Genomic DNA, 52,369 nt, shown 5'->3' with positions numbered 1-52,369 from the left:
AAGCCTGAACTATGTTGTACATTATCAATCATTTGTAAACATCTAAGTAAACCCCATTTAATGATTCATTTTAACTGCACTGTAAATAACTACGTAACCAGATTAGCTTGAGATAAAACTTGTAATTAAGTCTATTTTAACCGTACTGTAAATAACTACGTAACATGATTGGCTTAATCATATGATATGGATAGAAACGTAGAACTTGTAATTATGTCTATTAACTTTAACTTGTAACATATAAACCCCAAATACATTAGTTGAAAATACTCCGCTTTGATTACAGGGAGAGAGTGATTTGTTCCTCGTCTAAAGGAACAAGATACGAGATTGTATTTATTGGTTTGGTATTGCTAGTTTGTGTGCTAATGTCTGGTTGACATTGAATTAGCCTATGAGATCGTGCCCATTGGTTTGGTATTGATAGTTTGCGTGCTTGTGTCCATGTTGACATTGAAGCCTATGAGATCGTGCCCGTTGGTTTGGTATTGATAGTTTGCGTGCTTGTGTCCGTGTTGACATTGAAGCCTATGAGATCGTGCCCATTGGTTTGGCATTGATGGTTTGCATGCTTGTGTCCATGTTGACATTGAAGCCTATGAGATCCTGCCTATGTTTGGCATTGATAGTTTGAGAGTTGTACCTGGATTGATACGGATCTGAGAAACTTTTATGGAGTAGAGGATTTACCACAACCTTTGAATCAGTTTGAGAGTATGTAGTAGTATACACCCTATTGATAACCCATTGTAATATCTTCCTAATAAATCACCCCTGATTCAATCTATGTCACATTATTTGCTAAAATTGATGATTGTATTCAATATATTTAACATTTAATGAGAAAAATTTTGGGACTGTACAGTGTAGACGTAATTTCAAGTGATCCTCCATTTAAAGAGTGCCATGTCCGATTTGCAACAGTACCATATCAACCTTTGTCAGATCAAGAATGAATAATATAAAAGTGACTTGCGGATTTGTGCTGCAGAGACAATGAATGAAGTTGTGATTATTAAAGGGTATGTTGTAAATCGGGTTTGTCGCTATTTCAGTGGAGGGTCCCTTGAAATCCCGTCTATAGTCCATTTTACCAGGAAAAAGTTCAAGATCGAAATGTATTTTCAATGTTTTATTTATTTTATTTATGTAATTAATTTTTTGTTAAAGAGTTAATATATTTTCTTTAGAAAAGAAAATTAATTAAAACCGTTAATAACGTTGAAAACTTTAACCTTGAAGACTCGGCGGTTAAATAGCCTCCTTTCACAGAAAAGTAAAAAAAACATGATAATTAGAGTTTTAAAAATATTTGACTCACAAGTCATGTCAAGGATACTTAACTTAATTTGACCATTCTAGACGTAGCGTCTTACGTACGTTATTAAAAGGATTGTCAAATTTATAAAGGTTAACCCTAAGCAGGCTGGAGAGGGGGGGGGGGGTTTGACGCCCACCTCTAGTTTCTTTTGCCTTAGCACTCTCATTTTGACACTATCACTATTATTTTTTTACTTTAAATGAACAGAAATTTAAAGAATTTTTTGTAATTTATTTTTATTTTATTATTCCTAGGGTATAGTACAGGGTGGTGAATAGTACGGTCCGTGTAAAAAATCTAAAAAATCTTTTTTGTGATCGACTATTTCTACAGATCTAAAATCCATATTTTTGAAAAGCCCTTGAAAAATATATGTAGTAACATTTGTCACATCTTGATATTTGTTTAAAACAAAACAAAAACTATTTTTTACTTTTTTACCCGTGGGACGCCCCCTTAGGCTAAACATAGATTCAGACCCCCAGTCTTTATAGGGTTAAACCTTAATCTAATCAACAATTTCATAACGTTAAATTTAATCTTTGATAGGTAGAAAAAATCCGAAAATAACTTTATTGAGAAACGATTAGAAACTTTATATTTTCAGATAGAATAAAATGGATATCGCCATGTTTTTCTCAGATGAAGGTGTAATGGGTACCGCACTGTTAATCAGACATGTAAAATTAAAATTGAGGGTTGGTTTGAAATTACATTTTTTTAGGCCAGGTAAGATGTTAAAAATATGCAGTTCTGTTGTCACTAATGAGCGTGTAACACGTTAATCTCTCTATAGAAGAGGGTGAATATCTGGTGTACAGTACCGTTTTACCATCTATATATGTACGTAGGCTCTTTGTTTACTATACGCAATTTGCTCTAGTCGGGTCTGACTTCAAATGAGTTTTTAGTTGCAAGGTGAGTAGTGTATTCATTACCCGTCTTTTATACAAATTAAAGCACTGCAGGTGAGCAGTGTATTCATAACCCGTCTTTTATACAAATTAAAGCACTGTAGGTGAGCGTAAAGTTGATCCAATTTTCTGTCAATGTTGGAATACATCCAATGTTTTCGTACAAATACAATTATAATAAACCATTTTGCTTCAATTCTAAAACATGTGATCTTAGAATCTCTTTTATTGATGTGCACTTTTAATTTTTTAGTATTAAGGACATAATTTATAAAAAAAATCTTGTCTACACAAAAAACAAAAAAAAATAAAAACTTAATCTAAATAAACAAAGTAGTAATCTCTGTTTGTTTGTCTGTTTAGATGTACGATCATAACTCATGAACCTATTTGCCTCAACTTTTGATTGGGGAACTGTTCTTAGCTTGGGTTAAGTGAGTCTATAATGGGAAAACTCCAGGTAAAGCTGGGTTCCCAAGCTGGTATTAATATAAATAAAAAAAATTTAGTTTAAGAAAGAACCACAATTTTATTTTATCCTTACGTTGCAATCTTATTCTAATAATAAAACAAGACATTCGTATAATATACGCTCCCTATATCCGGCCAAACGGCTGGACCGAATGGACTGAACTTTTTTTGAGGAAACCCAGGGGTATCCCGGGGGTAATATAGGCTAAAAAAATCATTATTTCAATTTAAAACAATTTTTTTCTTTGGGCAACGCCGAGCATTTGAGCTAGTATCTGATAATGCAATAATGGAAGGGGTCCTACCCCCTCTCTCCTTCTATATCTCCTATCTCTAATCTATTTTAAAATGTTAAAATCCTCGATTAGAGTGAATATTTGAGTTTAAATATAATTGTTTGTTTGTTTATGATAATATCTTGTTTGCCCAATTAATTGTGCCCCCCTACACAAAAGCCCTCGTACGCCCCTGTTTGCATCTAGTTCACAACATTAAATTGATAGATAGATATTAGAAACAGTTTTCTCTCTTTTATTCAGAAACTAGCTGTGGAACCCAGCTCGGACGGAAAACTTAACTTAACCTAGTCAAGAGGAGTCCCCCATGGTTCAAACGAGTTCATCAATCAAAAATTGGAGGCATACAGAGCAAAGGGTTCCTGAGTTATGATTGGACATCCAAACAATCAAACAGAGATTACTACTTTATATATTATATAGCTATTTTCCCCTATAATAGTATTAGAGCTACCCAATCAAAATTTAAGTCAAATCAGTCAAGGGGTTCCTGAGTTATGATCGGACATCCAAACGACCAAACAAACAGAGATTCCAATTTTATTCTGCATGCACTTGAGAAGGTAAAGTGGGAATATCATAATGTTTAAAGGAACTATGAATAAGCGATTTTAGACAACATTTTTTATTATTCCGAATTTTATGAAAATATGATTATCGAAAATGTATTCTGTAAAAAAAATGAACTTAACAACTAGCTAAAGCAGCCAAATAAAAAATAGAACTGAAACATGAATCAAAAAAATGTTAAGTTTCAGAAAAACGAATCAGCTATTGCCAGGTGTACTGTACACTCATGTTAAAATAAATGAATTTATGCATTTTTCTAATTATTTAAATCCTTAAATCTCGTTTTATTCTCTCTGAGATTAAATTGAATTAAAATGATTATAAAGTTGAAAATAGTCTAACAGCTTTAGTGTTGTTTTGAAAGTTGATTAAATTCCTTTAAAATAAAACTTTGAGAATTTTTAACAATTTAATTATGAAATTGCAAAGAAAAAATAATTTTTTTTTTAAAAATAGAAAAAAAATCATTAGCAAAGAAACTGATTTCTCGCCTCATCACTCTAATATTTCAATCCCTATATCTTTGCAACCTGATGTCGTAGACCTTTGATTTTTCAATCTTTTACCACTGAACTTATAAAATTCGTCGTTTGAAATATCAAGGGTCTACGATATTACGATATCAGGTTACCAAGAAATAAGCAATAGAAAATTAGGGTTTGAGAGTATTGAAGGGGAAAATTGAAAGGGGCTATAGGCTAAAATCTAAGTGAATTCGATATCGATTGCTACTAATTTTACTTTTATCTGTTGCGTGCAGCGTAAACAAGGAGAAAAGATTGAAAAAAACATCTTATACCCAAGATCGAAGGACCCATATAATTCCACGAAGTTGCATTATTCCACTCAGATCGTATTTAATTTAATATCAGTCATACCCCAATTCAGTTTACGCGAAAGAAAGAAAGAAGCCGCCAATCATTCCGATTTCATACATTTTGCAGATTCCGCCAAATTATTATCGGCGAATATTTTTATTAATTCCTTATTGTATAGATTGATAAAACCGACCTATTTGATCACCTGGGGATATAAATGAAGAAAACTCAGTGTGCAAGTTCTTAAAATTTAAATTTATGATAAATTTTTTAAGGGTACACCAAAATTATGATATTTTGAATAAATTTTTGAGAGGATTAATAAATATAGTATAACAGAATTTGTTTTGAAATAATATTCAAAATACCCACCGAAAATTAAATATTTTTTTCTAACCCTGCAAGCATTAGATTATTTAATATATGTATATTGTATATTGTATATGTATGCGCATATGTATGTATAGCTCAGAAGACAATAGATATAATAATTTAACAGCATGATTTAAGCTATATAGATACAAATATATTATATATCTTAAACCTATCATCACCATAGTTTCAGAAGAAGTAAATATTTCCATTTACTGTTATAGCGCCGATATAAGAATCTATCTCTAATTGGATTATGAGCTAGATAGAAAAATAGACGTTACCGCCATGCAATTTCTATTGGTTCAGACTAGACACCAAACACATGACTAAACCCTGATTGGATCAGGCTTGGATTGTTTGTTGGTATCCTTAAACATCAAAACGGCTGAACCAAACTGAAAAAAAATAAAAATTTATTACTCTCATAACGGTATAAAAAAGAGTTCTTAATGGTCAGAATTATAGAAATCTGGCTGCAGTTTAAAAATGTTTAAAAAAGTTTAAAATTCAATGTATAAAATATTTGAAAATTCGGCGATAAAAACAAAAATTTCCGTCTATTATCAAACATACGAAAGGCTTGCCGAAAAATAAGCAATAAAAAGGTTGAATTAGTACAAGTAAACTGGGTGTGAAGCCCCCCTGTAAATGTAGTTTATATATGAAAGGTAATTAAAGTAAACTGGGTGTGAAGTCCCCCCTGTAAATGTAGTTTATATATAAATATTGAAAGGTAATTAAAGGCTCTCTTCATTTAAGCAGCAGTGTTGGTTTTACCAATAAACCTTTAAACCAATATTTTACTTTTTACGCTAAACATTATCAATTTTATACTTTAATCAGCTGCAGGGGGTAATATGGAAATATATTGAAATATTGGAATATATTGAGATATTGGAATATTTGGAGATTGGATATATTGAGATATTGGAAAATATTGAAAATATTGGAATATGTTGAAAATATTGGAATATAATGAAAATATTGGAATATATCGAAAATTTTGGAATATATTGAAAATACTTGAATATATTGAAAATACTTGAATATATTGAAAATATTTGAATATATTGAAAATATTGGAATAAATTGAGATATTGGAATATATTTAGATATTGGAATTGAATATAAATTGGAATATTGAAAATGTTAGAACAAGTTAAGATATTGGATTATATTGGGAAATATATAGAAATATAAATTTACCTAGAATTATTACATTGAACTAAAAACACATTTACTAAAAATGAATTGAACTTGAAAGGATTGATTGTTTCTGAACTGACTTATATATTTATTTACCTTTTTACTACAACTATAATATATCTTAATGATAAATATCTATATAGAGTAGCATTTATTCTTTCCAATATGGATTCTTTTTTTAAATAAAAATTGTTTTTTTTTGTTTAATTTCGTTAACATTCAAGTAAAGACAGACGATATACTTTTGTGTTTTTGTATTCATGTTTTCATAATTTAATTTCTATATAATGAAGCTCTTTGCTCATTTACATATATTTGATTTGTATATACAAACCGCTGGACCAAATTGAGTGACATTTATTGTGGGAAACCCATCACGTGGATTTAAAGGTTCTGCCAATACTCCCGATAACTGTGACTTTCGATCACAATTTGACCCATTAAACATAATTTTTTAGCCATTATTCTTAAATACTTTTTAGTCGGCATATACATTTTGAGTGAAAAGTATAGAACACCAAATCCGTAAATTAAAAGATTGGTGCCTCATAGACCAAAACACGTTTAATTTCAAATAGATGAAACCGAATGCTTCTCACTCTGGTTAATCCGGGGTGCCATGTGTACCCTGAAGTTAACATAGGCTAAAAAGTAGATTTGTATTTCATGTAATTTTTTTTTTCAAAATTAGATTTTTTTTCATGGGTTCATGAGCTAGTATCTAATAAATCTGGAAAATATAATGAACACTGTGAACTAAATACTGACAAGTCTGGTTTATTTTGATATGTACCATGTAACCGACTTATCGGCAGCTAGCTAGTAGAGAGCTAGTTGTACAGTATACGAACAGACTTATAGCCGGCAAATCGGGACAGTACACCAACTGAATCATCATCTCCTTCTAATGAGATTAATATTTAAATTATTGACTATCTCACGCAGAAATCGATAAAGATGTTGCCAATATCTTCTTTTAAAAACTAAAGCTAGAAACCAGCGATTTACAGTTTTCAAATGTATTGTATAAGTAGATTTTGGTGGGGAAAACCCAAAGGCAAAAGCGTAGCGACGCGCGCGACAAAGTTGACCGGGTCTTGATAGTTTTATAGTTATTAGGATCTCTGTATAAACGTCCTTTCTTGAATATAAATATTAAAAATCAGTTCTTCTTAGGATGAGCTTCTATACACCCAATGCAAGGAAAGGTAATTGCGGTCGTGTATACCCTGCGTACACATGAAACCAGTTCTCTTTGGGGGGAATTTGTAAACAAGATTAGATCCATCAGTGTTCGTTTAGTATCTATATGCATGAGGAGGTTAAAAGCATTAAATTTTGATAATTTTGATAATTCACATAATAGTTTCCCAAGACCAGAATATTTCATTGATTTTTTATGTGAAAGATGGATCCCATGTCAGGCTTTGACATCCGTCTTGTGTTTACATTACCGCCCAGAGACAGTACACTGCAGTACAAAAGATGTGTACACTTCTGAAATAACTTTCCTTGCATTACATCCTTGTATACACCTATGTATATAAAGTTGTACTCTCTGTTTGTCTGTAAGTCTGTTTGTTTGCTTGTACGATCATAACTCAGTAACCCCTGGACCAATTTGCCTCAATTTTTTATTGGGGAACTCGAGAGAGCCGGCCATAGAATGGTCTTGTTTGATTTTGATATTGTGAAGTGGGTCGACTATTATTTCGAAAATTTAGTTATCCGGTAAAATCGACCAAGTTGGGTAAACGGCGGGAGTAATTATGGGTAACCTTGGTTCCCAAGCTATTCCTTGTCAAGCTCCTGTACATTTATTTTGTGGGTAACCCTGTTCAGTGTTCACTCTCCGTACTGTGTAAAGATACGTCCGTCCTGTTCCCGCAGTATCCCGAAGAAATTACTTCTCTCAACCTCTCTCCGATCCTCTCAATCCGATCTCTCTCTCTGCTATCTCGCTCTCTCTCTGTATCGGTATGAGAATTCAGAAGAGAACTCTCCTCACTCCTCAGTAGTTTACCAGAGATCTCAAGGTTCGGTTAAACACACGCTCCGTGTATGTACTTTTCTCAAATCTATGATACTCACAATTTAAAAAAAAGTTGTTTTGTTAACCCCCTAACCATATTCAGTTAAAAAACTGTACAAATGACTTTTCTTTACTCAAAGTGTGAATTATAAGAATTGTACAGTTAGAACCGTAAATGTGAAATGGTAATGAAAAGATAAATTGTGAAAGTGTGAAAAATTTTTGAGTATTGAATTTAAGTGATGACGTAAACTCTAGTTTTTTGGCAAGAAAAGGTAAATAATTGAAATTTTATATTTTCTAACATTATCTTCCCCTTCTACCCCCCTCCCTCCCCTAATTCTCTATACCATCCCCCCCTTCTCCTGCCTTCCCATGCTCTAGACCATCTCCCCCCTTCTCATGCGTTCCCATTCTCAAGACCGTCTCCTCCCCGTTCTCATCTGCCCCATGCGTAGTTGACATAAATGGTTCAAAAAATTTTAACATTGTTAAGAATTTAATTTTCTATAATTATTCTCTCAAATTATTGTAAAGGTTAGTTTATTGAACACTTCGTTATAGTGTTTTCTAAAAAAAACAGCTAGTTGTTGATGCTATAGAGGCTAGAGCCTCAATTTTAAACCGATTAATGTGTTTATTACATAAAAATACATAATCAATATTTCCGATCCAATGGTTTAAGTAAAACCTTTCATCTTATCAAAAGCAAAATTTAATTTAAAATAATTTTGGAAAATCTACAAAAGTGTTTTAGTTTTTTACAGATTTTATGGCATAGCCTGAGCTTTAAAATGGTTTTCGTTGTTTAGACATTTTAAATATATATCTAAATCTATATATAAATTTGGCTTGTCTGTTTGTTTGTTTGTTTGTTTGTTTGTATCCAATAAACGTCAAAACGGCTAAACCGATCGGGCCCAAATTTTTTGTGGGACATCACGTGACCACAGGGAAGGTTTATGAATGATAAAAATTTAAAAAAATGTGTTTTAAAAATCCGCAAAATTTTTTCTTTTTCTTCTTTGTTTTTAAATGTAAACAAAAAGAACATGTTCACAATTTAAATAGAAGATGGGCGCGAAGCGCCCTAAAAGCCTAGAAAGAAGGGCGCGAAGCGCCTTGAATTTCTAGTATTTTCAAACTTCTCATGCAAACAAAGTAAATTTTTGATTTTTAAAACTTTAAAAGGACTGTTAACGTAATTTCAAGTGACCCTAAATGAACGCGAGAAATGTTTACTCTGCATGTGTTTATTTCTAAAAAAGTGTTTAAATTGCAAATAAATGAAATGTAAGCTAGCTTACAGGATAACTTTACATATTATCTTCTCAAAAATTATCAAATAGTCTATGGCCAATGCGGTTTTCAAACATTTAAATGAAAATATTCATTTGCTGTTACTTTAAATTCTGGAAACTAAATATTTGTTAAATATGAAACAGTTTGCAAACAAAGCTTTTAAAAATAAAAAATAAGGATAAGTCCGTCATCCTTGATCTGTTAATGGTTTAAGGGTTCTGTTGTAATTTGGAAACACCAGTCTACAGGTGGAGGGTCATTTGTAAATAAGCCTACAGTCCCATTAAACGTAATTACGTCTAAATAGTCCCTTTAAACTTAATAACGTCTATACAGTCCCTTTAAACGTAATTACGTCTATAAAGTCCCTTCAAACTTAACTATGTCTATAGTCCCTTTAAACGTAATTACGTCTATACAGTCCCTTCACATGTAACTATGTCTATAGTCCCTTTAAACGTAATAAAGTCTACAGTCCCTTTAAACGTAAATATGTCTATATAGTCCTTTTGAACGTAATTACGTCTATACAGTCCCTGTAAGCGTAATTACCTCTACAGTCCCTTTAAACGTAATTACGTCTATACAGTCCCTGTAAGCGTAATTATATAGACGTCTACAGTCCCTTTAAACATAATTTCGTCTACACAGTCCCTTTAAGCGTAATTGCGTCTAAACAGTCACTTTAAGCGTAATCACTTCTACAGTCCCTTTAAACGTAATTACGTCTTTACGGTCCCTTTAAACGTAATTACGTCTATGCAGTCCCTTTTAACGTAAATACGTATATGCAGTCTTTTAAGAGTAATTACGTCTACAATCCCTTTGATTGTTATTACGCATAAACAGTCCCTTTAAGCGTAATTATGTCTATATACAGTCCCTATAAGCGTAATTACGTCTAAAGTCCTTTTAAACGTAATTACGTCTATACAGTCGCTTTAAGCGTAATCATGTCTACAGCCCCTTTAAACGTAATTATGTCTATACGGTCCCTTTAAATGTAATTACGTCTATGCAGTCCCTTTAAACGTAATTACGTATATGAAGTTACTTTAAGAGTAATTAAGTCTACAGTCCCTTTAAACGTAATTACGTCTATACAGTCCCTTTAAACGTAATTATGTCTATACAGTCCCTTTAAACGTTATTACGTCTAAACAGCCCCTTTAAGCGTAATCATGTGAATTCAGCCCTTTTAAGCGTAATTACGTCTATACAGTCCCTGTAGACGTAATTACGTATATACAGTTCCTTTAAGAGTAATTATGTCTACAGTCCCTTTAAGCGTAATTACGTCTTTACAGTCCCTTTAAACGTAATTACGTATATACAGTCCCTTTAAACGTAATTACCTATATACAGTTCCTTTAAGCGAAATCACGTCTACAGTTCCTTTTAACGGAATTACGTCTATATACAGTCCCTTTAAGCCTAATTACGTCCACAGTCCCTTTAAGCGTAATTATGTCCTTACAGTCCCTTTAAACGTAATTACTTCTTTACAGTCCCTTTAAACGTAATTACGTCTATACGGCCCCTTTTAAACGTTATTAAGTCTATACACTCCCTTTAAGCGTAATTACGTCTACAGTCCCTTTAAACGTAATTACGTCCACATTCCCTTTAAGCGTAATTACGTCTTTACAGTCCCTTTACTTGTAATTGCATCTTTACAGTCCTTTTAAACGTAATTACGTCCATACAGTCCCTGCAAGCGTAATTACGTATACAGTCCCTTTGAACGTAATTACGTCTATACGGTCCCTGTAAATGTAATTACGTCTAAACGTCTTTTTTATCCAATGGGACATGTTAAGCTTGATTTCATTTTCAAAAATCACCGTAGGTTTATCAGATCTGAAAACTCGGTTAGAATTAAATAAATTAATTTTATTTTGAAAAAAGAAAATAATTCAACAGCCGCCGTCGTCAATATTTTATCAGTTATCTTACAGCTGGCGTTTCTTATATAAATCATTTTAAAATGGATGGTAATTAAGAATTAATTTATATAGCGCCTTTGTGCCTATTTGAAAATTTGTAATATTTAATGATTGAAACTAGTGTTCTTTGAAGCTTTAGATACAATTTCTTAATGAATTAAAATTGATTTGTTCCATCTGAGCCAAATGAGGAAAAGAAAAAAATACCCTAACCGCAGCTCTGATTTATACATAGAGAATAGAATATATAGAGAGGAATTTAATGTTACTAGAGTATATAGAGGATACAGATGGTTAGTACTAGAGTGTACAGAGGGTACAGAGGTTTAGTACTAGAGTATAAAGAGGATACAGAGGGTTAATACTAGAGTTTACAGAGGATACAGAGGTTTTGTACTAGAGTATACAGAGGGTACAGAGGGTTAATACTAGAGTATACAGAGGATACAGAGGTTTAGTACTATAGTATACAGAGGGATCAGAGGGTTAGTACTAGAGTACACAGAGGATACAGAGGGTTAGTACTGTACTGCATAAATTCTGTACAATCGTCTCTGAAGTCTCGTCCTTTTTTGGGTAACCCTGTAGCTAGTAATAGTTGATACATACATAAATAACGATATAATTATACATGTATACTCTATGTTTATCAAAACCTCTATTGTATATACCGGTTATATATGGAGGAGAGAGAAGAACCATTAAATCCTGTCTTAATTCATCATATTCTCATCAAACTGACAGATTCAGAGTAAACCTTTCTATTTACTCCAGGATGGGTAAACAACCAGGGTAAAAACTAAAGGTTTACATTGTATCTATTGTTTACATTGTATTTATTGTTTACATTTTATTTATTGTTTACATTGTATTTATTGTTTACATTGTATTTATTGTTTACATTGTATTTATTGTTTACATTGTATTTATTGTTTACATGTATTTATTGTTTACATTTTATTTATTGTTTACATTTTATTTATTGTTTAAATTATATTTATTGTTTACATTGTATTTATTGTTTACATTGTATTTATTGTTTACGTATTGTACAAGGCTGTACATACTTTGGATCTTAGGCTCTTAGCACTCTGTTTACTTCTATCTGCTAGCCGAGTTTCAAAACAAAATAATTGAATTAGTTTTTCTCTTTCGTCTTTCCCAAATCCACACACCTCCACGTCCCTAAACAAACCATCACTCTGATCCTCTTGAAGTTATTCTATTCCCCTCCCTACCCCCCTTTTACACCCCTTTCACCCCTCTCTACCTTCTCTCTACCTCTCTCTACCTTCTCTCTACCTCTCTCTACCTTCTCTCTACCTCTCTCTACCTCTCTCTACCTCTCTCTACCTTCTATCTACCTCACTCTACTTTCTCTCTACCTCTCTTTACCTTCTATCTACCTCACTCTACCTTCTCTCTACCTCTCTCTGCCTCTCTCTACCTCCTCTCTACCTATAGCTGTCCAAATTGTAACACCCAGAAAGATGTAACTTATGAAAAAAATTCCCTACCTTGGATACATAGGACAGGTGACATATCTCTCAGATAAACCATTCAAACAGAGAAAGTCGTCTTCCGCCAAAGGCAATAATCAGACTTATGGGCACAGAAGTCAGAATTTTGTGTTGTAAATCTTGGGATCAAACATTGATCTTCATCTTATTCAGATCTACAGATTAGTTCAATTCCCGCGGTAGTCATACCCTGCAGGACAACTTGAATTTAAAAGTGTCCATTTTGGATATCGAGATCAAGGGTTTAAGATGTAAGTTCACACAACCGCACAATCTGATTGGTAAAAGCAACACCGGATACTTCTCCTACTTTTGAATATTCATCAAAATATGTAAAACTTGAAAAATGATATTTTTTGTAAAAGGATCTAGGATCTACAGGAATTATCCAGGATCCAGGAATTATTTTTTTATTATTGTTGACATTATATAGACCTCCTTTGTTGTCTAGGGATAATATACTGCACAACGATTGTTTAGAGAAAGGACAACAAACATATTTAAACTTAAATCATGGATAACAAAGTTTTTACGACCTCGTAAAGAGACCTTTAACTTGATTTAAAGGAAACACACGTTTGAAGATATTCTTATTTTTCTAGCTGAAAATCTAGTGTCGGAAATTTGAGTGTATAATGTGTACACCAACTCGAATTTTCTGTTAGAAATAGAAGGATATCTCATTCATTCTTTGTGAGACCAATGTTTAGATTGAAAGGGTACTGTTGTGAATCTAACATGCTACTATACTATATCTACTGAATTTTAAACAAATGTTTTCTTTAATTCTAATGGTTCATATATGTACATAGAACCCAGTTGCAGCACTGTATACAGTTTCATAATAAATTGAATAAAATATATTTTCATGTTTTGGAAAAGCTCTGCTCAACCCCTTCCTTTGAAGTCCAGATTTTGTTCTTTATTATATTTTGTTTACAAGTTTAAAAATAATTTATTAGAAACGTGTAATTTGTGTAATATGTAATACTAGCTCAAGTGCCAACGTTGCCCGTGTGTTGTCAAAATCGTCCAATATTTGACCACCTTGTTTGTCTTAAGGGCACATATGTAACATGTTCTATTTACGTTACATGTTTAGGCTGATGGTAACAAACACACATATATATCTAGCTAATTACATACATAATTCGCCGATTTCGGAAGTTGAGACAAAAATATAAATAATCTTTTTACAAATTCAAAAATAAATTCATTATTTGAAAAATTCTTTCTAATTTTATGCAGCACGAAATAAAAAAAAAATAAAAAAACTTTTTTACTTTGATCAAATATTATTTTATGACTTCCTTTTATGTGCTGAATCACGAAAACCGTCTATCTCAAATAAAGATATTGATTTTTATCAATTATTTAAACAAAAATGTCTAATAATTTTAAACCATATATTTTCACAATACGTCATATTTTTTATACATCATAAGATAACATTTGATGAAAAGATGTATACGTATATTTAATGTTTAACATTAAATTCAAAATCTAGAAATACTCTGGCATATGATGAATTATTTTATATATTTTGATAAGAGAAAAACAGAACAGTGATAGATTTCTCATGTTTTGATAGCTGGGCTTTATTAATAACAAAATATTTTACAAAACTCAAAATTTAATCCTTCGATTGACAACAATATGTAAAATTTATTTTCTCAGCTTTTCTGCTCTTGCTTCAAAAAGTCATTTTTATTCATTATTTGCTCTGTTTTTATCATTAAATGTAGACATATTGCAAGGTAAAATTGCGGGTTTTTTTCTTCTAAATCTATGTTTTTTTCAAATATAAATTATTATTTTTTCTCTTTTCTTTAGATTCAAGGGTTGTGTATTGACATAAAACAGAATAAAATGTTTTCAACAATTTATAAAAAAACACATAAATGTCAACATTTTCTCCGTCAAACAGAAGAAAAATTTTGATGCATCTATTTATCATTTTAACATTTTTATATTGATATCGCACTTGATGCTTTGGGAGACGGTTTAAAAAGGTTTCTAGTTTTAACTTTATCAACTTAAAAATACTATACTATATCTACAGAAAAAACACATTCGAATTACAATTACTTTACAGTGTAAAGCAGTTTAATAGATTTAAAGAATTTAAACCGCGTCACTGAACCGCCAAAAACTGGTTTCAATTGAGCGCCGGCTCAAATCTTGAAACATTGAATACAATTTTAAGTGGAACCAACCATGTTAAAGGGAGTGTTCGCGAAAAATAAAAGGGGGTATAGGCTTAATGCGATAAAAAAGCGCTTTTGATCGCTACTAATCTTACTTCTGTCTGTTGCGTCTATAAGGAGAAAATTGTTAAAGACGTCTCATACAAAATAACACGGCGTCCATACAAATTGAGAAAATTTCAACATATGACTTAGACCGTAAAAAATCAATTTAATATCAAACAAATCATTCAGATATTACAACTTATAGTCATCGATTATCTTTCGCCACATTTGTATATATTTGATATTTCATAATATGTTTTAATTGTTATGATCTGAGAGTTACTTATGAAAACATTTATTCCTGTTTCGAGGATTTTTGGTAATGAAGACGACATTTTCATATTGTCCAGGAATGTTCGAAAACAAGTTGTAAGCTAAATATTATTTTAAAAAACAAAATCAAAACTTTAAATTTAAAGATAAGAGGAAGCTATCGTTGTAATTTTAAATACCATTTAATTACTATTTAAATAGTGGTATTCTCGATTCACAATGCTACCATCTAAATACTGGCATTCTTGATGAACAATGGTACCATTTACACCTTTATCTGATCAATAATATGATACATTTTTTAGTTTAGCTAGAAACAGAAATTTAAGAATGTATATATATATATATCAGTGTAATTTTGTTTGGTATAAATATTATTCATATGTTTTCTTTTTTTCAGATGCTGAATTGGATTCATATCTTTATCTGTCTCTCAATGGGAACATTCGCGGAGCAAGGTAATAATTATCAATTTCAATTTTTTTTTCAAATCCTTTTCACTCTGTAAATTATTACTAATCCGGTTTTATCTATGGAACTGAGGTCTTGCCACAAACAACAATTTATTATCCTTATATCTGTGCAACCTAATAATGTTAATGTTAACTATTTGATAGTTTAAAATATCTAAGGTCTACACAACAACGAGTTAAAGATATAGAAGACAATCAGAGGTTGTGGCAAGAACCAGATCCTTAGTTTTGTTTCTTTATTTATCAACCATTTTTTAATTTATTAATTATGTAGTTCTTCAATCATTTATTAATTCATTCTTTTTCTTAAAACCATAGCATATATAATACAGTGAATCCCATAAAACTGTGGAATAGGAAAATAAAATAATTATGTTTATTTGATGTTGTTGTGAAGCAAATAGCTTTTCCGCTTGTTTTGAATAAAATTGTACGCTACATACTATTGCTGGGTTTCACTATTTCTTAAAATCATAGCATATATATATACAGTGAATCCCATAAAACTGTGGAAAAGGAAGATAAAATTATGTTTATTTGATGTTGTTGTGAAGCAAATAGCTTTTCCGCTTGCTTTGAATAAAATTGTACGCTACATACTATTGCTGGGTTTCATGATCATTGGACCCATCATTTGTGCCATCTTCCTATTCCCCATTTTTATGGGTCCTCCTGCTTATTATGGATATTGTTTGACTTACTTCTATTCAATATATGCATGTTGTATATATATAAATATATATATATATATATATATATATTTATAACTTTTTAGTTTCATGATTAATTTAATCATATATGCATATTATGCATGTTGTATATATATACATTTATAACTTTTTAGTTTCATGATTAATTTAATCATTGCATATTATGCATGTTGTATATATATACATTTATAACTTTTTAGTTTCATGATTAATTTAATCCTAAATACTATACTTTCAATCATTTAAATGAAAAAATGTCGTGCTAAATTTTTCTTCAATAATGAAATATTCTAATTAAAGGTCAAATTATTAAAAAGAGGAATATTTTCATATCTTAGGTTTTAATCAGAATTTCTTAACTTAAACAGGCAAAATTGTAAATTTTTGCGCAAACTTTGCGTCACTTTTAGCTTAGATAAAACAGTCTGAAATTTGCGAACAATTCCTTTAATCTATTCAATCTAGTGTGGCCCCTGCATGATCCTGGTGGGTCTATTCGTCAAGTCATTGCGTGTGCTCCGCACCCCTTAAACATGAGTTGCCCTGGGGATTCTACAATACAAATCCACAATGGAAACTACGGTAGATTTACCATCACCCTCTGTAACGACCAGGTAACAAAATTATAAAGGAATTGAGTCTTCGCCACAAATTCTGATTTTCCAACCTTTATATCTTTGCAACCCAATCTCGTAGACCTTAGATATTTCAAACTATGAATTCTGATAGATCAAATAATCTAAGTTTGAAATATCAAAGATTTACACCATCAGATCGCGAAGGTATAGGGATAAGAAAATTTGAGTTTGTGGCAAAGACTCAGTTCCTTTATGAATGTGCCATTCTAAAGAGATTGAGTCTTTTCCATGAATACTGTAAGATTAGATAATCTAAGTTTGAAGTATCAAAGGTTGCAATGATATAGGGATTAGCAAATTTGTGTTTGTAGTATAGACTCAGTTCCATTCTTCAAGTTATTAAAGGGACTGTACCATAATTTCAAGTGTTGTGTGGAGTAGTTAGTCCAATCACAACCATACCCTTTACGCACCTCTGCCCCTTTAGTCAAAGTAAATTCAACCTATATGAAGCATAACGTCTGACCGCGTCAACCTTGTTGCACCGGCTAGTCCTGTCCATAGAGCTAGGTACAGTACAAACTGGGACGGGAAAAGTTGACCCGGCTCGCAAATTCAAATGTACTACGGCTGCCCGTGCATTTGACTTACTAAGGATGCCGGACTAATTCTTAGTTCTCTACAGAAACGTTTGTAATTATTGAACACTTTGTTTGCAAGCTGTTTTATTCTTCAAGAAATATTAAAATTAGCTTTCTAAAAGTTGCAGAAAATAAAAATGTCCATTTAAATATTTAAAACCACGTTGGACATAGCGGAATATTCTGAATTTTTGAGAAATATGTGTAATGTCAAAAAATATATAAAATATACTGTAAACTAACGTACACAGTATATTTTATATCATTTATGAAGTAAAAAATCTAGTGCAGTTCACATACGGGGGGAGGGGGGAGGGCCGAGGGGGGTGTAGGAGGGGAGAAAGAATAGGGTTTTCTGAAAAAGGGATGCAGTGATTTGAGAAAGGGTACATGGTGGGGGGGGGGGTGGTTTGTTTAATGGTTAGATTTCCTCGAGTTTAAACCCCCTGGATCCTATGTATAGAAATGTATTCTGGAAATCCATTAAACCCTCAGCGTTCACAAAATATCAAATAAACTTGTTAAAAGTTTCCTTTCAATCATAATTTCAATATAAAATTACGATTCATCAAAATTTACTAATTATCTTATATTGTACCATGCTTTAATGGGAAAAGTGTTCCATTATACTCTTTCGTTAATTTTGATTGATGCATTTAGTTCGAATCAAAACTTTGCGAGAAATAAGAGATTGCTTTCTTTAATAATAATAATCTTTAATTTCTAAAGAGTTAGTTTAAACAGAATTCAATCTAAAATCAATAATATTTATTAAGGTGAAATTTTATTTTTTCATTTTTTAAGAAATAAATATGTAAAAAACATTGATTTATATTGGATAAATAAGATTGTTTATTTTTGTTGTTAAGGTCGTCTTTGATTTCCGATAACTATAAATGACATAAAGTGATTGAAAATAAAACTGAACGTCTATTGAGCTTTCCAAAATGTGGTCTACCGTCTTTGTATCTTTAACTGCTGTATTGGAGACTCAAATTCCCAATCGCTTGATCTTTATATCCACTGTGGGCCTTTTTTAATTTTAGGACCAAACCTTAGTCTCTTGATTTTAATTATTCCTCCTCAGGTCAAAGCTTCCTTAAACCTCTGATCAAAGCTCCCTTAAACCTTGATCAAAGCTCCCATCGAAACATGGCTGGGTACTTTTGGCATGCTGCAGGGATACCGAACAAAGATTAAATTAATCTGTAGATGAAAATCCCCCAAAAATATCGAGATCAGAGTTTTCCATTTTTAATCTTTTTACATTAGACGGATATCCCACCGTGTCAATACATTATTTTCTCCGCAAAATCTTGAGGTTTAGATCCCGAGAATTGAAAACAAAGTTGTCAGAACCAGAAACATGTCTTTTCTTCTCATCTCCTGCAGTATTATAGAGAAACCAATGGTCAAACCTTACTCCGGGTTCATCCTTGGAGTGCGTAGAGAACTCATGAGATATATTTTTTGTTTAAATCTTACTCCGGGTCCATCCTTGGAGTCTATAGAGAACTCATGAGATATATTGTTTGTTCAAACCTTACTCCGGGTTCATCCTTGGAGTCTGTAGAGAACTCATGAGATATTTTGTTTGTTCAAACCTTACTCTGGGTTCAACCTTGGAGTCTGCAGAGAACTCATGAGATATTTTGTTTGTTCAAACCTTACTCTGGGTTCAACCTTGAAGTCTGCAGAGAACTCATGAGATATTTTGTTTGTTCAAATCTTACTCCGGGTTCATCCTTGGAGTCTGTAGAGAACTCATGAGATATTTTGTTTGTTCAAACCTTACTCTGGGTTCAACCTTGGAGTCTGTAGAGAACTCATGAGATATTTTGTTTGTTCAAACCTTACTCTGGGTTCAACCTTGAAGTCTGTAGAGAACTCATGAGATATTTTGTTTGTTCAAAACTTACTCTGGGTTCAACCTTGGAGTCTGTAGAGAACTCATGTTTGTTTAAATTTTACTCTGGGTCTATCCTTGGAGTCTGTAAGGACTCTTGTTTGTTTAAACCTTACTCTGGGTCTATCCTTGGGGTCTGTAGAGAACTCATGAGATATATGGTTTTTTTAAACCGGTCTTTAGGGAACTCATAAGTTATATGATTTGTTTAAACCTTACTCTAGGTTCAACCTTGGACCCTATAGAGAAATCATGAGACGTTTGTTTGTTCAAACCTTACTCTGGGTTCAACCTTGAAGTCTGTAGAGAACTAATGAGTTATATGGTTTGCTTAAACCTTACTCTGGGTTCAACCTTGGGGTCTATAGAGAACTCATGAGTTATATGGTTTGTATAAACCTTACTCTGGGTTCAACCTTGGAGTCTGTAGAGAACTCGTGAGATATTTTGTTTGTTGTAACCTTACTCTGGGTTCAACCTTGGAGTAGCGGTAGAGAACTCATGAGATATATGGTTTGTTTAAACCTTACTCCGGGTCCATCCTTTGAGTCTATTGAGACCTCATGAGTTATATTGTTTGTTTAAACCTTACACCGGGTCCATCCTTGGAGTGTGTAGAGAACTCATGAGATACATTGTTTGTTTAAACCTTACTCCGGGTTCTTCCTTGGAGTCTGCAGAGAACTCATGAGATATATGGTTTGTTTGAACCTTACTCCGAGTCCAACCTTGGAGTCTGTATGAGATATATTTGCATATATGTTTAAAGGGGGCCTGTTCCCGTAATGGAGTTTGATCGATTTACAACGATGTTATTTAAATTTTAAAATGATTAAGGTTAAAATATCCTTTTTTGATCACTCTTGTTTTCTATACATACTCCTAGATTCTATCCCATCCTTTAGTTGAAAATACACAAAAACATTCTGCAGAACTGACCAAGAGTAAGATGTCAATTTTACAAAACTTTGATGCGACACAGTTCAAAATGTATACTAAAATATTTATTTTAGAACAGGTCACACACAAAAAGGATGAACTATATAAAAGTTAAAGTCTTAACAAAAATATCATCCACTATTGATTTTGTTTCTTAAATAATTATTTTTAGTGCAAAACTAAAGAGGTAGGATTTGATAAACAGTGAAAAGTAGTTTAAAGAGTTATAGATAGTAAATTTACCTTTCCAGTTCATCTCCCTCTACTTAGCTCAAATATTTATAAGTATCGACCTCTGGTTGGCAAAAAAAAAACTAAAAACAATTATGTCACTGTCAAGATCAATTTAGCTTAGTGTTAGTGGAAGAAATAAGAAGATAAATTCTAAATGTTCAACAAATGACTAATTAAATTCTGAAAATGTAAGATAAAAAGTAAATTCTAATAATCCCATCTGAAGGGAATAAAACCGGGATGGATAATTACTCTCAATGGTTTCTGCTGGCTAAACCATTAACTGTAGGGCTGGCAAAAGTTCCATATTACCGAATAGAGTTTTTTGCAAAAAAACGGAAAATTTCGTTATAATGAATAAAATGATCCGGAAAGAACCATTAATTAAAAATAATCGAGAATTTTGTTGATTTTTAAGCATCACTCAACCCAACCTAAAATATTTAATTTTAAAAAATATAAGACTTTAACCATTCTCCGGTAGGTTGTAAGGATGGAAAAAACGAAGAATGTTTTGGACAACTTAAAAAATAATTACATTAGCTAACGGAAAGTTCTAAAATATTAGTGGTTAAAAATGTAATTTGTAGGGTATATCCGTTACATACATTTACTATCTATTAATGGGACCAGCGGTGGCCTTCATTCAAAGATGACAATGCCTGATCAAATATGAATTAGATATCAGTTTCATAATTTTGAAAATTGATTATTTAACATTTTTATTTATCTACAACAGTGACTTAGGCATTTTTTTGCATGAAAACATCTTGAAAAGATCAGAATTTAATGTTTTAAACCTATAAAAAAGACAATATCTTCCAAATTATTGATCAGATAAATAATTTAAGGGTACTGTAGTAAATCGGGCATTGTCATCTTTGCATGTAAGGTCACATCAAATTACGCTTACAGTCCCTTTAGCAAACGGATTAAAAAAATATGGACGAGCCCATACCTGCTTTTGGCTCTACCATTAATTAAAGTATATTATCTCATTAACCCTGATTACACTAGGATATAATGGTTTTAGGAAACCGTTCTAAACAGCTCAAGAACTAGTTAGAGCATTATTGTTCTTTTTTTCCCACTTCGAATATAATTGTTTCGATGTATTTTTAAAACAACAACAACATTTTTGTTTGTTTTTGAAATAAAAACTTTTGTCAAAAACTAATGAGCAATAAATATTTTCCACTACTTTACAGGGAAGTTAAGGGAATTTTACTTTACCACGGGTTCACAAGACCACTTTTGCCCACAAAACATACAGAGAGCCGCGAGGGATGTTTTGCAGGAAAAATTGGTAGAGAGAACCCGTGGTTAAGTTACATTTTTAATTTCCCGAAACAGTCTGTTGATATGAAAATGCGCGAATTTTTTTGAACGAAAACTTCGCAGAGCGGGTCCTTCATTTTGGTAAAAAGGCGGTAAAAATTGTCTCCCTAAAAGAATAAAAATTGACAAAAATACGTCTGACATGGAAATGTTTAAATATGCTAACATTTAAAAAAATCCTAATATGCAAGTTGCAGCCAAACAAGTTTTCTTTGGTAAATCTTCCATGGCGTATCAATGAAAACGACGAGGTTGCAAAGCAGGACCTGCAATTCCACATAAATAGATCTTCCTCGTAATACTGATTTTGAAATGATGATACATTACAAATGTTCAGGGAGCCCAGAACTGGTCGGTAAACTGCTACATGAGCGAAGCTGTCTCACTCATGCGCAGTGAATGTAACGGGAAATCATCATGCGCAATTGCCGCTGAAAGTTTTGCGCACAGGACGGATCCGTGTTCTGGCACGCAGCGCTACCTGGAAGCACATTATACCTGTACTAAAAAGACAGGTAAAGATTTATAACAACTAAATTAAACCTTTGACCTCCATATTTAATTTCATTTAGATAATGTGCGGGAAGTTAGATATTTAAAACAACAAATAATTTACTAAATTCAAATTAATGACTTGCCTTGGAGAATCAAACAAAATGGAGGAAAGAAAAGTTCACAATCTTCTAAAACATTATTTATCTCCTCCTAATGGGGTTCTTTCAAGAAATGTCAGAATTTAGCAGAGTGGTTTTAATATTAAATATGAGGATGATTCAAGGATAAAAACCCTAAAGACTGCAGTGAACATAGTTCCCTCGCTTACTTTACAGCTTGTTTGGAAATCTAAAAAGAAAAATTCACGTTTCTAGATTTGAAGTTTTTTTTGGAACAATGACAGAATTATCCTGGTATCCTGGTATCCTGGTATCCTGGTATCCTTTTTCCCTGGTATCCTAATTTCCTGGTATCCTGGTATCCTTTTTCCCTGGTATCCTGATTTCCTGGTATCCTGGTATCCTGGTATCCTGGTATCCTGGTATCCTGGTATCCTGGTTCCTGGTATCCTTGTATCCTGGTATCCTGGTATCCTGGTATCCTGGTATCCTGGTATCCTGGTATCCTGGTATCCTGGTATCCTGGTATCCTGGTATCCTGGTATCCTGGTTTCCTGGTATCCTGGTATCCTGGTATCCTGGTATCCTGGTATCCTGGTATCCTGGTATCCTGGTATCCTGGTTTCCTGGTATCCTGGTATCCTGGTTATCCTGGTATCCTGGTTTCCTGGTATCCTGGTATCCTCCTGGTATCCTGGTTTCCTGGTATCCTGGTATCCTGGTATTCTGCTTGGGGCATATTCCCTCTCACTTCAATTCCTAGAAACTACTATTTCTGAACCTGGAATACAGAACTCAGATTGAATATTCACACTCTTTACACTCTACACTCTACACTCTACACTCTACACTCTACACTCTACACTCTACACTCTACACTCTACACTCTACACTCTACACTCTACACTCTACACTCTACACTCTACACTCTACACTCTACACTCTACACTCTACACTCTACACTCTACACTCTACACTCTACACTCTACACTCTACACTCTACACTCTACTCTACACTCTTTACTCTTTACTCTACACTCTTTACTCTACACTCTACACTATACACTCTTTACACTCTACACTCTACACTCTACACTCTACACTCTACACTCTACACTCTACACTCTACACAACCTTAATACTATTTTTTCGTTTCAAGTTTGGACAAGTTTAAATTTCTTTTCTCCTATTTACAGTGGTGGTTTTGAAAGAATTTGGTTAACTAGCTGTCTTAAATAGATAATGGAAGCAACCTCAAACCAGAAAAACTTTTTTTCTAAACATATTTTAGAATTTGTAAATTTTACAATTTTGCTTTGAATACAAATGTAGAAGTATTCATTTTTTTCATGATATTTATCATGTATATATTTTACATTTATAAGGCTTTTAACTCTTGGCTGCAGAATATTTTTGTTGTTCTATCTGAGTGAATAAAGGATAAACAATGCTCTTGAAAACAACAAGAGAATAGAAATTTTTTAGACAATTTAAATTTTCTTAAATTATTTAAATGTAGAAGAATATATTTCTTCTGATGTACGAGTTCTTAACCTTTTATCGATTTTCAAAATTTTCCTTTAAATATACTTTTTTAAATACAATAAGTACAATAAAATAAAAAGTACTAGCTGGGGAACCCAGCGTTGTACAGGCGGGACAGTTAGTTAGTCCCACAAATTACCTGCCAATTGTCGGAAATTATGATATTAGATATTTTCCCGATAAAAGTCGACTAACTCAATTTAGAATCTCAAAACCAAACTAAGAACATTCCCGTGGTTCTCCCAAGGTCCCAGATCAAAATTTGAGGCAAATCGGTTCCCGAGTTATTATCGGAGAGACAAAAAGACCAACAGAGATGACAACTTTATATATAAAAGATATTTTAGGTGGTTTGGTAGCTACCCCTCCATGGATGAAACTAGGCTTCCAGGATAAAGGAGGGAGGGTTCCTATAACAGCTCCGCCTACAACAACAACAACAACCACAACAACTACAACAAAAACTACAACAACAACGACAGCCACAACCACAACAACAAGATATGTAACAACAGCTTCTACCTCTACTACAACATTAGATAAGAGTTTAGTGACTAGAGACTATAAATATTCCTCCTCTTCTGGTGCTAGGATAAACCAACCTGTTTCCGGTCTTAATCCTCCTCAGGGGGTTCTCCAGGTACCACAAACTACAGAGGGAGAAGGATCTAGACCTAGAACCGGAGCTAGAGTTCGGGATGATTTTATCCCAGAGCTCCGGGATATTACAACAACTACACAAAGGAAAGTTCAAACATTAAGTTTTAATTAATCTTTAAATATTATTTATCTCGAAAAGCGGAGAGAGATTAAAGTTTAATACAAGTTTTGTAAACATACAATACCATGTACTAGTTTATGTTTTTCTTAAACTTTAAGGGACAGCAAGCGTCATTTCAAGGGACCCTCCATGCTAAGATGGCAATGTCCAGTTTACAACCGTACCTTTAAAACCTTAATCTAATCACAATTGTGGAAGATACCGTGCTTATGAATGAAAATGAAAATAAACAGTTTAAAGAAACAAAAACATGGATATCTAAGTCATATCTTTTCGTTGTTTTTTTAACAGAAACATAATGACTTCGATAATTTTCGATAGATTGAACATAAAAATTTAATTTCTTCGAAAATTCTAAATTCGATTATATTGAACCAATATCCCAGAATTCCTGTTCCACTGAGCGAGGTTTGGTGTGAACCTGAGGTTCGGAGAAATATTCTCTGGCCTGGGTCTAGAATAGAGACGGTGGCCAGGGTTCCATGTCCTTCTGGAACCCTGGGAACCGGGAGAAGAAGATGTTCCGTCCAGGGTTGGGAAGCGCCACTGCTTGTCGAATGTTCCTCCAACTGGTTGCTAGCTCTGGTGTCAGAACTACCATTTACTCCGGATACATCATCCCTCACTCTCACCCTGCACACTAACATACAGAGGCTGAACCTGTACGGTGGGGATATCAAGGTTATCTTGGAGCTAGTGGAAACGAGTCTTCAGCGCTGGAAACTCAAGAAGAATATGTTCCAAGGACGGTTTAGAGATCAATCTCTTTCTCAGTTTTCTCAGGTTCTTAGTTTCCTACTGGAGCGGGAATCCCTGGCGGCGTGGATGGATTTATCTCCGACCAGCTTCGAGGCCCTGAGAACTAGGCTTTTAGAGGTGCTACAGGAGCTTTGTCTCAGCTTGTACCCTGTGAATCCAACTCTGATCCGCTCCTCTCTCCACCTGGACCCGGAGAGCTTGAAACCTGGGGCAGAACCTTATTCTTTCATTTTTCCTAACTTTGGTAAGTTTTATGATTCGTTAAATCTGCATTTTTAAGTTGTTAACTCCTCCGTAGAGTTTCATTGAATTGAAAATTAGAATAATTTTTGCAGTAGTTTCATGCATTTTAAACTTGATAATAGGGACGCGAAATATCTTTTTCACCTTGAACTTTTATAGTATTTAAAGGAAAGTTTTTCGTTTAAATTTTAGAATTATTTTGCTGAATCTTGATCAATACATTAACAATTTACATTCGAAATTATAAGTAGTTCTAGATATTATAGTTTTGATAGTTCGTGAGTATTCTCTTAAATCTTTATGCAATTTTGTATATTCTCTGTCCGAAAGTAAATGTTGTAGCCCTACCAAAAAGATTAAGATTGATAAAAGAAACTCTATCCTATCCTAAATCTGCTTCTTATCGTTAATCTTACTTTAGTTAATTTCAAAATATAACAAAACATAAAAATTTATCCAATTAAATGAGAACCAGAAACTCTGGAATAGGAATGAGACTTTTAGACTCAAGTTATATAATCAATAGTCCAATGAAAAAGTGATACACTAATTTTACCAGAGTAAAAAAAACCATTTTACCTAAAATGTGGTTTATCTATTCCACAATTTGCTGGATCACACTGTACTAAAGTCCATGTTTTTAATTTTCTTGTTATAGAGTGTCGACTATCCTTGGTACCAAGTTCAACCCCGTGGAGCTGGACGGAGAAGGACCCGGAGCAGGGTTCAGAACCAACCCTTCTCCTCGGAGCAGATTCATATTCCCTCTCCGTCTCATCATCTCCATTCATAGATTCAATCTCAACCAATTCATCCGTTCTGGCAGTCCTAGGTAACAAACATATATATGATATTAAACTTTGTAATTCGAGAAGTTGGATAAAATGTTCTAAATATTCTGTCAGTTTGGATATATGGTCTCAGGATATTTCAGGGTATCTTAGGATATCTTGGATTATATCAGGATATTTAGGGTATCTTAGTATATCTTGGGTTGTATCAGGATATTTCAGGGTATCTTAGGATATCTCAGGATATATCAGGATATCTTGGGTTATACAAGGACATCTCAGGATATCTCACAATATCTCCGGATATCTCCGGATATCTCCGGATATCTCCGGATATCTCCGGGTATCTCCGGATATCTCGGGATATCTCCGGATATCTCAGGATATCTCAGGATATCTCAGGATATCTCAGAATATCTCAGGATATCTCAGAATATCTCAGGATATCTCAGGATATCTCAGGATATCTCAGGATATCTTGCAGGATATCTCAGGATATCTTGCAGGATATCTCAGGATGTCTCAGGATATCTCAGGATTCAGGATATCTCAGGATATCTCAGGATATCTCAGGATTTCTCAGGATATCTTGCAGGATATCTCAGGATATCTCAGGATATCTAAGGGTATCTCAGGATATCTCAGGTACCTCAGGATATTTTGCAGGATATCTCAGGATATCTAAGGGTATCTCAGGATCATTTCATAAATCCTTAATAATATTTATTTTAAGGTGTCACAAGGGTAGATACAATCTTCTCAGTTCCAGAACAATCCAAACATATCTCACATGTAGATGCTCCGCCGTCTGAGCAGGTAAATACACTGTCGTTGGAACAGGTAGATACACCGTCATCGGAACAGGTTGATACACCATCATTGAAACATGTAGATACGCCGTCATCGGAACAGGTAGATACTCCGTCATCGGAATGGGTAGATACTCCGTCATCGGAACAGGTAGATACACCACCATCGGAACAGGTAGATACACCGTCGTCGGAACAGGTATAGATAAACCATCGTTGGAACGGGTAAATGCTCCGTCGTCGGATAAGGTAGACGCTCTGTTGTCGAAAAGGGTAGATACACCGTCATCGGAAAAGGTAAATGCTCCATCGTTAGAAAAGGGTAGATACACCGTCATCGGAACGGGTAAATGCTCCATCGTCGGAAAAGGTAGACGTCGAAAAGTGTAGATACACCGTCATCGGAACGGGTAAATGCTTCATCGTCGGAAAAGGTAGAAGCTCCGATGTCGAAAATGGTAGATACACCGTCATCGGAACAGGTAGATGCTCTTTCCGTTAGAATAGGTAGACAATCCTTAAATGTAAATGGTTCAATGTTGGAATAGGTGAACAAACCTTACACATAGATGCTCCATTTAAGTAACCTTTTGACAAATGTTATACAAAGATGACCCTTTTCTTACCCCAGGCCTACTTGCTTATACTCTTTAACAGAAATTATTTTTCTCCAAAATCAGTAAGGTAAATCTTTGACATATACTTTCCTATTTCAAGACAAGTTCAGCACATGTTTTCAATGATTGCATTTTACATTTTTCATTTTTTTTTTGTAGATAAAGCTGGTGACACGTATTGTTTCCATCTATTCTGGGTCTGTTAAAAACCGGTTTGTGACGCAGGCGGTCAACTTCACCTTAGCGCATACCATACCCGGAGATACTGTACATAAGGTTGGTTCTTTATACATGTACACTGTATAATTATACAGTACCACAGTTCTGGAGCGTTTATGTAAACATTTGAAAGCAATATAAGGACTGTACAGATGTAATTTCAAGTAAATCTTTTTTTGTGTTGCATATTTAATCCACAAAGGTACAATTTAAATATTTGTCAGATTGATGGGACATTTTTAACAATATTTATTTTACCGGATCCGGCTCTCAATTATCAAATATCTTCAGCATTGATGATTACAGATGGGTTAAATGTTAATGTTGCAACTCCAAACATGGAGGGTTACTTACGTCTCTGCAGTCTCTTTTTTATAAAAATGTTTATAAATATTTGCTTTCTTTCCAATTTGTTTTTCTTTCTTCTCATAAAATTATTTTCCCCATTTCTTTCAGATTTAGTTTTTGCAACATCACATAGTTAATGTAAAATATTAATTAAAAGTTTCTTTTTATATAGTCGATATTTTCATACTGTAGGATTAATAAAACTGTGGAATCTGAAGACATAATCACTTAATATATTTGATGTTGTCACGAAGTAATTGTCCTCTCAGTACTAACTTGAAAATCAACAGAAAAACGGGAAATAGGTTTCTCCTATGTGAATACTGGCGTTTACCTTCGTTCCCCCCCCCTCCCCCTTAAAAAGCTACTACAATGGAATTCGGAAAACTGTGAAATAGAAAGACGACTGTTTTACTCGAATTATTATTTAAAATTAACATTAAACATAGCAATTAGTGTAAAAACAGCCATTTCACTTCACTTAATACGTTTATATCCAAGCAATTGGCAAAACAATCTGTTTTGTAACATCCTATACATAGTTTCAGTAGAAGTAAATATTTCCATTTACTGATAGCACCGATTGAAGGATACATATCTCTGATTGGAAAATGAGATAGATAGAAAGATGTTACCGCCATACTATTTCTATTGGTTCAGAATAGACAACANATCATTCATCATTCATCATTCATCATTCATCATTCATCATTAATCATTAATCATTAATCATTAATCATTCATCATTCATCATTCATCATTCATCATTCATCATTCATCATTCATCATTCATCATTCATCATTCAAAAACCGAACGATCGTTTTTGGTTACTTAACTTACTTATGTCCTTCTATTTCTTCTCAAGATAATTTTTTTTTGCAAAGTTAAGTTAAAGTAAACTTTTACAAAATACATTTTTAAAATATAGGAACCTTATTTCTATTTAACAGTGCCTTTTAAAAGTCCGAAAACCTGGAACATTTAGAAAAACTAACCAAGATATTTCCCATCAATAGACATATTTACTGTTTAGCGTTGCCTGTATTATGTACTGGTTTAGTGTTGGCTGTATTATGTACTGTTTAGCGTTGCCTGTATTAAGTACTGTTTAGCGTTGTATGTATTATGCACCATGTTATGTACTGGTTTAGTGTTGCCTGTATTATGTACTGAATTATGTACTGTTTAGCGTTGTGTACACTGGGACCTGCAGCGGCAAGGTTGGACCTCTAGTGGATGTACAACAATACAAACGAATCTTAGTCATACATCCTGCTCATGCCAGTACATATCTACGTACACTGTACTGCAGGATACACCAGGACATCAGGTACATTCGCAGTACATAAAGCAACCAAATGAAAACAACAATTTCCAAGTCCAAATACTCACACAAAAACACTTAAAGACCTTTAAACATCCTCAATGTAAAGTTTTATATTGGCCTTATACAATTTCCTAATATTTTCAATCTTCTAAAATGATGTGGGACACCGTGTATACTGTATAGTTTATTTTATTTGTTATAAAACTTGAATGAAATCAGGGCGCAAAACAAGGTTGTATAATAAGGTTGCTTACTCTCGATGGGCTCTAATTCGAGAAATGTCGTCTCCTAAGCATAGATAGATACAATCCTCATATGATGTCACTGATTATAGAAGCGAGAGTTGCGTCATATTAGGTTTTTATCTATCTATCTTAGGAGACAACATTGGAGTGCAGCAACCTTATCATACAACCTTGGAGCAAAATAACAATTTTAACCCATGGTATTATATATAAAGTATGTGAATTTGACGATATTATGTTTTTTGTTGAGTTAAAACATTTTTAACTTGTGTTTTCTCGTCTGATATAAAAATATTTGAGCAAGACTGAAACACTAATTCAATTTGACAAAATGTCCGATCTTTTAATATAAGAACAATAAAGACTTAAGNGGTAGTAGTAACTGGAATAATAGCTAGATATTGAAGTTTCCTTTTAAATACATTTCGAAATATTTTTGTACTAAAAAAATTAACTCACTCGTTCTGGAATCCATAACCCGAAGTTCTCAAATTTTTTAAACATTAGGATAAAAACCAAGTTTGATTTAGAGAGGAGTGAATCGTTTTTATATTTGGAAAATTGTTGCATTCTGTTTTTTCTTTTCTTTTTCTCTTTGCTGAATTAATGCGCAAATTTCTTTTATATAGAAGCAATAATTTGATATATAGATATATATAATTCTCAGTTAAACCATTTTAAAAAAAATAGACAGTCTCTTACAGAACAGATTTGCTTCTTTTATCTTCCTCTTTTTTACTTCAATGTATTTGCAGTTTAAAATCTGAAAAATATAAAAAATTGGGCAAGTTATAGCAAAAAAAATTTTTTTTTATTCAAATAAATGTCAGTTAGACTAAATAAAGAGTTTTTTTTACCAAACTCGGTCAAATTTCAATATTTTTCAATTCTGTAAATTGATTTGAATTCGGAAATTCAACCCGGTTTCAATTTTCAGTTTTACTTTTACCATACTTGGTTATTTTTTTCAACATTTTTTATCATAAAACCCCATTTGAGACAGACATTTTTTATATATGTGAAAAATGCATTTAATAAACATTCTTAGTATTTCCAGTAGAATACTTTTTGCTTCTGTAAAATTGTTTCAGAAAAATTTCACTCCCTTATTCTTTATCCTTTTTTCTTTAATGTATTTGGGGAATCAAATATGAAAGCTTCCGAAAAAAATAGAATTAAGGCATTGTTGATATTTTGCTTTAAACATCAAGAAGTAAAGAATATTTGAAAAATGAAATTGGCAGATGTATTGTGCACTGCACTGCACTGCAAAAACGTGTTGCAATTTTAGAACAAACGATTCGCATTCGCTATAAAACAACGGTTATTGCAAAATATTAAATAAAATCAAATTCAAATTTTTTTTTAATTAGAATCAATCCTATCTGGTCAAAAGTAAAATTGAGATTTTCAACACTTTATTTGGCGGATTTTTTAATTTTCAAAATTAAATTACACGTTTGACAATCCTTAGAATTTGATGCATCCTTTTGTGCATAGTGAATATGATTTCAAACATCCATACTGCCAACTTCATCCTGCCTTAATAGGCCTGGGACTTCCTATAAAACTTAACGACTTTTCTAAATCTCAGGTTGAGCCAAACTTCTTGGTTTCATGCATCGACAACTCTCCTTAAAGGGACTGTTAACGTAATTTTAAATGACTCTTCATTAATAGAGTAGCAACGGTACCCTTGAATGCCTTGTCTCATCAAATATGAATTAGATATTCATGTCTTTCATTTTGATAGCTTATTATTTTCAATTGCAGTTTTTCTACAAAAGTGACTTGCACATTTCTTGCAAAAGAAAAGACTATATTAAAAATAAAGACAGAAAACTATATTTTATTACACATTATTGATAAAATTAAGGTGTCAAGGGTATGAAATTTAACTGTCCCTCTTTACATTTAGAGTCATTTAAGATTACAATGACAGTTCCTAACCCCCCCCCCACCCCTCTCTTGAAAAGCCACCTAATCCTTTTGTCCACTTTTATCACCCTCTGTCAACCTTCTTCTTAATTCTTACTCCACGTACACGGTTTCTGAGGTTTCTGAGGTTTCCGAGGTTTGCTTTAAACCGTTCTTATGCTTAAAGGGACTTTATATGTAACTTAAAGGGACTGTATACGTAATTTAAAGGGACTGTAGAAGTAATTTAAAGGGAATATAGAATTAAATTTAAAGGGACCGTCCTTTTAAAAGTGTGGATTGTCCGATTTACCACGGTACTCTTTGTCTCTTTTTAACTGGAGAACATATCATTGTTTTTCTTTAATGATATTCAATAAATTGTCTTTCTTTTGCAAAAGTCCTTATTACGGAGAACCACAACGGAAAACAATCAATTCTTAGAGACAAAATCAGGGATAATTTCTGTATTATGCTCAGACAAAGAATTTAAGAATACCATTGAGCATCAAACATGTAACATAGTAGTTTAGTTTATAATTGATTTTAATTGATCTACTTTTCTTAAGATTTTCTTTGCAATGAATATCTACATGAATCTATATATAAATTTGGCTTGTCTGTCTGTTTGTCTGTCTGTATGTCTGTCTGTCTGTTTGTATCCAATAAACTTCAAAACGGCTGAACCGATCGGGCCCAAATTTTTTGTGGAAACATCTAGGGACCCCAAGGAAGGTTTATGAATGATCAAAATTTCAAATATTTGTCTCCATCAAAATTCGATCGTCATTAAATTTTTTAAAATTTTGAAAATCCACGAAATTTTTTGTGAAAATCCGCAAATTATTTTTGTTTTGTTTTACGATGTACACAAAGAGAACATGTTCACAATTAATTTAGAAGATGGGCGCGAAGCGCCCTCTTAGGCTAGTAAAACTAAAAAACAAGAAACAAAAAAATATTAACGTGACTTTTAACAGTATCTTAAACAACGCAATAGAAGAAAACCGTTCTAAACCTTAGTTACAATTCATCTTTGAATGATAATATTTCCGTTGCATTTACCAATTATTTACAGCTTTAAATTGATAAAATAACTCTTGTAAAACTTTTAAAGGCGCACTTGGCTCCCCTAGGTCCCTCAGGATGTATACCAATATTTATTGGACTCCTAGCATGTTCTCTTGTACACTGATTTATTCAATTACCGAGAAAAGAGAATAATAAATCCAATGGATAAAAGGAGAATAGAGATACAGGGTGTCCAAGTGAATAAAAGGAGAGTATTAATACAGGGTGTCCCAATTGATAAAAGAAGAATAGAAATTCAGGGTGTCCCAGTGGAAAAAAGAGTAGAGATACAGGGTGTCCAAATGAATAAAAGGAGAATAGAGATACAGGGTGTCACAATATACAGGGTGTCGCATTACATGAAACGATGTTAGAGATACAGGGTGTTCCAAACATAGAAACAAGACTTTTATATCGTCGTGAATACAAGGATGCTTTGTAATAGTGGCAGTACTATATATTTCCTGACACAGCAAAATAAATAAAATTCGTTTAAAGAAAATCATGAAATTATGCAAAATGCAAATAAACTCAAAATTCTTAAAGATTTTTTTCGTTTGTAGAGGGTTACCCACAAAAGATGTGACTTCAGAGACGACTCTACAGCATTCTGTCAATTTCCTTATATTATTGATTCCCTACAACCTTAAAGGGACTGTAAAGGAAAAATGAAAGGGGGTATAGGCTGAATCTAAGAACTTCAGGAGTTGATCGAGACCTATATGTTATGTTCCTGTTTCGAGAATTTAATTTAAAACTGTGTTGAAATTATAACAAAAGATTTGGTGTAATAATTTAAGTTTTAAACAGATCATATCAGCAAAAATACGCAACCAATCTGAATATGACGATATCCCAGAGGTGTCTGAAAATTTCAGGTTTTCTCCTTTTATAATTTGAATTTAATAATTAATGGATAAAATTGATAATGATACTTCACTGCTATTGGTGGGAGTTCTGGCCACTGGATACGGACATATAAATAATATTATCAATTATATTTATTAACTATTAATTTAATTTTTCCTTTACAGTCCCTTTAAATTTGTTTCTTTCTTTGCCAAATATTTAAATATACCATTTAAAGACTATATATGCAAGGCATAAAGGCTTGATAACCTTGGTTTCGTCAAGGTTTTTGACTTTCTGGTCGTCTTCACAGCCTTATACTGTATGGGTAACCCTTGTATCTGAGTACAAGGTGGGGGCTAAGAAAAATTCTTGAAAGGTCTGGAACTTTTCGTTCATAAAACTCTGCCCAGTCCTAATTTTTATCGAAAAATGTTGGCAGTAAAGGGACTGTTAACGTATTTTCAAGTGACTCTCTATTTATGGTATTTGATCGATTTACAACAGTACCCTTAAAAGCTTTGTCTCTTGATCAAGATCCATGAGATTTTCAATTTTTATTTTTAATTGTGGTGTCAAAAACAAGTGATTTGAAAATTTCTACTTTAGAAACAATAGAGGACATTGTCAAAATTAAACTCTTTTCAAGACAAACGACGATATCTTCCACATTATTGATAAGATAAAGGTTCAAAGGATGCCATTGTGAATAAGGCATTCTCATTTTCTTGTTTTGAAATTAAAGGTCATTTGAAATTACAGCGAAAGTCCCTTTTAACTAAAGAAATGCATAACTTGGTTTAATCTAGACTAAAAAGTATCAAAATCAACCAAATACAATTGTAAATTAGTTTTATGTAGTTTCTGTCCATTTTGACAAATCATGCTCTAAAGAGAAATTATTCGTTAAAGGAATTACATCTTCGCCACAAACTCTGATCTTCTAATTCATATATCTTTGAATCCCAATGTCATAGACCTTTTATATTTATATCTATATTTATATTATTTATAGATATTTCAAACTCCCCAAAGTCCAAACCCATCTTTCATGGATTCAACAAATCTATTGCACTGAATCTAACCTGCACCCTCCTCCTGATTTGGTTCATGCACATTCGAGAGAACTAATCTTAGTTTAATAGACAGTGAAAATATCCTTATAAACATGTATATTTAGTATAAACATACTTTGTTCATTTTACAGTACACATTTAAACTTTAAAATAAATTCAAACTATGAAATTTGTGAAATCAAGTGAAATAAGTTTATATCAAAGGTTTACACTATCAGGTTGCAAGGATTTATATATTAGAAAATTTGAGTTTGTGGCAATAACTCAATTCCTTTGAAACTTTTCCCATCCTTATAATATTCTTAGAATACAATTTTCAATCTGCAGACTTGAGCATTTTCTTCAACGATTTAAAACTGTTAATCCACAATGTTAAACATATGGTTATCGCATTTACAACATTAAAGGGAGTGTTAACTATATACGAATGCGTCGAAAAATAATCGATGACTATAGGTCTGATTCCGTATTGTATTTAGAACCTATAGATCCTTGTTTCATATTTTACTTTGTACTGTGTTCAGGACCTAGAGATGATCTTAGTTATAATCCTGGTTTCAACCTTGTCCCTCCTCCTGGTCCTTCTAACCATAGGCTGCCTGGTCGTCTGGAGACGGTCTAAGGTAAGACAACAATTGCAAATATATATATACACATATATAAACACATAAATTATCGTCTCTTAACACAAACAACACAAAATTGACAATTTTTTTATCGTTTCATGTTTTTGTGCATTTCATGTACATTTTGAAAATGGCATAAATAACTGTCACTTTATGTTATTTTCTAATTTGCATGCTGTGAACGCAATGTGGCAACTAGAGAGTGGGGGTGGAGGATTTGTGTGATGATTTTGCTCCCCCTACCCATAGTGCATTACTCTCCTTATTTTTTTCATTCCTATTACTCCTCAATGTCCCCCTTTCAGAGAATTTGTCCCAACCCCCCTTTTCACGAACTCCCTAGTTGCGCCCCCGTGTGTCCCTGAACGGAAGTTTAAAAAGAATGTTTTAAAGAACTTGTCAACCTACTGCTGTGCCTTATCGTCAAATCTAGAAATCCTCTTAATTACGAGATTCGGAACATTTCTACTTTCTTTTTAAAAGTTTCGTTTTAGCAGAATATTGTATACAGGTTGTCCTAGTGATCATGGGAATGGAGTGACGACATTCAAATCGGTTTTAATTTTTGAAAATGATGGAAGAAACCAGTTTTAAAAAAAATATGACTGCACATATTTTAGAAATCCCAGATTTGGAGGAATATGTTGTTCTTGTTTTGAGTTCATTTCTCGCATAATCAGAATTAAGAATGAATGCCGCGTGGATCGAAAATGAAAATAAATTCTTCACTTAATTCCCATTTTTATTGGGACACACTGTACTTAATTCCCATTTTTATTGGGACACACTATACTTAATTCCCATTTTTATTGGGATACACTGTACTTTGTTTCTCATTTATTTTCTTCAAGCATTGTAATTTAACGATAAGAACTTGAGTTTATATATGTTAGTTAATAGCATGCAATTATTATGATGTTTCCTAATATGCAGAGGCTAATCCAGTTTTAGGAATCTAAATAATTATTATTATAATTTATACATAGATATTAGATATAGGTTTTATAAGCTGATAGATAGATGCATAGATGGATAAGCGCCAATATACAATTATCGGAAATTTTGGTTACAAGCTGGGTCCGTTTATAACATAGACAAATTATAGAACAGATGGAACAGTCTATAGTTGACAGTTTGTAACATTGACAAATGATATTACAAAAGAGATAGTCTATGGTTCCGTTTATAACATAGGCAAATGATAGAACTCATGGAACAGTCTAGTTGACAGTTTTTAACATAGACAATTGATAGAACAGCAGAGATAGTCTATGGTTGGTTTTTATAACATAGACTAATTACAGAACAGAAGAGACAGTCTTAGTTGGCTGTTTACAACATAGACTAATAACAGAACATAAGAACAGTAAAAAAGTAATAGAATTGACCTAGTAGTTACTTTTCAATTATTGACATAGACAAATAAAATAACAGAATAAATAGTCGAGTTGTCTGTTCTTAACATAGATTAAAAATAAATGGCCTAGTTTAGAAATCTGCTCTTAACATAAACAAATAATACTCAAAACAGAAAAACATATATTCTCCATTTAGTGTTAAAAAATGGCGGTTTAAAGTAAATCAGAACATCTAAATCACCAAAGGGCATTTAAAAAATAGGAAAAGCTAAAGATTGTTAAGAGGCATGTCTAAGATACACAGGAGAGAAAGGGGGGGCACTTTTAACGCTTAAAATCTAATCCAACGGACATTGGAAAAGGGTGTCTCTAATAAAGACAGTTCTACAATAAATGGGTGTTCAGGGAGCTGTTTAGACCATAATTATCTTGTAGGGGAAGGGGGGTGCCCGCTCCTGTCTCTGGTGCTGTAAACCCCAATCTACCTCCTATTTAAGGGGGTCCACCTCCTCACATACTACACATACAACCTTCTCCTACATTAATAATCATGTAAGATATAATACAGGGGGTCCCACAAAGGATGAGACTTTATTGACGACCTGCAAAACTCGAAATATAATTATCTGAAGTTTAAACTTTACAAGAAATAAATGAATTAGAGCTGCGGGACCTATAAACATAGGATTAAATACAGTTGTCTCTGAAGTTACATCCTTTAAAGGTAACCCTGATACTACTCAGTCAGGAATTAATGAAGAGTAAGATGTAGTTCAACTGGGTACGGATAACTTAACTACTTTTTCAGTGTGGTTGTGAGTGCACAATATGAGTAGTTCAACTCTCCGAACCTAGTTCAACCACATCCCGCTTTCTGATACTTTTTAACCAGACTAGTTTTGAAGCTACTTCCCGGATTCAGAATGTACCCTTGAAAACTCTGTTTAAGCAACATTGGTGTTTTTTATAATTCTTTTTAAAAATTAGGAAAACCGTTTTGAAAAGAGCTGTGATTTATCTTTGAGATACATTGCACTAGATGTTTATGATTATTTCTGCACTGTTTTACTAACATTTGTTTAATTTAAACTAAACTGTTGCATAAGTTGGTTTGATGCATGAATGTTTAATTAAAAACAAAAAATATTTGACATTTTTTTACATAGTGTTTTTAAACAGTTACGTTTTAGATTTATTTAACGTTTTCCCCCATAATTGACTTTTAACTTCATATCCATCCTATCCTTCCTATCCTTCCTGTCCTTCCTATCCTCCCTATCCTTTTTGAAAAAAACTGATTACGCATAAAAAATCTGAGAAAGAAATCTTCGATCAGCATAATTTCCATTTTTCCATTCACTGCAACAGTTTATAAACATATTCTTAATAAATTCAATGTCCGATGTAAATTCTTCAAAAATCTCCTTTTTAATCATCTCATCTTTTCTCACCCAATCCGTTGTCAAAGATAACCAACCTTTTTAATCTGAGCACTTTCTAAGGGACTCAGGCCAAATTTAAAAAATTTAAGCCGCGGTTTAAATTAAAGCCGCCGCTCAAATATGGTTAGTTCAACTTAAATTTGTATTAAATTTGTCAAGATTTAAGCCGGCGGTCAATTAAAACCGGTTTTTTGGGGATTTAAGACGTGGCTTAAATTCATTAAATTCGGACACTGTTTACGTAATTTTAAGTGTATCCTTCCATTTAAAAACTTTTTAAATTCCCGATGTGGCGATGTATAACAATGACAAAGATTACTTCGTTTTCTCTAACTTAAAAAATGTCCAGGAGAAGAACAACGATTTTTCATTATATTTCCATAAATGTTGTTAAAAGGGTACCACAGTCAATCGGAGTGTCGATGGATGGTCACCTGAAATTACGTTGACATTCCCTTTAATCTAAATGTTTGGTTTTCCCACCTCATTGGTTCTAATCAATCATTTGCCAATCCTTCCCGTTCATCCCCCATTATTCAATCCATTTCTTTTTATCCAATACAGAAATCCCTGCACCCTACTCCCCTAATCCCTCGGTCCAATCCTGTCATGTTTTTACACCCAAAACCGGTTTGTGCAGATCCTTGTTTTTGTTTAGGAAACCGGTTTGGACGTTGATGGATCAGAGGATTTTGCTTGTCTGGAAGATCCAGGGACTGTGTGTCGGATACATCCAGGAATATATCTAATATATCAATATCAATATACAATAAATATATATCTATTACAGGAATATATCTAATATATCTAATTTATCAATATCAATATACAATAAATATATATCTATTACAGGAATATATCTAATATATCTAATTTATCAATATACAATATATATATATCTATTACAGGAATATATCTTATATATCTAATATATCAATATACAATACATATACATATATCTATTATAAGAAAAGAAGACTATGGTTTACAGGGTTGACCACAAAGAATAAGACTGAAAAGACGACCTGAAACTCTTTAAAAGTAACGATTTCTATTTGACAAAGAATAAAATAAGTTGCCAGGAATTAAGAATACATATAAGGAAACAGACAGTATACATCTTGTAGAGTCGTCTCTGAATTCTTATCCTTTGTGGGTAACCCTGTTTATATAAACATGAACATGAACATGAACATGAACATGAAACACTGATATCTAGACAACTATGAAAGTTATTCATCAAATATTCGACAGTCGCAACGGTGTGAGAACTTGCACATCTTGGTTAGCAGTGGAATATATCAATAAACATGAATATGAATTAGATATATTGTATCCTAGGCTACTCTACATATAAACCAGGATCCCGACCTCGAGGTTTCAGTTCTCACTCCCTCTACCTCCATCCTCTTGACCTCCAGCAAACCGGAGACCACCGATCTGACCTCCGTCAAGGTGATCTTGAACAACAAGCTGACCTACTCTCAGGGATCTCAACGCCGGAGCGACCGATTCTTAGAAGAAACTGGTCAAATCACTGCTCTAACCCATCAGGTAACATTGTTCAATTTAAAGGGATTGTTCACCTATATAAGTATGATTAAAGGGATTTTTCACCTATATAAGTATGATTAAAGGGATTGTTCACCTAAATAAGTATGATTAAAGGGATTGTTCACCTATTTAAGTATGTTTAAAGGGATTGTTCACCTATTTAAGTATGTTTAAAGGGATTGTTCACCTATTTAAGTATGTTTAAAGGGATTGTTCACCTATCGTAAAGTCGGGATTGAAATTCCATTTTGAGTATTTTTATGATTTCTGAGGCAGAATTTACAGACTTTGAGCCGCGGCTCAATTATGGTTGGTTCCACTTAGAATTGTATTCAATGTTTCAAGGTTTAAGCCAGCGCTCAATTGAAAACGGTTTTTTGGGGATTTGAGAAGATGCCCAAATTCATTAAATTCGGACTATGAATTGCTTATTTCATTATATCGTAATAAAATTCGTCTTCCTATTCCACAGTTTTTTTTCGGGTTCACTGTAGACAAATTAAATGTTTTTAAAAAGCCTAAGAGTATAAATGCTAAACCCAGGTTTAAAGTCTATAAGGTAGATGGAGAGGGGACTGATCTAGGGGATTGAAAGGATGAAAACTTTTCTACAAAGTTTCCCCCGGGTTCCCTCTCCAGATTCCCCCCCCCTGGGCTCCTTCGTCTCTTTAGATCCCCCCGGGAATCCCCCCAGGACGGATCTAATTAAAGTAAATCTAATAACTAGGCCTTTGAGAAACTTTAAAGCATATTCAAACTATCAATGGAAGGTTAAAAAAATAAATCTATTCATGATATTTCCCCCCCAATTATTTTGATCATATTTTTTCTTTCATATTTATGAAAATATCCACTTATAATGCAGCCATTTAATAAAATGCATATTTTGTCAACATTTGCAGATACTTTAATTAGGAAAAATTGTATGTGCTCCCCCCCCCTCTCCTTACATCATGCACAATGTAAGAATGCTATGATCATCTTTTGAGGGGAAAATATTTGATTAATTCAATGATTTCAATACAAATGTTAAAACAACATTTAATTCTGAAAAGATAAACAAATCCTCATCAATTTTCTTCAATGTGTTGAAAATATAAATCCGAAGTTTAAACAATTTAATTTTAAAGAATTTGTTTGGAATTTTTTCCACGAATTTTGTCAATTTCTTCTAAAAAGCTGAGATAATGAAAGTCTAAGAATAACAACTAGATAATATATAATCAGCTGTTTTTCCCGGGAAAATGGCGCCAATCTTTCCAGTCTTTCAACACTAATGGAGACCAAAATGCCGCAAATGTTTTCTAAAATAATATAATTAAGTTCTGCATTTCCATCAGGTTTTGTCCACTCTTCAAAGATTTTCAGATAATTAAGCTTAAATGTATCTTTTATTCACAGGGCGCTTCGCGTACATATATTTCTGATGATAATCTTCTAGTTCTCTTATTTCTAATATGTCTGCAAGCCTTTTATATAGTTGAAATAAAAATATCAATTAAAAAGTTTCATTTTATCCTGTTTTTTATCAACGGTTTTCCTAACTTTTTAAATCAAGATAATTTTGAGGCTGATTTTTTAAATTTTGAGCAGGCATACCCATAAGCCTCGCTTGGGCTAATGTAAGTTTCCACAACAGATTAGGACTGGCAATACGATAATTCTTAAATACTTTTGAACCCTATCTCAGATATCATATTTTCATATTTTTATTCAACTACAAAGCAAGAGATAATACAAATAAAAAAATCACAATTTACTCTGTAGTTTAGACCCGCCTAACCAGAGTATAAACGAATGAGAATGGCAAATAAAAACAATGTACATTGTTTACATTTTAAACATAAGAATGATGATAAATCAGGAAAAAGGCAAGGAGGAGTTGAGGGAGTATAAGTGAAAGGGAGGATACTCAGCGTAAGGGTTGGAACAGAGGGAATATATGTTATTAAATTCATGTTTATTAACTACAGGGTGAAGAAGATAGTAAAGACTAAGTTTATCCACATGATACACAGTTTTTTTTACAGATATAATTTGCATAACTATCTAAATAGATCTTGGCGACTTTTCTTTTAAACGATTTTGCAGATTTAGTTTCTTTCAGCTCTAATTCAATCGAATTCCATATTTTTGGAAATAAAGGAGAGGGGAAAACATTCTAGAGTTTTAAAGAGAACCCGTTCTTTAATTGCCAATTTGCGAAAAATGCATGGTACAAATGTAAAATTCTTGCAGTTATTTCTAAGAAATTCGGCCTTTTTTGTGAAGCACCCATTGAGCTAAAATATTTTTTGTGAACCACCCATTGAGCTAAAATATTTTTTGTGAAGCACCCATTGAGCTAAAATATTTTTTGTGAAGCACCCATTGAGCTAAAATACTTTTTACCTAAAGCCTTATATATTGTGCAGATTATCTAAAATTGAAATCAAATATTTTAAAAATAAGTGTTTTTTTTTGCTGAGATGATAGTAATAGTGAAATAAACAAAGTTTTTTTGCAAACCAATGTTTTATAGAAATATTCATTTTATAAGTTTTCTTCCACATTTCGCGGATTCATCGGATGATTTTCTGATTTCTCATTTATTGACAACTTTCATAAAAAGTTTGATTCCTGTTGAACTCAAACTTAAAGTGTTAGAAATTAAATTATGAAAATGAACCCATGAATGTTAAACTAGATTCAGATAAAAAATTGACGGTTTAGAAGGGTTAGAGTTGTGGTAAACCCATACTCCATAACAAGTTCTCGAAAATGTATCTATCCAGGTCCAACCTGTCCGCTATCAAAGTCCTCCAGGACACAACTCACCTGGCTTATAATGCCACACAGGGACACAAGCGTAGCTATCAAAACAAGCTATCAATTCAGTGCTCTAAATGTTACAAAGGGACACAAGCCTAGCTTTCCAAAATGTTACATATCGATCCCAAATGATGGGGACAATCCGCTCTAAATATCACACAAGGACACAAACCTAGATATGCAACAAGCTATATATCGCTTGTGGTATCTGGGAACCACAAATACGTGCAATAAATGGTATCTAAAATCTACACTTAATAAGATTTATACAAGTACTTAAACCTGTTTATATCTATCATGTGTGTAACCTGTTGACGTTGCAGATCGGGTTAGTCCTATTCCGCGGGCCTAACTCCTCATGCGCTGTCATATATATTTGTATTCACACAAGGACACAAACCTAGATATGCAACAAGCTATATATCGATCGATCGAATACTAATTATAAGGGGGTGTAAAGCACTGTGAATTGCTAGGATATTGTTAATACTAATTAAGGGGGTGTAAAGCGCTGTGAATTGCTAGGATATTGTTACTACTAATTAAAGGGGTGTAAATCGCTGTGAATTGCTAGGATATTGTTAATACTAATTAAGGGGGTGTAAAGCGCTGTGAATTGCTAGAATATTGTTACTACTAATTAAGGGGGTGTAAAGCGCTGTGAATTGCTAGGATATTGTTAATACTAATTAAGGGGGTGTAAAGCGCTGTGAATTGCTAGGATATTGTTACTACTAATTAAGAGGGTTAAAGCGCTGTGTATTGCTAGGATATTATTACTACTAATTAAGATGGTATAAAGCGCTGTGAATTGCTAGGATATTGTTACTACTAATTAAGAGGGTTAAAGCGCTGTGTATTGCTAGGATATTGTTACTACTAATTAAGATGGTGTAAAGCGCTGTAAATTTCTAGGATATTGTTACTACTAATTAATATGGTGTAAAGCGCTGTGAATTGCTAGGATATTGCTACTAATGTAAAGTGGTGTAAAGCGTTGTGAATTGCTAGGATATTGTTACTACTGTAAAGTGGTAACATGTCTATAGTTATCAGTATAAATTAGATGAAGAAGGTTAGAGTAAAAACACCTGTCCTGATATACAGGGTGTCAACAAATAATTAAAAATCTGGAAAAATATTCTTGAAAATATTATTTATTGGTTGAAAGGGTTGATGAAGTGCTTTCTATTGACTCTACAATCAAAGTGTTAAATGCCCGATTCAGAACGGTACCCTTTAATTTTTTATTTGAGTAAGGCAAAGGTTTAAAGGAGTTCGTTGTGCATTGGACTTGTAAATTTTTAACCGGATGGTTACTTGAAATCACATATCGACATTGTTGAACCCCCTCTCTGCCATTTTAGCAAGTTGCAACTCAATCAAAGGACAACTCATGTTTTTGGGGACATACTGTGCTTTAAAGATCTCTTTGTAAATTTTAGAAAATCCCCCGAACCCTTTCTTTTTCCAACACGTACTGACAAGTTAAACAAGTTGTTGGAAATTCATCCAATAGTATTTTGAAAACTTTTAAACAAGGAATATTTGAAAACATATATTTGATGTATAGTGTAAGTGTATAAAGACTGTTAAGCTAGGTTATCAACAGGCTCAAAATATCTAGATACTCCTTGAGATATCACACCTAGCCGAGCTCCGCTTCAGTTGATTGGAACTTCTCACAACCCTCATAAACTCTCGACTCAGATCTACTTCTTTTAGATCTTCCTCTCAAGTAAATCTGTGCTCGGGTTGGGGGATACACGTTCCAATCTAAAAAGATTGACCGCCATTATTTTATTCAAAACAACGAAAAACTTTACCATAGAAAGTTTCAAATGAGTATAGCGATCATATAAACACATTTAATCATAAATAAAAGAAATATCAAAGATTCGTTAACTTCAGGACTAAAATTTCATTATTATTATTATTACTATTATTATTATAATTATTATTATTGTTATTCAGGTCATGTATATGCTGAACCTGAAAGTTTACAATATGAACCAACGGATTCAGGGTTCACTGAGGAATGGAGTGATCTAACTTCGGACAGGGATTACAACAATATATTTATTTATAATAATTTAAAACCCCCTTTAAAGTCAATATAACTAATTTAGTAAAGTTTTCCTTCAAGCAAGACTTCATGGGAAAATTATTTTAAATTTTTGTCTGTCAACATTTTAATTTCATATTTATATTTCTCAACTTTTTTCAGAAGACTGCAAAGCTAAGATTGTTTAAGAAGCAAAAATATAAATGAATTTTCTAAAATATTGAAAGCTATCCATTTTATAATTATTTTCAAAAACGTTGTCTGATCAAGAATACATAAGATAATCATGAATTCTCTATTTACAATTGATCATTTTATATTGTGGTCTCTCACGCCCCACCTGTGTACATTTGAATATCCGAGCTGGGCCAACCTAATTGCACACGCACCTCTGCCCCTTTAGTAAAAGTAAATTCAACCTAAATGAAGCATCAAGTCTGACCGCGTCAACCTTGTTGCACCAGCTAGTCCTGTCCATAGAGCTAGGTACAGTACAAACTGGGACCGGAAAGGATGACCCGGCTCGGAAATTCAAATGTACTACAGTTGCCCGTGTGCAGTTCAACTTTGGTCTGTACCGCTAATTTACAATTACTAAAGCGGTGCAGAGTAGTGTGCTATCTAAAAGTGTCTTGGCTTTCTTTAGAAACAATGAAAAATACGAGATTTAAACAATTTTTCAGCTAGAAAAACGACAATATCTTTCACTGGGCATGGTGTTAAAGGAAGAGTAACTTGTAGAACTACTGTCACAATTGTTAAAAATAGTAAAATATGTTTGTTGTTTAATTTGTAGAAAGGAGGAAAGTATATACACAAGCAGCAGTTCAAGTAATACAGGTGAGCATCTTTTCCTGTTTAAATCGTCTTTTTTACGCAGCATTTGTTGATTATCTTGTATCATAATTAAAGCATTAGAAATGTATTAAAGTAATCATGTTATTCCCAAAATGTTGTCTGATCTAGTTAAAAAGTAATGGAATCATTACAAATGTTGCTTCTAATAATTTATGAGACACTAAAAGTGGTCTTTAATGTGACAAACATGTTTTTTATCTACTATAAATGTGTTAGAACCATCCAACAGATATATTATTTAAAAGCTAATCACTGGATCATACTGTATAGAAAAGGTGTTCTGTTTATGACTGATGAAATCCATAATTGAATAAAAATGTTAAAAGCCGATTTTGAAAGAAGTTAGAATTACCCCCAAAGTTCCTTTAACAAAAATTTTTTGTTAAGGATTAGTAGCTGAGGAGACTCAGGAGCAGAGTAAATTTCGAACCCATAGGCTTATTCTAGAACAGGTGGTTTTCCAAATGTTTTATCACAATTAACAAATAGATTATTAAGTACAATGGGTGGAAACAGATACATTTGGATCAATCATACACGACGTCACAAGTGTCAAATATAACAAGAAAAACGAAATTTTCTCACATTAAATGAAAATAAAGAACACAAAATTTTAATGTAAGATAAGCACTTTAGTCTAAAATTATCACAATTATTAATAGTTTTGTCGGACAAAAAACAGCTTTACTAAGAGTTTACAATTCCTATAACGTTGCCATCTATTGTACTAGAATCTATTTGACAATTAAAAGCGAAAACTTTAAAGGAATTGAGTTTTTGTCACAAACTATAATTTTCTAATCCCCTCTATATCTTTAAAGATATTCAAATTAAATTAGATTATTTGATCTATTCATAGTTTGAAATATTTAAGGTCTAATACACTGGGTTGAAATGATAAAGGTCATAGAAAATCTGAGTTTGTGGCTGAAACTTAATTCCTTTGCAATGGTGCTTCACTGAAAACTTTAGTGCATTTGAAGTTTTATCACAGGTCTAAACTTGTTTATTGGAATAGTAAAAATCTACCAGTTCAAAGGAATCGAGTCTTTGCAACAAATCTCAATTTTCTAATACCCATATATATCTACAAGCAAACTATGTAAACCTTTGCTATTTTAAACTTTGATTTTTGATATAACAGAAGTCATAGTTTGAAATATCTAAGGTCTACAACAATGGGTTATTAAGATATAGGGATTTAAAAATCAGAGTTTGTGGCAAAGACTCAATTCCTTTGAAACTTTAAATTTGAAGCGATCAAGTGCGTAATCCGTGATTGGTGGTGGCAAAATTCTTTTAATTTCAGTATTAATTTTTTAGACAACTTATAAAAACTAGTTTTGTTCGTTTTCAAGTACAACATAACAGAAAAATGAAATCTAAAAGGGTTTCAACTCCAATTCTGTACTATATTGTACAACTTATAGAGTTTAAAATTTTAAATGTGAATAAAGATTTTAAAGGGTATAATAAACCATTGTGTTCAGGTAATAGGATTCTATAAACGTAAAATTACTTAAATTAAATTACTTTTGGGTTAATTCTGTCATTAAAGGGACTGTTTACGCTATTTCAACAAGTGATACTTCAATCAAAAAGTTGCACGCCCGATTTACAACAGTATATCATGAATAATTTGAACAAGATTTAGGAAGGTTTTTTAAACATGTTGAATTCTGTAAACTACATTCCTTCTCCTTCAACGAGTGACTATTGTAGCGAAACCTCAATTAAAACTCTTAAATTTTAACAGAAAAAAAAACAAGAATATCTCAGCTATTGCGTAAAAGATAGGTTTAAAGGAACCACATGCAAGCAAGAATGGAGGGTTTCTTGTAATTACGTTAATTGTTTTACATCGGCTTTCTTGTTATATCATTAGTGGATATATTATACGTATCCTCACAGTGAGATCCTTAAAACTGTGGAAGAAGAAGACGATATTTAAATCATTTTATGTGTATTTGATATTGTTGTAAAAGAAATATTTTTACCAGTAGTTTGAAGATAAACTTATAAACTGAACTGAGTCTGTGTGTTTTAAGTGTAGACATATGTACAACTGTTTTTTCCTTGATGTTAAATATATATTATAAGTCGTCTTTCTGTGCACTACCTGTCACGTGTTTAATTAACGAGGTCTTTGAAGAGTTTCTTTCAAACTTAAAGAGTTCAAACATGTTTTCTCAACTAAACTTGTGTTAAGAAATTAGGTGACTTCTCAATTAGTTAGAGAAATTTCTACCGAAATATATTCAAATTAAGCTTTTAACATCTTGTCTAACAATGTCTTCCAAAACTCAAAGGATGTTTAATAAAAAAAAATTGTTTAAATTTTTGCAATTTTTGTTTTATTTCAAATATTCAATTTGAAAATACATTTTATAATTATGGACTAAAATCTTTTAAAAAAATTTAAATGTCGCATTTTTTGCAAAACAAGCTAATTTTCTTGAGATGCACTTAACATGGTCAAAGGCTTTTCAAAAAGTTATTTTATCATTTTTGGACATTTTTTTTTGGAAAACATTTTTACTATCTGGATTTTGCAAAAAAAATAAAAATTTTCAAATTTGCACATTTTTGCTGCAGATTCTTAAAGTAAAGCTAAAGAGCCTTCCAATGATGTATCATTTGTTATATTTGGACATCAAACATGGGAATCAGAGGGGGAGGGGTCAATAATATTATCTTTAATTAAATATTTTCTTAGATGGAATCCAAGTCTGGCGTGTACACTGTAGACCCCAATCTATACTCTGTTGGCGGGAACACGATGTACTCAATAGACCCCAAATCTGGAGTGTACACTGTGTCCCGGCCCGGAGAAACTCGTGGAAGATGTGCACGTGGCGAGGGATACCTGCGAGGGAAAGGAGAGGGAAAGGGAGAGGGTCGAGGGAGAACTATGAGAACGAGGGAGGAAAGAGGAAAAAATATTCAAGGATTCCATTCTCTGGGTAGAAGGCAGGACCAGGTAAAAAAAAAATTTCTCAAAAAAAATATCTTTCAAAGTTTGAATAGAACAGCAAAAAAAAATGAGATGAAACTAACAATTATTTGCGCAATAGATTGTAAATTAACCCCCCCCCCTTCCCCTCATTTAAACAACAAACATTACTGTCTAAATGTAGTTAGCAACAGTTTATTGTGACATAAAAAAATTGAGACTCACCACTCTAATCTCGACTAAACCTTTAACCATCTTTTTTCTTTTTCTGCAGAACGCTTATAAAAGATCTTTTTTTATTTTAAGAAAAACTAAAATTTCCATTTTCAGGGGTTGAGAGGTTCGGAGACGAGACAGCAAACCAGAAATAATGTTTAAACAAGGTTGTGAATTATGACTTGTAAAAGGTCAAAAGTTAGTGAAATTAAGAACAAAAACTTTCAAAGAAAAAAAGTGACTTCATTTTTAAAAGGATCAAAAATGTTTTGAAAAAGTGAAAAAGTTTTAGTAGAAAAAAACTCAAGGTTAAATATCTGAAAGAGCTTAATTAAACTCATTGAGCAGCTTGTGCAATACAAAGATAAAAAGTTTATGAACTGAAAGCAAATCTTGTTGCAAAGTGATTGTTCCAATTTGCATCTAAATTTCTATGATAATATTTATGTTATAGAAAGTAGTTTTTTTCTATATGAAAAGAAACAAATGAATTGAGGCTTTGCCACAAACTCTAAATTTCTAAGCCATTCATCTTTGCAACCCATTTTCACACTAAGAATTCTGTTAGATTAAATAGAATAAAATTTTAAGGGAAAAGAAAATTTAAGTTTGTGGCAAAGACTTACTTACTTTGTATATAATTTAATCCAATTTCAAAACCTCACCACATGATATTTTTGAACAACATAATTTCACTGAATGTTCCTTACAAGCAAGAAATTGCTTCCATAACTCTCTTGTTTCCTTAAAAATGAATATATACCATAATACACCAATTTTGGAATTCAGCCATTCGGTCAATTATATCCCCTAGGGCCAGCGTAATACTTTTTGTAAAAATAAAATATTTAATCGGTATTATTGTAAATTTGGTTGATCGGTGTCAAATACACCTTGAACAAATTTAAATAACATATATACAAAACAAAATTTTAAAATACGATTGAATTTTTCATCTGATTTGAGTAAAACCCTAAAATGCACAAAATTAATATCAAAAACTTCCTCTAAACGGATTTTTTAACAACATATTAATGTTACTGCAATTTATCCTTTTAGCGGTAGGATTGGCTTCATAGATGGAATCATAATTTTAAAAATTGGGAAATTATGGGATTTTCTTTAAAAATAGTGGAGGAAAATGTAAAAAAATAATTGTTGTTAAATGACAAGGCTGTGTTGTTGTACATACGTTTACTGTGATATTTATTCTAGTCGATCAAATACAAATCTGTACTGTACTGTACTGTACTGTACTTTACTGTACTGTACATTACTGTACTTTTACTGTACTGTGTTGTACTGTACTGTACTTTACTGTACTGTACTGTACTGTACTGGACTGTACTTTGCTGTACTGTACTGTACTGTACTGGTACACAATCAAAATTAACTAATGCTGCTCAGTTTTATGTGTATTCCGTGGTGCACATTTCCACAATTTGTAAATTCTTTCACTGTGCTATCTGAAGACAATTGTACAATTTGGAAAAATTTTACAAATTTGTTGTTCACAATCCGAAAGCTATAACCCAGAATGATGTAAAACTCAACTTTTTATTTTCATTGATTTGAAATTTAATTTTAAAAATCTGTAAAATAAGGAAAATTTCAGAAAAAGTTAGATTATTATGATTATGAATAATATATATGTGTAATTTTTTAATTTGATTTTGCACTTGAATGTTTTGATAATAAATTGATTTATTAAACAGTTTTTAATATTCGCGTGTATTAAGTATTCTACCAAGGTTTTCAAAAGAATATATATAAATTGGGATTACAGTACATATTGAGGTTCCTTTATTTAAAAGAACATATCAGAGATACGAGAGTTACAGAGATCGATTATCAGCTAAAATATGCGATATTTTCCACAGTATGTTCTATTGTGTACAAGTACTGTACACGACCAATCAGAAAACATCTGTATTCAGGGATATTTAAGGATGCTTTGGATAGGAAACACAAAATTTTTTTTAAAAAGACTGAATTCATAAATGTTATTTCATGTTTAAAATTGGAGTATTTCTTCAAAACTTGTAAAACTTTACCCATGAATGGGTATTATACATTCAACAAGTGGCCGTGAGATGGCACTCTAAAAACCTATTGTAAAAATATAGCATATCGTGCCGGGTCAACTTAGGCCTCCGTAGCCCACCCTGTGAAAGGAGATAAGCAGTCTGTGTAGTCGGTGGAATAAATATAAATTGAGGTTTCTTTATTTCCTTGATCCCAAGAAAGATCAATCAGGAACACCCATTTAATTGTTTACAAACTAAGTGTACTGCAGTTTGTAGGCAGGATTTATACAAAACTAGAACTCAAAGGCACCAAGTTTGTTTACGTTCCTCCAAGACAGTACACTAGCAATTTATGTAGACAAAACATGTCAAATATATGGGGGTTGTATTATGGTACACACGCACTTCGCAACACGAGAACTTCAAACTACTTCAAACTTATGAATCTAAAGTCTAGACTATTAAAATAAAATACGTTTATCTGAATTATATATATTTTATATGTATATTATATACATTACATTATTATTTATTATTTAAGAGGGGAGGGGGGGGGGGGGTCATAAGATGTGGATTCGGTATGGTATCGAGCGACGGACAGAATTGGTTTTGGAGGAATAATTTAAGATGAAAAGGATCAGAGAGTGTTTCACTATAATACAATGTTCAGTGTTTGTAACTATGTACCTTACATAGCACAATCTTCAATTTTCCTATTGTACATTGCAAACTGTACAACGTACCTGCTACGTACAATTACAGAATTCGGTTTAGTATAAAAAACCTTCCTTGCTATTATCTGCAAAATAATGTATTGTATTGTATTGTATTGTATAAAAGTTTGTTATATACTTCTGTTCTCAACTTGGATAAATTACCCTATTATACAATATAATATATATATAACAATGTACGTTGTTGAAATATGGGAAAACATATTAGAGAACATAGCAATACAATACTGTACACTGTACAGTATACACCAATAAGTGAAAACATACGCACACTTTAACATACAGATAGACAAACTTCAGCCTTGTCTAAATTGACATGTTAATGGCTGTGCCGTCCCAAGGGCTGGACTGGAGTTAAAGAATTTTTGGGGAATTTCACTCAATTCCCCATTTCCCCC

At 32.7% G+C, this 52,369-nt stretch overlaps 1 protein-coding gene across 2 annotated transcripts; it reads left to right on the top strand.

Moving 5' to 3' along the window:
• Positions 1 to 7,865: 7,865 nt before the first annotated feature.
• LOC111703956 (latrophilin Cirl) lies at positions 7,866 to 49,436 on the top strand. Of its 2 annotated transcripts, XM_023476054.1 has the most exons (19): positions 7,866 to 8,278; positions 15,697 to 15,754; positions 16,945 to 17,093; positions 22,453 to 22,630; positions 24,622 to 25,018; positions 25,442 to 26,058; positions 26,716 to 26,889; positions 27,582 to 27,664; positions 28,434 to 28,550; positions 30,032 to 30,172; positions 35,852 to 35,950; positions 37,747 to 37,863; positions 39,412 to 39,490; positions 40,095 to 40,307; positions 45,093 to 45,180; positions 45,980 to 46,023; positions 46,429 to 46,493; positions 48,758 to 49,021; positions 49,325 to 49,436. In XM_023476054.1, exons 2-19 carry the CDS (start codon positions 15,697 to 15,699, stop codon positions 49,370 to 49,372), a joined length of 2,931 nt encoding a protein of 976 aa, XP_023331822.1. In that variant the 5' UTR covers positions 7,866 to 8,278; the 3' UTR covers positions 49,373 to 49,436. The 2 variants fall into 2 exon arrangements, with proteins under 2 accessions (XP_023331822.1, XP_023331823.1); XM_023476055.1 differs by lacking the exon at positions 37,747 to 37,863.
• Positions 49,437 to 52,369: the final 2,933 nt, after the last annotated feature.

Source organism: Eurytemora carolleeae, unplaced genomic scaffold, assembly GCF_000591075.1.
Source record: "Eurytemora carolleeae unplaced genomic scaffold, Eaff_2.0 scaffold435, whole genome shotgun sequence".
In the NCBI taxonomy this organism is placed as follows: domain Eukaryota; kingdom Metazoa; phylum Arthropoda; class Copepoda; order Calanoida; family Temoridae; genus Eurytemora; species Eurytemora carolleeae.
Note: the sequence above shows the minus strand (reverse complement) of the source record. Positions and strands in the feature narration are given on the sequence as shown.

Coding starts and splice junctions, on each gene's coding strand:
- LOC111703956 (XM_023476054.1), top strand. CDS start 15,697: ATGCTGAATTGGATTCATATCTTTATCTGTCTCTCAATGGGAACATTC. Junction 25,019..25,441: donor ATTACAACAACTACACAAAG/GAAAGTTCAAAC, acceptor CCAATATCCCAG/AATTCCTGTTCCACTGAGCG. Junction 46,024..46,428: donor CAGCAGTTCAAGTAATACAG/GTGAGCATCTTT, acceptor TTTTTTGTTAAG/GATTAGTAGCTGAGGAGACT.